This window comes from Dipodomys merriami, unplaced genomic scaffold (assembly GCF_024711535.1).
Source record: "Dipodomys merriami isolate MVZ:Mamm:240054 unplaced genomic scaffold, mDipMer1.0.p SCAF_271, whole genome shotgun sequence".
Lineage (NCBI taxonomy): Eukaryota > Metazoa > Chordata > Mammalia > Rodentia > Heteromyidae > Dipodomys > Dipodomys merriami.
Window position 1 is genome coordinate 945,846 of NW_027204171.1, and position 67,283 is coordinate 1,013,128.

Below are 67,283 nucleotides of genomic sequence, written 5' to 3' on the forward strand. Positions count from 1 at the left end.
AGACCAGAGATATGAATAAGGTATGTTCCATCTCCCCCTCCCAGGCCGGGGTGGCTATCTGGATTGTGATCCCCCTTTTATTCCAGTCCCTGCTCCGGCGTTGCTCTCCAAGAAGTTCCTGGGGGCCCCTGCAAGCAGCCGCCCTTGCCCGCCCCCCAAAAAACCCTCACCCTGAGTACTCTTTCTCTTCACAACATCTGCCACTTGCAGGAATGAACTTATTTATTCACTTGTTTACTTATTTCTAGGGCCTGCTTGTCCTTGATGGAATGTCAGCTGCGGGAGGAAAGGGACTTTGTCTTGTCGGTGGCAGTCTCTCTAGTGCCAGAATGGAGCTTAATAAACGGTTAAGGAGCCGGACACTGGCGGCTCACGCCTGTCAGCCCAGCTACTCAGGAGAATGAGAATCCTTGAGGATGGAGGTTCAAAGCCAGCCAGGGCAGGAAAAGCCTTAAGACTCATCTCCCATGAATCACCAGATAACTGGAAGTGGCGCTGTGGCTCAAAGTAGAGCCATTAACCTTGGTAGAGTGCTAACTTTGAATGAAAGAGTTCAGGGATAGTACCTATAACCAAAAAATAAATAAATAAATACAAACCCCACAAGAAAACAGATAAAGAGATGGAGGAATAGTCTCTGATGCTCGTGTGTGTGTGTGTGTGTGTGTGTGTGTGTGTGTGTGTGTGTGTGTGTGTGTGTGTGTGTGTGTGTAGTGGGACTTGAACTCAGGGCCTGCGTGCTCTCTCCAAGCTGGTGCTCTACCACTTGAACCACACTTCCATTTCTGGCTTTTTTTGCTGGTGAATTGGAGATCAGAGTCTCACAGCCTTACCTAGCCGGGCTGGCTTCTAATCTTTTTTTATTCTTTTAATTTTAATTAATCGAGGTGATGTAGAGGGTTACAGTTACATAAGTAAGGTAGTGAGTACATTTCTTGTCGGACTTGTTATCCCCTCCCTCATTTTTCTCCCTCTTTCCCTCCCCCCGGCTTCAAATCTTGATCCTCCTATCTCAATGACAGGCTTCCTCCCTTTCTCTTGGTTCTGCTGTGCTGTGTTGGCTTTGTCTTCCGCAGGGTCTCCCTCCATAGAAGGAAGTTGGTGACCAGCAGCTCCAAGTTTCCCCCAGCACCACCACAGCATCAGGACCGTGTCATCCCTACTGGCCAATGAGGAGAAAGGACTCCCCCCACCCCTTGGCTCTGACTGAGTTACATGACATTCCCCGAGCCAATCCCTGTGAGTCAGGGATGCAATGGCCTCTGATTGGGCCAGGCCTGACAGTCCAGGTCCCGGAGGCTGGAGTGTGTTAGTACACAGGTGCCCTTGTAGAAGACTAGGGAGCTGAGGCTAGAGAAAGGGGGCACAGGGGCTGGCGGGCAGGCACAACAGGCCAGGGCAGTGTGCATCTGTCATACCAGATCACCAGACAGGCCTGTGAAAGGCCTGTCCCCCACGAGGTCAGGAGGTGAATCTGTGAAGAAGACAGCGTGTTTGTGGGTGACATTAGCCCTTCTGTATTGGGAAGGCCGGAGAGCTGGTGGGCTCTCTTCTATTCTGGGAGGTTAGGCTTGCTGCCCTCCAAGGACAGTGCTCACTGGGACCCGACTGCAGCCTCCAGACCTGTGAGAGATCAATCTCTGTTGTTTATAAACTACCCAGCCTGTGGTACTTTGTTACAGCAGCGGGGATGGACTGACGCAAGGCTCTAGAGAGCCCAAGATAAATAACTCTTTAATAAACAGTTGATGAATGAGGACAACTTAATCCCTGAGTGCTCCGAAGGGCAGATAGACAGATTCACGGTGTCACAGGCGTGTTTATGCTGAAGGAAGAGGTGGAGGGTAGTCTCAGGCCTCCTCTGATCTGGAGTGTGGGGAGAGACCAGGATGCTCATTCTGTCCAAAGGAGCACATCTTCTAGTACAGAAGCAATCTTGGCGGCATCATTCGTAGTAGGAAAAAAAATTAAATAAATAAAATAAAATACTGGAAACAGCCCAAATGTTCCCCAGTAGAGGACCGGTTAACTACATTACACATCATCCCCTTGGATGAAATGTTCCAGAGTTGTTAAAAGACAACTACAAAGCAGCAGGGGGAAAGCATCGCTCCCAACATAAATCTGCCACTGAAAGGGACAAAGTCCACGTGCTGGGCTGTGTGCTCAGGACACAGCAACTCTAGAACTCCATGAAGATCTCAGGAAAAGCTCCCAGCCTAGGCCGGGACAGGAGAGAAGAGAAAATACACACTGATACTGAAGACTGATGAAGACAGCCGGGCACTGGTGGCTCACACCTGTCATCCTAGCTACTCAGGAGGCTGAGATCTGAGGATCGTGGCTCAAAGCCAGCCTGGAGCAGGAAAGTCCATGAGACTCTGATCTCCAATAAACCACTAAAAAAACCAGAAGTGGCGCTGTGGCTCAAGCAGAAGAGCACTCGCCTTGAGCTGAAGAGCTGAGGGACAGCGCCCAGGCCCAGAGTTCAAGTCCAAAGGACAACTGTATAAATATATAGACATTAAGAAAGATGTCAGAGGGAGAGGAGGAGGAAGAGGTAAGAAAAAGGAAGAAGAGGTGGAATGGGAGGAAAGGAGAAGACAGAAGAGGAGAGGAGAAAAGGGGAAGAAATTGTTCAGAAAGAATTACAGGTTTCCTCCTCCCATCCAAAAAAAAAAAAACAAACCCAAAACCCAACAATAACAAAAACCCTTTCTTGTTATATTGTTTTTACACAATAAAAGCTCATTGAAAACGAAGCCCAGATAGGGAGTGAATAATTTCCACCACCAACACTAGTGTCTGTAAATCATACGTGTGTTCGTGAGCACTTTATTTCCTTGACAGAGAAGGAAAATAGGGGAAATATTTCTTGAGCATTTTATAAAAACACCCCCCAAAAAATGGAAAGGAAACACACACACACACACACACACACACACACACACACACACACACACACACACACACACGCTGCCACCTGCCCTTTGTGCACAAGGCTCAGGGTCCCGATCCGATCGTGGTCCCAATCTCTTATGGCCCCAGCCAGTGAGGACACCAGGACCGACACCAACCAACCAACCAACAACAAATCCTACAAGTTAAGGATTTTCAATCTGCAACAGCTCCGAAGCATACATCGCCTCTCTTGGCACAAGCCAAGAAATGAGTTTCTTTCCTTGTAGCGTCGTAAACACAAAACACAGGACAGGAAGAGAGAACGGGAGAAAAAAACAAACTTCACATCAGTTTTAAGTGCTCTGGAAAAAATAAATAAATAAAAATACATTGGGGTGACAGGAGTGACTGGGTGGGGGAGGGTTGGACAGGTCTCTCTGGTTTTGTGCCAGTGCTGGGGCTTGAACTCAGAGCCTGGGTGCTATCCTTTAGCTTTTGTGCTCCGGTCTGGTGCTCTACCACTTGAGCCAGAGCCCTACCTCTGGCTTTTTTTTCCTGATTCATCAGAGATGAGAGTCCCACAGACTTTTCAACCCTCTGGCTGGCTTTGAACCTCCAGATCTCAACCTCATGAGTGGCTAGGATTACAGGCGTGAGCTACCAGTGCCCGGGCTTTGGGGAGAGTGTTAAGCAGGTGTTTGCCTGGATCTTAGTAACGCCATGAAGGTGCTGGAACTGACCAAACCACCTGTCTTCCGGAATCCTTCCTCTGCTTTAGCTTCTCCATAGCCCTGGACAAAGGGCTTCCCTGGAAACTACACTTCCCAGCCTTCCCCACGACTGGGTGTGGCCAATGCAGTAAATTCTGCCCAATGAGGTGCTAGCAAATGAGTGCGGGTTCTTCTAGGCGCACTCCTTAAAAAGGAGCTGCATTGGCCAATTTGCCCCCACAGTTTTTCCTCCCACCAGACTGGCAAACTAGCTGGCGATCCAGCAGCCAGCTTGGGCCACGAGGTGACATAAGGTCACACATAGGGAGGGGTAATGGAGTAAGGGAGAAGCAAATCCCCTATCTCTGTGGAAAAGCCTCTCTGCAGCTGTAATGGGGGGAAGCTCAACATCTTGGGACTCAGGGAGCGTTTGGGGGGTGTCAGTCTCTTGCTTGCTTTTTCCTTTGTTCCAGGGCAGGCTGTGGACACCTCAGAGTCCAACCACCTTGCAAATTTCAAGCTGGAAGAGCTCATCCGAGGCAGGCGATGGAGCAGAGGCCGGCTCTGGGGGGAAGTGTACCCCCACTTCCTTGTGCCCAGAGGATTTGCCAAGAGGAGGAGCAAGAGGAACACGCAGTTCATGTGACAAGTCGTTTTTACCTGTTCAAACAGAGACACGATGATGGCAGTTCGAAGCCAGCCCAGGCAGGCAAATCCTAAAGACTCTGATCTCTCCAACGGACCCAGCAAAAAGCCGGAAGTAGAGCTGTGGCTCAAGTGGTACATAGAATACCAGACACGGGGGGGGGGGGGGAGATGGAGGGGATGGGGAGCTGAGGGACGGCACCCAGGCCCTGAGTTCAAGCCCCAGTCCTGGCGCACACACACACACACACACACACACACACACACACACACCCCAAAACAGCTGGACAGGTGCTCTCTAGCCTGTCCTGCCCCCCCAAACCCAACCCAGCCCCCATCTCCCATCCCCCCACCCCCCCAGCCCGGGCCCCCCTCTCATCCCACAGCCTCCAGAATATTCTGTCACTTCCCACCCGTTCTCTCCATTCCCCAAAAGAGCATCCTGGGTGATTTTCTCTAATGTAAATCACATCACGGCATTCTCCATGTTGGAGCTTGCCAGTTTACACTTCGGAAATCCAGACTCTCTCTTTTCCCTGGCTCTCAGGCTCCTGTCGAGCCTTTTCCTGAACATTCTGTGCCTGGCTCCCCCCCCCCCCCAGGCTTTGTCCTTGTCACTCGGCTGTCACCTGTCACCCCCCTCTCCTGCCCCTCTTCCTAGTTAATATCCCCCCCCAGCACCTGCAGCCCCGGGTGGGGCCAGCCCGGGCCCTGCAGCCCCCCTGGCTCCATCGCCCTGGCCGGAGCCTTCTGCCACCCCTTCAACCCCGACTGTCAGTCCCTTCTGGTGTCGACGCTGCAGCCCATCCAAAGGCCCAGGGAGCAGGATGGCTCTGTGCGCGACCTGGTGAGGGCGGGCTGCGCTCTCCTCTTAGAAGATGTTTTCCCCGGCTCCTCCTGGTGTTAACTCATTCCTCCAAATTAGCAGGAATGCTCATTACCAAACCAACCACCTCCCATTAAGCCGCAAATGTGTCTTTCCTGTGGAAGCTTCCCCGCAAGCCCAGCGATCTTCCATTCCCGCCCTGCGAGCGAGCAGAGGCCGCGCAGAGGCCGGCTGGGCGGAGGATGCGCAAGGAGAGGCCAGGGCCGAGTAGGAGGTGGGCGGGGCTGGAGGGAGGGGCGTGTCCAATTAAGAGGTGGGCGGGGCTGGCGGGAGGGGCGGGGCTGGTTAGGAGATGGGCGGGGCTGGCAGGAGGGGTGTGGCTGGCTAGGAGGTGGGTGTGGCTGGTGGGAGGGGCGTGTCTGATTAGGAGATGGGCCGGGCTTTGTGGGAGGGGCGTGTCTGGTTAAGAGGTAGGCGGGGCTGGCGGATGAGGTATGTCTGTCAGGCAGTGGACAGGACTGGTGGATGGGCGTGTGTGAGGGCTGGTGGGCGGGGCTGGTGGATGGACTGTCTGTGGGTGGTGGGCGGGGCTTTGTGGATGGGCGTGTCTGCGGGGATGGTGGGCGGGGCTGGTGGATGGGCATATCTATGGGCTGGTGGGCAGGGCTGGTGGATGGGCGTGTCTGTGTGGTGGTGGGCGGGGCTGGTGGATGGGCGTGTCTGTGTGGTGGTGGGCGGGGCTGGTGGATGGGCGTGTCTATGGGTGGTGGGTGGGGCTGGTGGGTGGGCGTGTCTGTGGGTGGTGGGCGGGGCAGTGGTGGTGGTGGGCGGGGCTGGTGGATGGGCTGTGTGTGGGTGGTGGGCGGGGCTGGTGGATGGGCGTGTCTATGGGGTGGTGGGTGGGGCTGGTGGGTGGGCATGTCTGTGAGTGGTGGGCGGGGCTGGTGGATGGGCGTGTCTGGGTGGTGGGCGGGGCTGGTGGATGGGCGTGTCTGTGGGTGGTGGGCGGGGCAGTGGTGGTGGGCGGGGCTGGTGGATGGGCGTGTCTGGGTGGTGGGCGGGGCTGGCGGATGGGCGTGTCTGGGTGGTGGGCGGGGCTGGTGGATGGGCGTGTCTGTGGGTGGTGGGCGGGGCAGTGGTGGTGGGCGGGGCTGGCGGATGGGCGTGTATGGGTGGTGGGCGGGGCTGGTGGATGGGCGTGTCTGGGTGGTGGGCGGGGCTGGTTGATGGGCGTGTCTGGGTGGTGGGCGGGGCTGGTGGATGGGCGTGTCTGGGTGGTGGGCGGGGCTGGTGGATGGGCGTGTCTGGGTGGTGGGCGGGGCTGGTGGATGGGCGTGTCTGGGTGGTGGGCGGGGCTGGTGGATGGGCGTGTCTGTGGGTGGTGGGCGGGGCTGGTGGATGGGCGTGTCTGTGGGTGGTGGGCGGGGCGGTGGTGGTGATGGCGGTGGTGGTGATGGTGGTGGTGGTGGTGGTGGTGTGGGTTTAGAACTCTGGGCCTGGGCACTGTCCCTCAGCTCTTCAGCTCAAGGTGAGCACTCTACCACTTGAGCTCGTTTTCTGGTGGTTCACTGGAGAGGAGTCTCAGGGACTTTCCTGCCCAGGCTGGCTTTGAACCACAATCCTCAGATCTCAGCCTCCTTGGGATGACAGGCCTGAGCCACTCGCACCCAGCTTTAAATAGGTTGTGTTGTTGTTGTTTAGATTGCAGTAGGTCCTAGAGCATTTGGGGGTGCTGCAGTTGGGGTTCCTCTCTCCTGACAGGAGCTTTGGAGGAGGAAAAGACAGAGATGTGAACAGTAAGGATCTGAGAGGCCCTGGCAAGGAAGGGTGTTACCAGCAGAAGGAAGAGAGTGTGAAAATGCCAATAATCACTAAGTTCATTAAACCATGCCCTCCTCGATGCGGGCGTGGGGGGGTGAGGGCAGCGCACACATCAGAAAAGGTGGCCTGGAACTAGGCACTGGCGGCTCAGGCCTGGCATCCCAGTGACTGAGGTAACTGAGATCTGAGGCTCACAGTTCAAATCCAGCCCAGGCAGGCAAATCTGTGAGACTTTTATCTCCAATGAACCTCCAAAAAGCTGGCAGTGGAGCTGCGGCTCTAGTGGTAGAGAACCAGTCTTGAGTGGAAAACAAAACAAAACGAAGGTACAGTGCCCAGGCTTTGAAAGGAAGGGGAAAGGAGACAAGAGAGAGCCAATCAGATACCATCTACCTGGTGCAGTCCCCAACTGACTGAGTAGTTTCCATCAGAGCTGGGCTGTGTTTAGGACTGATCCTGATGGTGACATGAAGTCTTAAGTCTTGCCACACAGCTTGATGGCATTTCTCAAGACATAACCTCACCGTTAGATGATGCACAACCCTAGCACCTGCAACCTGCAGGTTCCTGGAGCTCATGTCGGCGGAGAGAGACTCTTGAGGAAGAGAGGACAGTGGGAGGAAGGAATTCAGGGTTTCTCAAGCCAAGCCAGAGCCAACTGAGAGTCTCAGCGCCATTGCTCCCCCCAGCTGTGTGTTCTGGGAAAATTGCTAGACATCTCTGAGTGTCCATCGCTCCGTGTGTGGGGTCTTGTGTAAGTATACTTCCTAACAGGCTCTTCCTGGAGCATCTGAATGGTGATTGCAGGGTACGTTCTGTGAAGTTTTCAGCACCTATGAACGCCAGTAAAGGGAGATGATGGTATTACGTGTGTGTGTGGGGGGGGGGGGGTATTTGTTCAGAATAACACAGAGCCTGGTACTGCAGGCAGGGTCAGAAGAAAATGGGGGGTCACGTCATCATCTCTGTCTACCCAGTTCCCACACCTTCTCCATCTCCATCCCGGGAACATCCCCCCCTCTCTCTGCCCCCCCCCCTCAGCTGCAGGGGCACAGGGAGGACCAAGACCTGGCCAACTCGTGCCAACTCTGTCCCTCCACTATGATTGGTCAGGGATTGACCAGTGAGAATCATCCTAGCACCTGGCCAACACTGTCCCTGCACTGTGATTGGTCAGGGATAGACCAATGAGAATATCCTGGCACCTGGTCAACTCTATCCTTCCACTGTGATTGGTCGGGGATTGACCAGTGAGAATCATCCTAGCACCTGACCAACACTGTCCCTGCACTGTGATTGGTCAGGGATAGACCAATGAGAATATCCTGGCACCTGGTCAACTCTGTCCCTCCACTGTGATTGGTCAGGGATTGACCAGTGAGAATCATCCTGGCTCCTGGCCAACTCTGTCTCTCCACTGTGATTGGTCGGGGATAGACCAATGAGAATATCCTGGCACCTGGTCAACTCTGTCCCTCCACTGTGATTGGTCAGGGATTGACCAGTGAGAATCATCCTGGCTCCTGGCCAACTCTGTCTCTCCACTGTGATTGGTCGGGGATAGACCAGTGGGAGCTATCCTGGCATCTTGTGGACCATAGAGCAGAGGTTTGTGCTAAACCCTCCTGGGGCTGGGGTTGCTTACTGCTCCTTGGAGGGAGAGGGTCTGCGTCTCTCGCAGATCCAAGGACGCCATTGAGGTCTGTGGACTGGCCGGGACCCAACACCAACCAGCAGCCCAGTCCTTGCATTCTACAGTTGTGTGAGACAATTTCCTTTCGGCTTCTGCCAGTTTTAATTGGGTCTCTGTCACTTGCAGGCAAAGCGTCCTGACTGTTCCAGAGGGTTTTGTAGGAACGGCAGAGCGTGGGGCCTGGGATCAATACGCCCTGTCAGATGATCACATGAAGGAATGCTAAGAAATGAGATAGAACTGGGGTGCAGACGTGTGCGTGAGCCTCTTCAGTGGCTGCTCCTTCTCTTCTTTCCTCAGAGAACTCCAAGGTGTCCAGTCTGTGCAGCGGGAGTAGAATTGACCCAGAGGTGGTCTGGAGGCTGAACTGGGGTTAGCTTGGACAGCTAACATTGCCCAGTGGGTTTATTAACAAAAGCACACAGTCCTAGTCAGTCACCAGTAGCTCATGCCTGTAATCCTAGCTACTCAGGCTGAGATCTGAGGATCAGGGTTTGAAGCCAGCCAGGTAGGAAAATCTATGAGACATATATCTCTAATTAAACATCAAAAAATCCAGAAGTGGAGCTGTGGCTCAAGTGGCCTTGGGTAAAAAAGCTCATCAACAGCACAGGAGGGAAGGAGGGAGAGGAAAGGGGAGAGAGAAGGAGGGAGGGGGGAGAGGGAGAGGGAGAGAGAGGGAGAGAGAGAGAGGGAGAGGAAATACCTGATTCAATGTCAGGATGATCGGCCAATAGAATTCCATTTGGTGTCCCACTGGACACCCAGGAGCTTGCGTTAGTATCTTCTAGAAGCCATCATGCAACCTGTCGGAGCAAACCTGCTGAGAATGAAACCTGACCCAATGCAGAGCCAATAAACGCAAAGTCTAGTTGGCTAGAGTCCTGGATCATGTCACACCTGAAGGAGGTTTTTCCCCTGAACAACTCAGCTACACGGCTCAATAAGCTTTCTTTGCACTTAAGAAGTTTGGCTTTGCTCTATGTGATTAGGAAAAAGAATCCAGTCTGCCTCCCACAAGTCTGCAAAGCAATGGCCCATTTCCTGACATCCTACCCCCCAGAAGCCCCCCAACACCCCGGGGCTCCATCCTCTCTGTCTACACCTTTAGGGAAGTATTTTGGCTCTTCTCAAGTTCTCACAGTACAGAACACAAGTTTGCCATCTTGGGGCCTTGGGCATGGGATGGTTGAAGGGCTGGGGATTGATGGAAGTCTGTCTAGCATATAGGCTGGAGCCAGCTTGGAGCCCCCAGATACCCAGGAGAAGATAATAACTCACCCCGGCCCGCCTTCACCCTCCCCACCCCCCCAGCCCATCTTAAGCAAGGACAGCCATCAATCCTACTTATCAGACCTCTTATTTCATTCTTTATCCGGCTGTCCCCGGTGTCAGTCAGCATCTTTAATGCAGAGTTATGAGAGATTGAGCGCTCGGGACCAACCCGGCTGAAGGATTCATGGACCCAAGATCTACCCATTCATCAGGGAGACGTGTCAGTAGCTTTGAGAAATATGGAGGTCCTGGGGAGCCAGGTGGAGGCTGAGGGTTGGAACACTCCTTGATTCTTGGGGTTTAGGGGTTCAAGCTCCATCCAGGTCACTGGAGAGAGTTCTCCGCTAGACACGCAGTGAACTCGGTCACTGTGGGGCTTCCTAGACTAGGAGCACTGGACCAGGAGCTCAGCTTGCCCCCCAGGAACCTGCTCAGGCCTTTCTATTTGAGACTCACGCCTGGTCATCCTAGCTACTCAGGAGGCTGAGATCTGAGGATCAGGGTTCCAGCCCTGGCAGAAAAGCCCCTGTGAGACTTTTGTCTCAATGTCCCTCCATCTACACACACGTGTCCTCCCCCGGGGGGTTTGCATGGCCCCATTCCCACGGCGTGTCCGCAGAGCCCCGATCCTTTCTCAGCTCCTCTCGGCTGTGTGGCTCTCTTTCCTGCCTGCGTTCTCCTCTCATCCTGGTCCAAACGGTCTGTTCTGTGTATCTGAAGACACACCAAGGGAGATCGGTGCCCCCAGGGCGGGTTCTGTCTGGCGAGGACCCAGCTCGGGCCCTGCGCATCACCGGGCTCCCAGCACACGGCTGAGAAGTGCAGGGATGACCATCTGGCGTCGGCCAAGCTGGTTAGGGGGGCGGAGGAGGGGAGCTGTCCAGAGAGGCAGGGGAGGGTGAGGGGCAGGGGAGAAGCTGTCCAGAGGGGCAGGGGAGGGTGAGGGGCAGGGGAGGAGCTGTCCAGAGGGGCAGGGGAGGGTGAGGGGCAGGGGAGAAGCTGTCCAGAGGGGCAGGGGAGGGTGAGGGGCAGGGGAGAAGCTGTCCAGAGGGGCAGGGGAGGGTGAGGGGCAGGGGAGGAGCTGTCCAGGGGGGTAGGGGAGGGTGAGGGGCAGGGGAGGAGCTGTCCAGAGGGGCAGGGGAGGGTGAGGGACAGGGGAGGAGCTGTCCAGAGGGGCAGGGGAGGGTGAGGGGCAGGGGAGGAGCTGTCCAGGGGGGCAGGGGAGGATGAGGGACAGTGGGGGAGCTATCCAGCGGGCTGAGATTCAGCGGGAGGAGCTATCCAGCGTGCTGAGGGACAGGGCAGGGTGAGGGACAGGGGGAGCTGTCCAGCGTGCTGAGGGGCAGGGGATGGCGCTGTCCAGCGTGCTGAGGGGCAGGGGAGGCGCTGTCCAGCGTGCTGAGGGCGACAAGGCACCCAGGTCCCACCGGGGTGACTGTTTTCCAAGATAAGGGACAGCAGCTGCTGGTTCTGGGAAGAGCGGCTGTTTTGTGTCACCAGGAAGTTGCTATGGCAACATCTCGGTGCCACCATAGACCCCCTCCCCTCCCCTTAAAGTTAGAGATGCGGAGATAGAAAGAGAGAAGGAGTCGATCGTCTATTGACCCGGGCGCGGGGCGGCGTGGGGAGGACTTTCCTGTCACCTCCATCCATCCGCTGCCGTATCCAGCCACGGGGCCTTCCTGGTCCCCCCTCTTCCCCTCACCCCCTCCCGCCACCGGCTGAGCCCTCAGGCCCCAGGGACACAAGGAGAGGGGTCCAAGGCGAGCAGAGGACACACCAAGGTCATCTCATGCATGAAGACCCAAAGGGGAAGCTATGGTAGAACATGTCACACAGAAGAGGGGTGCCAACCACCCACTGGGTGCACGGCCATCACCCCGAGAATGAAGCCAAGCGCCTGTGGCCGTGGGCCGGGCCTCTGGGGACACGAGGCTTCAGGGGAAAGGGACCTGAGTTTGGATCTGAGGGCCTGTTTGGGGTGCGAGTTCACAGCCTTGCTGTGTAGGTTCAAAGGCCAGGCTGGATCATAGCCAGGGATGGGACAGGGGGCGGCGGTGGCTTTCTCCAAGCCTGCTGTCCTGGTGCAGATAAGTTCACCCCCTCTGTGGGTGTGTGGGAAAACACCCCAACCTGGGCAGGGCATCCCTGTTCAAGAATAAGCCTGGAGCAGGATCAGGGAAACGGAGGCCAGAACTTTCTGCAGTGTCTTCCTCTTCATTCCCTTTGACGCCGGTGTCTCACAACTGTCATCCTAGCTACTCAAGAGGCTGAGGTCTGAGGATCGGGGTTCGAGGCCAGCCTGGGCAGGAAAGTCCGTGAGACTCTTAGCGCCAATAAAATACTCAAAAAAAAAGACAGTGGTGCTGTGGCTCAAGTGGTAGAACGCTCACCTTGAGCTGAAGAGCTGAGGGACAGCGCCCAGGCCCAGAGTTCAAGCCCCACGACCGACAAAAAAATCTGAGTCTGTGAAGGAAGGCGAGTCCATGGGGATCCCCTCCTCTCCCCCCTCATCCCTGCCAACCCTGGGCTGTGACGGCTTCTGTGACAGAGACCACCACCCCAGGGGAAGGCCAGGAGGACACGGGCAAGCCTCCATCAGTGACCCCAATTCCAGATTCGAACCCAGGTCTCCAGAGGTGAGCGGGAAGAAAACGGCGAAATTAAAATGCTAATTACCATCTCCAGCAATTTGCTACCAGACAGTGGCTTGTATCTATTATTAACAGCTTCCCGCCATAGCCCGGTGCCAAAAGACTCCCAGGATTTAAAGACACAGGTGCAAGAGAGACAAAACCGGACGTGGTGAGGGCTGGTGGGACTCAGCCTGCCCCGGTGTTCCCCACCCCCCGGTCCTGAGAACCTCCCACACAGAGAACAAGAGGTCCCCAGTTGCACCCCAGGGTGCAGCTCTGTGAATCCTCCAGGGGTCCTCCTTCAAGCAAGCCTGGGACAATGTAGAGCCTGCTGCTTAAACATATCTATATAGGGGGCTGGGAAGGTGGCTCAGTGGTAGAGCGCTTGCCTAGCATGCCTGAGGCCCTGGGTTCGATTCCTCAGCACCACCTAAGCAGAAAAAAATGGAAGTGGCGCTGTGGCTCAAGTGGTAGAGCGCTCGCCTTGAGCTGAAGAGCTGAGGGACAGCGCCCAGGCCCAGAGTTCAAGCCTCACCACTGACTATATATATATATATGGCCAGATGTCCTGGCTCACGCCTGTAAGCCCAGCTACTCAAACGACTGAAATATGAGAGTCAAAATTCAAAGCCAGCTCAGGCAGGAAAGTCCATGAGATACTTTTTTTTTTTCCAATTAACTAACAAAAAGCTAGACATGGAGGGACATTGCTCAGGTCCTGAGTTCAAGTCTCAGGACTTGCACACACACACACACACACACACACACACACACACACACACACACACACACTCTGTGTATTTCTTCTTTCCTTCCCTCCCTTCCTTCTTTTTCTTTCTTTTACTTTTTTTTGTTTGTTTTTTGTCAGTCGTGGGGCTTGAACTCTGGGCCTGGGTGCTGTCCCTCAGCTCTTCAGCTCGAGGCGAGCGCTCTACCACTTGAGCCACAGCGCCACTTCCTGTTTCCTGGTGGTTCATGGGAGATCAGAGTCTCACGGACTTTCCTGCCCAGGCTGGCTTTAAACCCCGATCCTCCGATCTCAGCCTCCCGAGTGGCTGGGATGACGGGCGTGAGCCAGCAGCCCGTAGCTGGAATCGTTTTGTGCTGTTGCTGTTTGGCCCTCAGGTCTTTCGATCATGGGGGGACGTGGGTACACTGCGGGCACCAGCCCCCCACATTGCCGGCCCCTGCCCCCCCTGGCTGGACCCCACTGCGTCACAGGATGGGCCTCCTTGTGGGATGCTGAAAGAAGAGTTAGTTTCCTGCCCCAAGTCTCCAGGCACCCCTGCCCAGTGGGGTATAAACCCCCCCAGCTGACAGACGCCCTCCCCCCAAACAGCCACATGGTGACGTGAACGGTCTCCTCTCCCCCCCCGCCCCCCCCCCCCGCCTCCTGCCTCAGGAATCACCCATCCCAATGGAATTAGCTGCCACTGTGAAAGTCCTCCCCGCCCCAGCCTCCACCCCCCCCCCACCATCTCCCTGGCAGGAAAGCCGCAGGTGCACTTGGCAGACATCACTAGCAGCCTGGCCCGGAAACTGCTTCTTGGTAAATAGTGGCTTTTAGTGGTTGGTTTAGGGATCGTGGGAGAGCAGTCCTTACACAAGCTATGACGTAAGAAGGGGAGTCCGAAGTTCCTTTGGTTCATAGGGGAGAAGCACACAGTGCCAGGCGGGAGATATCTCTAGCCTGTCTTTGGCGTCTAGATGCAACGTCTGGAGCTACAGCAGCCACTCTGTGACCATGAGGGGTGCCCAGCTGAGGGCAGGATGGACGTAGCAGGGGGGAAGAGGCAGGGAAAGTTCCCTCACCTGAAGGCTCCCCTCTCCCACCCACAGCACCAGGTGATAAAGGAAAAAGAATACGACAGGAGAGGATAGAATCGAAAGAAGAAAATGGGATAAAGGAATAGATTAGGAGGATAGAAACAGAACAGAATAACAGAATAGGGTAGAATAGAACAATAGAGTGGAATAGAAGAATGAAACAGAAAAGAATAGAAGTAAAATAGAATACGCTAGATGCCGGTGGCTCACGCCTGTCATCCCAGCTACTCAGGAGGCTGAGATCTGAGGATCGAGGTTCAAAGCCAGCCTGGGCAGGAAAGTCCATGAGACTCTGATCTCCAATAAACCACCAGAAAACCAGAAGTGGCGCTGTGGCTCAAGCGGTAGAGCTCCCTCACCTGGAGCTGAAGAGCTGAGGGACAGCGCCCAGGCCCCGAGTTCAAGCCCCACGACCGACCAAAAGAAAATCAAAGCTGTCAAGTGTTGTACTTTAGGAATGCAGAAGGAGACAAGTCAGAACCAGACAGACAGACAGACAGGGCAAGATCACAAGGTCTGGCACAGGGAACAGCCAAGCACACACCCTGGAGGTTCGAGGGGAGACAGGGGCAGAGGGAGGGGACCCTGGGAGGCGCCTGCCTTGGTGGCCAGAGTGGAATTATTCTAAATGCAGATAGATGGCGCTAGAGAGCTTCCAAGAGGGGGAAGCGGGGATGTGGGCATCTGGTATACCAAAGGCACTCAATACATGCAGGGAGTGTGCATCGATTTCCCCTCACCAGCCTCTCCCTCATTCCTTCCCTCCCAGCTGTGCTTGACCCCCTTGGGCTGCCTTGAACCTTTCTAGCCCCCCCCCACACACACACCCCTCCACCCCCTCTCCCCTCCCTCCCCAGCCCCAGGGGCCTCTGGAGCAGGCAGGGATAATTGCTGCTTTCTACAATGACATAAGCATCTCAGGCGCAATCAATACCTCGGCACATCACCATCTTTCATGGCGGGTGACAAACGCATAAACAGCAGGAGGGAGCTGGGAAGGCCGCTGGGGGGGGGTGTCTCCCTGCCCAGCTCTTCTCCTCGGGGTCACCAGAGCCCCCCAGGAAGAGGGCTGGGTACCAGTGGTTAAACCAGGCTTGGGGGAAATGTACTCCCCACCCCCGTTTTCTTTCTACTTTACAAACCTCAGTGTTGTTTATTTCTTTTTTGCTTGGTCGTGGGACTTGAACTCAGGGCCTGGGCGCTGTCCCTGAGCTCTTCAGCTCAAGGCTGGCGCTCTACCACTTGAGCCACAGCACCACTTCCAGTTTTCTGCTGGTTTATGGGACATCAGAGTCTCACAGACTTTCCTATCCAGGCTGGCTTTGAACCAGGATCCTCAGGCATGGGTCAGATGGGAAAGGACCCCAATGTGGGGCTGGGCCCTCCCCTCTGTGGTCTGCCCTGCTCCTGGGTGGTTGGTGTGAGCAGTAGTCACCAAGGTCATAGCATGACCTTGAGTCTGAGCAAGTGTGTAGCTGACCACCTAGAGTCTAGGCTGGTGCAGTAGCTCATACCTGTAATCCCGGCTGCAGGGCAAAAGCCCCGGGGCAGGAGACCCAGAGCTCCAGCAGGAGACCCACAGTGGGGTACAGGTGATGCACCTGTGTGGCTTTATTTGCGTATTGGTTTGTTTCCTTTCTTTTCATTTAAGAAGCAGCTGTCTGATTGATTGTGTCACTCTGTCCCTGTGAGGGGAGAAGGGGGGGGGGATCAAATGATTGGCCAGGGTTCTTCGGAAGCCTGGCTGCTGTGATTCATTTTCTTATATTTTGTCAATAGCTGTTGTCTTTGCCTTGAACAAGCGCAGCATCGAACGCATGGATTTCGTCTTGGGTGAAACAAACGCGGGCTTCATTTCACAACAACGTTTCCTTCTTTCTGAAACTTGGAGAAAACGTGGCTGAGTTCCACGTCCCCCCGCTCCCCGAAAGCGTGACCTGGGTGAGAAGGTTGTCCTGGGGACCTGCACTGGCCCCCACGCGGCGTGGGTGGGAGGGTGGCAGCGTTGGCTAGTGGGTGGGTGGGTGGTGGGTGGGTGGTGGGTGGGTGGATGAGTGGTTGGTGGGTGGGTGAGTGGATGGGTGGGTGGGTGGTTGGTTGGTGAGTTGCTTGGTGAGTGGATGGGGTGGTTGGTGGGGGGGTTGGTAGGTGGGTAGGTGGGTTGGTAGATGGTTGGTTGGTGGGGTGGGTTGATGGGTGGCTTGGTGGATGGTTGGTAGATGGGTGGGTGGGTTGGTGGGTGGGTTGGTATTCTGTTGGTGGGTGGGTGGGTTGATGGATGGGTGGGTAGGTTGGTGTTCGGTTGGTGGTGGGTGGGTTGGTGGGTGGATGGGTGGGTGGGGTGGGTTGGTGGGGTGGGTTGGTGGATAGTGTGGTGTGGGTGGGTTGGTAGATGCGGTGGGTGGGTTGGTAGATGGGTGGGTGGGTTGGTGTTCCGTTGGTAGATGGGGTGGGGTGGGTTGGTATTCAGTTGGTGGGTGGGTGGAGTGGGTTGGCTGGGTGGGTGGGTGGGTTGGTATTCAGTTGGTGGGTGGGTAGGTTGGTGTTCGGTTGGTGGGTGGGTGGATGGGTGGGTGGGGGTGGGTTGGGTGCGTTGGTAGATGGGTGGATGGGTTGGTTGGTAGATGGGTGGGTGGTGTTGGTAGATGGGTGGGTGGGTTGGTATTCAGTTGGTGGGTGGGGTAGGGTTGGTGTTCGGTTGGTGGGTGGGTGGATGGGTGGGGTGGGTGGGTTGGTGCGTTGGTAGATGGGTGGATGGGTTGGTTGGTAGATGGGTGGGTGGGTTGGTAGATGGGTGGGTGGGTTGGTATTCAGTTGGTGGGTGGGTGGGTAGGTTGGTAGATGGGTGGGTGGGTTGGTATTCAGTTGGTGGGTGGGTGGGTTGGTGGATGGATGGGTGGGTGGGTTGGTGGATGGGTGGGTGGGTGGGTTGGTGGGTTGGTAGATGGGTGGGTGGGTGGGTTGGTAGATGGGTGGGTGGGTTGGTCGATGGGTGGGTGGGTTGATGTTCGGTTGGGGGGGGTTGGACTGTACTGGGGTTTGCACTCAGGCCTCACAGTTGTTCAGTCAGAATTCTACCACTTGAACGATGCTGCTACGTCCTTTTTGCTTTAGGTATTTATTTTTTGTGGGTCCTGGGTCTCAAACTTGGGGCCTGGGCGCTGTCCCTCAGCTCTTCAGCTCATGGAGAGCGCGCTACTGCTTGAGCCACATCCAGGTTCCTGGTGGGTCATTGGAGATCAGAGTCTCACGGACTTTCCTGCCCAGGCTGGCTTTGAACCACGATCTTCAGATCTCAGCCTCCTGAGTGGCTGGGATGACAGGTGTGAGCCACGGCACCCGGCTAGATGTTACTTTTGAGCAGGGTCTCAGGTTTTTCCTGGGCAACTTGGAGTCCTGAGTTCAAGCCCCAGTGATAGAATGAGAGAGAGAGAGAGAGAGAGAGAGAGAGAGAGGGAGGGAGGGAGGGAGGAGAAGGAGAGGAGAGGGAGGAGGGGGGTGTTGGTTCATGCCTGTCATCCTTGTGGGACTGGGGAGCTGGGGGATTAGTTTGGGGACATGGGTGGGTCACTCTGCTCTGAGAATCAGAAGGGATGGGGGTGCAGAGTCCTCTGGAGCAGCACCTAGAAGTCAGCACCCCCAGGGGGCGGGAGGGAGGGAGCCAGAGAGGAGGGGAGAGGAGAAGAGGGGAGGGGAAGGGGAGGGGAGAAAAAGAGAAAGACAAGAAGCAGAAATGCACACAAAGCGCTTGCTCCCGCGCGAAGACATCTTTATGAATCTGGAAAATCCAGAGCACCAAAGAATCTGCCTGGAAGTGGTCCCTGGGGCGGGGCGGGGCGGGGGTGGGAGGGGAGGGGAGGGGAGGGGAGGGTGGGGAGGGATGGAGGGGGGCTGGCGCAGGGGGAAGGGGGGCCGAGGCAGTGCAACTTCTTTCAAAAAGGAGCAGGGATCGGCCTGACAAGTGTCCTGGATCAAAACTAGAGAAAAAGAATCTGGGTGGGGGGGGCACTGGAGCGGCCCTCCCCCTCCCCCCCCACCTCCCCTCCCTCCCCTCCCCCTCCCCCCACCTCCCCTCCCTCCCCCTCCCCTCCCCCCCACCTCCCCTCCCCTCCCCTTCCCCTCCCCTCTGGGAACCCCAGGGGAGAGCATCCACATCAGAACCTCCTCTCAGAGGCCTCCCCTCCCCCGCATTGCCTCCCCAGCCCCTCAGCCACCAAGCCCCCCTCCTGCACCCCTGCACACAGCCCCCCCTCCTGCACCCCTGCACACAGCCCCCCCCTCCTGCACCCCTGCACACAGACCCCCTCCTGCACCCCTGCACACAGCCCCCCCCTCCTGCACCCCTGCACACAGCCCCCCCCTCCTGCACCCCTGCACACAGCCCCCCTCCTCCCCTGCACACAGCCCCCCTCCTCCACCCCTGCACACAGCCCCCCTCCTCCACCCCTGCACACAGACCCCCTCCTCCACCCCTGCACACAGCCCCCCTCCTCCACCCCTGCACACAGACCCCTCCCCCCCACAGCCCCCCCTCCTGCACCCCTGCACACAGCCCCCCTCCTCCACCCCTGCACACAGACCCCCTCCTCCACCCCTGCACACAGCCCCCCTCCTCCACCCCTGCACACAGCCCCCCCTCCCTCCACCCCTGCACACAGCCCCCTCCCTCCACCCCTGCACACAGACCCCCCCTCCTCCACCCCTGCACACAGACCCCCTCCTCCACCCCTGCACACAGCCCCCCTCCTGCACCCCTGCACACAGCCCCCCCTCCTCCACCCCTGCACACAGCCCCCCTCCTCCACCCCTGCACACAGACCCCCTCCTCCACCCCTGCACACAGACCCCCTCCTCCATCCCTGCACACAGCCCCCCTCCTCCACCCTGCACACAGCCCCCCTCCTCCACCCTGCACACAGCCCCCCTCCTCCACCCCTGCACACAGCCCCCCTCCACCCCTGCACACAGCCCCCCCCCTCCACCCCTGCACACAGCCCCCCTCCTGCACCCCTGCACACAGCCCCCCTCCTCCACCCCTGCACACAGCCCCCCCTCCTCCACCCCTGCACACAGACCCCTCCCCCCCCACAGCCCCCCTCCTCCACCCCCTGCACACAGCCCCCCCTCCTCCACCCCCTGCACAGACCCCTCCTCCACCCCTGCACACAGACCCTCCCCCCCACAGCCCCCCTCCTGCACCCCTGCACACAGCCCCCCTCCTGCACCCCTGCACACAGACCCCTCCCCCCCACAGCCCCCCTCCTGCACCCCCTGCACACAGCCCCCCTCCACCCCTGCACACAGCCCCCCCTCCTCCACCCCCTGCACACAGACCCCCTCCTCCACCCCTGCACACAGACCCCCCTCCTCCATCCCTGCACACAGCCCCCCTCCTCCACCCCCTGCACACAGCCCCCCTCCTCCACCCCTGCACACAGCCCCCCTCCTCCACCCCTGCACACAGACCCCCCTCCTCCACCCCCTGCACACAGCCCCCCCTCCACCCCTGCACACAGCCCCCCCTCCTGCACCCCCTGCACCACAGCCCCCCTCCTCCACCCCTGCACACAGCCCCCCTCCTCCACCCCTGCACACAGACCCCTCCCCCCCCACAGCCCCCCCTCCTCCACCCCTGCACACAGCCCCCCCTCCTCCACCCCTGCACAGACCCCCTCCTCCACCCCTGCACACAGACCCCCTCCCCCCCCCACAGCCCCCCTCTTGCACCCCTGCACACAGCCCCCCTCCTCCACCCCTGCACACAGCCCCCCTCCTGCACCCCTGCACACAGCCCCCTGCCCCTCCCCCCCCAGAGCCCCAAGTCAAAAGGAAAAAAAATACGTTTTTGCTTTACTATGATGTATGCGATCCCATAAAACAGTGAAAGGATCTGAAAGGTTGGGAGAAGGTAGATAAATGGCTCCTATTATTCTACCAATCAAATGAAATACCTTGGCACGTCCTCATTTGAATAATAATAAAGCCGGAGAGGCCTGGGTCCACGCTGCTCCTCGCCCCCGACGCCGCTCCAGCCCGTCCCGTCCTGGCAACCTTGGGGCGTCCTCTGCCGGGGCTCCCTCCTTGCCCCCCACCTCGTCCCAGCGAGCCCTCCCTGACGCACGCGCACGTGCACACACACACACACACACACACCCCGCTCCGGGAGACACCTGTTTGCTCAGCTCCTTCCAAAGCACAGGATGGATTTGTTTGCAAAGCAGGGTCTCGGCCAGGTGTGGTCACACACACCTGCCATCCCAGCCGCTCTGGTGCCAGAACCCTGAGGACCCGAACGCTCCAAGCCAGCCTGGACACAGGTAGCAAGAGCTTACCTTCAAACCAAAACCAAAGCCGGGAGCCGTGACGCACGCCTGTCATCCCAGCGACTCAGGAGGCTGAGAGCTGAGGATCGCGGTTCAAAGCCAGCCCGGGCAGGAAAGTCCCTGAGACCCTGATCTCCCATGAACCACTAGAAAACCAGAAGTGGCGCTGTGGTTCAGGTGGTAGAGCGCTCGCCTTGAACTGAAGAGCTGAGGGACAGCGCCCAGGCCCCGAGTTCAAGCCCCACCACTGACCCCACACGCCAAAGCTTTACTGGTCGGGTACAGTGGCACACACCTGCCATCCCAGTGAAGGAGACAGAGATGAGGAAGATTGCTCAACTCAAAGCCAGCCGGAGGAGAGAGAAAAATAAAAACCTCGTGAGACCTCATCTCAACCATCCTGGCGAAGTTTAACCCGGCTGGCGCTCTACCACCTGAGCCCTGTTTCCACTTTGGATTTTGGCTGATTGGTTGGAGGTAAGCGTCTCTGGGATTTCCTCTGCCCGGCCTGGCTTTGAACCTTCATCCTCACATCTCAGCCTCTCAAGTAGCGAGGATGACAGGCTTGAGCCTGGTTTTGTTTCCTGTGGGTTGTGGGGTTTGAACTCGGGGCCTGGGCGCTGTCCCTCAGCTCTTCAGCTCAAGGCAAGTGCTCTACCACTTGAGCCACAGCGCCACTTCTGGTTTTCTGGTGGTTCATGGGAGATCAGAGTCTCCCAGACTTTCCTGCCCGGGCTGGCTTTGAACTGTGATCCTCAGCTCTCAGCCTCCTGAGTGGCTGGGATGACAGGCGTGAGCCACTGAGCCCGACTCCCTCCCGTGTTTTCAGAGAGCCTCTCCCCTGTCGGCCAGGCATACGGCCCACGGTGAGCAACCTCCACCCAGGGTGCTGGGCGCGAAGTCGGCACATATGGCAGAAATCAAGAGAACAGTCCAGATTACCCTTGAACGTCACTTAAATTGCCCATAAAGAAATCCGTGGGTTTTTAATGTCTCAAACCCTGCAAGGATTCTAGAAGCTTCTGCCGCCTGCCAGGCTGGCTGGCTGCCGCCTCGGTCTCCCCACTTTAATGAACGTGAATTGCTTCCCCAGCCTGGAAGGATTGTCCCCTGAGCTGGGCGGCGGAGCCCTGGGGCACCGGTTCATTACATTGTCCATGCCCATTCCTGCCTCAGGACCTTTGCACTGCCCATCTGCTGTGCTGAAAAGATTGTCTTTCAAACCAGGTGCTGGTGGCTCACGCCTGTCATCCTAGCTACTCAGGAGGCTGCAATCTGAGGATCACGGTTCAAAGCCAGCCCAGGCAGGAAAGTCCATGAGACTCTGATCTCCCATGAACCACTCAGAAAACCAGAAGTGGCGCTGTGGCTCAAGTGGTAGAGCACTCGCCTTGAGCTGAAGAGCTGAGGGACAGTGCCCAGGCCCTGACTTCAAGTCCCACAACCAACAAGAAAAAAAAAGAGACGGAAAGCGCAAACAGGAGGGAGGCTTGGCTCACGCGGTCGAGCACCCGCCCCAACTGACTTCACAGCCCAGAACCCGCCCCCCACCCCACACCCCCAAAACGCTGATCTCACAAGAGGAGGAGAAGTGTGGTCACTATGGACGGGGCGTACAGGGGCTGGGGGGCTGAGGAGCGGGGAGAGACGCCGCAGCTGACCCCGCGGGCCCCGACCACGGGCGCCCTCCGCAACACGTCACGAAGGAGCTGTGGACGCGTGTGGCTGGGCGCGCCTACAGTCCCGGCCCCACGCAGACGGCACCCCAAGGCCCCGGCTCCCCACGGGGCGCACCCGGGCTTACGTGACCCACTTCTGTCCCCAAGGGGCCCGCAACAGCCCCGCAGTGGGTGCTCAGTAAACCACACAGTAGGTTCTTAGTAAATCACACCTGGGCACGCAGTAGGTGCTCAGTAAATAACACAGTAGGTGCTCAATAAACCACACAGTAGGTGCTCAGCAAACCATGCCTGGGCACGCAGTAGGTGCTCAGTAAATCACACCTGGGTGCACAGTGGGTGCTCAGTAAACCACACAGTAGGTTCTTAGTAAACCACACCTGAGTACACAGTAGGTGCTCAGTAATCTACGCCCAGGCACACAGTGGGTGCTTGGTAAACCACACAGTAGGTGTTCAGTAAACCACACCCGGGCACGCAGTAGGTGCTCAGTAAACCACACCTGGGCACGCAGTAGGTGCTCAGTAAACCACACCTGGGCACACAGTAGGTGCTCAGTAATCCACGCCCAGGCACACAGTGGGAGTTCAGTAATCCACGCCCGGGCACACAGTGGGTGCTTGGTAAACCACACAGTAGGTGCTCAGCAAACCTGGCTAAATGAGGGGACAGAGGTGGACGCAGTGGACCAGGGGGCTCCTGGGTCCCCCGTGCAGAGCTGGGGCCCCCAGGCCCTGCCTGGCCCTGGGCTGACCACAGGCCCTGGGCTGACCACGGGCCCTGGGCTGACCACAGGCCCTGGGCTGACCACGGGCCCTGGGCTGACCACAGGCCCAGGGCTGACTACAGGCTGCCCTCTGGCGCCCCCTGGTGGTCCCTCGGCGCCCGCCGCTGACCCCCCCCACCATGTGCCGTGCTTTGGTGCCCTCTGCTGGTCACTGGGAGCTGTGGCCGCCTGAGCGTCCCTGGCTGCTAACCTGCAACCTGCAGCCCAGTACCCTCAGCTTTCTCGGGGCTTGCTCTCTGTCTGGTCCTCTTCTGAGGTCACAGTCTGCTCCCTCAAAGGCACATGGGGAGCTGCTGGAGTCTTTCCTAAGGGTCAGATCAAGCGGGGCCACGCAGGCTTGCAGACAGGATCCGGGTGCAGCCAGCCTGACAGAGGCCAGCAGGGGGGACACTGGTCCCCCAGACCCCGCTAAATGGCAGAAGGATGTTGGCTGCTTCCCGTGCTGTTTATCTGAGGAGGCTGCATCTGTGGGCCAGGCCCCCAGGGGGCCCCAAGCCACCCATGTCCTGTTGTAGGAACCAGAAGCCTGTCTCTAGCCAGCGCTACTCTGCATCTTACAGAGGGATCGGGTCTGGACCTGATGTCCCCACCAGCACCCGTGAGAGGCAGGGGCCCCGAACCAGCAGAGTTTAGAGGGGAGGCCTTGGGAAAAGATCGAAGGCTCCCGGTTCAATGCTAGCCCAGGAAGGAAAAAGTCTGTGAGATTCTTTGTTTTTTCTTTTGTATTTTTTTTCAATCTGTGAGTCTGATCTCCAATGAACGTTTCAAAGGAAACGGGAAGTGGGGCCGTGGCTCACGTGGAAGAGAGCCAGCCTTGAGCAAAAGAGCTAAGTGACCGTGCCCAGGCCCTGAGTTCAAGCCCCAGCACACCAAAGAGAAAAAGGGAAAGACAGGGTTAAGCACTCAGGAAACGCTGAGTGCGTGGCGCCCTCTGGTGACCACAGGGCGGCCCTGCAGGCAGCGAGACCAGTCTGTGAGCAGTTCTAAGCCTAGACACTGACCATCCATCTTCTCCAAACACTCCATTCAGCTCCCCAGGTGCCAGGCATTAGGTTCCCAGCTATTTCCTCTGCCATCTGGGTCCCCATCTGGGGACCACAGTGGCCTTGCAGTATTTACAAGGACCACCCAGCGGGTGAGGGAGGGCACTTGGGTGAGGGGAGGCTGAGTGGGGTCTCTGAGCTCAGATGCCCAGGCATCTGACACCAGAAAGCTGGTGTGACCCAGCGGACACCCTTCAAGAGACTCAGGAGCCGGGCACCTGTCATCCTGGCTACTCAGGAGGCTGAGATCTGAGGATCATGGGTTCAAAGCCAGCCAGGGGCAGGAAAAAAGTGTGTGAGACTCTTATCCTTAATGAATCGCCAAAAAGCCAAAAGTAGAGGTGCGGCCCAAATGGTAGAGAGCCAGCCTTGAGGGGACAAAAAGAAAGTCAGGGACAGTTCCCAGGCCTGGAGTTCCAGCCCCAGGTACCAGATAACGGAGGAGAGAGAGGGGGAGAGGGAGAAGGGGGGCGGGGAGCGGGAACTGGGCTCCTGGGTCATCTCAAACGTCTAAACTTCCCAGGCCTAAGATGGCCGGCCTGTCCAATGCTGGCTCTGGCCCGGGCCGTTACCACAGCAGACCCCAGCATGGTTCGGGTGATGGTTTCCAAAGTTCTGTTTATTGGAGTAGTGTGTAGCGTCATCGTGTGTGATCCTGAGAGGCGAGCGAGCAAGAGAGAGAGAGAACATTCGTGGACCTTTCGTGGGTCCAGGACTCAAGAGGCTGAGCACTAGGCTCAAGGTGAAAGGCAAAGAGCCTGGCGCGGTGGCTTCCGCCTGTCATCCCAGCTACTCAGGAGGCTGAGATCTGGAGGATCGAGGTTCAAAGCCGGCCTCCGAGCAGGGGAAGTCCGGGAGACTGTGATCTCCGAGGAACCACCAGAAAGCTGCAAGTGGAGGTGTGGCTCAAGTGGTAGAGCGCCAGCCCTGAGCCGGGGAGGGGGGGAAAAGCTCAGGGATGGCGCCCAGGCCCTGAGTTCAAGTTCGAGGTGGCTCACACCCAGAGAAAGGTCCCAGCAGGTCAGAGAGCTCTAAGGCTGCACCCCGGCCCCCGACCCCAGCCATGCAGTGCTGGGGGGGGGGTAAAGGCAGACCCGCCCCCGCCCCACCCGGCTGCACCCTCCCCAGGCTCCTGGACAGCCCCAGGCCTCCACAGCAGCGAGATGGTGTCTCCTCTGATTTGGGGGTGGGCGAAGCAGATGATGCTGAGTGCTCCTGGGCCCCCCCAGATCCAAGCAGACGCCTCCTGCGGCCTTGCCCGTGTGTGTGAGCAGAGCAGAGGGTCCCTGGGGCTCCCCCCGAGGCCCGGGGGGGTCCTGGCCCGTGGCGGTGGCGCGTGGCTCCCTTACCAGTTGGCCTTCACTGCCCGGATGTCACTTACGAGGTTCTGAGCCAGGCAGATGCCAAAGATCTGTAAGACACAAGGCAGGGGAAGGAAGCAGAGGGGCGTGGCCGGGGCGTGGTCAGGGGCGTGGCCTGGCATGGTGGTGGGCGGGGCCTCCGGGGTACCTAAGCCAGGCAGAGGCCAAAGATCTGTAAAACACAAGGCAGGTGAGGGGGCGTGGCCAGGGGCGTGGCCTGTGCACGGTGGTGGGCGGGGCCTCCGGGGTACCTAAGCCAGGCAGAGGCCAAAGATCTGTAAGACCCAAGGCAGGGGAGGGGGCGTGGCCAGGGCGTGGCCAGGGGCGTGGCCTGTGCATGGTGGTGGGCGGGGCCTCCCGGGTACCCAAGCCAGGCAGAGGCCAAAGATCTGTAAGACCCAAGGCAGGGTAGGGGGCGTGGCCAGGGGCGTGGCCTGTGCATGATGGGTGGGCGGAGCCTCCTGGGTACTTAAGCCAGGCAGGGGCCAAAGATCTGTAAGACCCAAGGCAGGGGAGGGGGCGTGGCCTGGGGCGTGGCCTGTGCATGATGGGTGGGCGGGGCCTCCGGGGTACCTACGCCAGGCAGAGGCCAAAGATCTGTGAGACACAAGGCAGGGGAGGGAAGCAGAGGGGCGTGGCCGGGGCGTGGTCAGGGGCGTGGCCGGGGGCGTGGTCAGGGCATGCTGGTGGGCGGGGCCTCCCGGGTACCCAAGCCAGGCAGAGGCCAAACATCTGTAAGACCTAAGGCAGGGGAGGGGGCGTGGCCTGGGCGCGGTGGGTGGGCGGGGCTCAGGGTACCTGGAGGAGGGCCACGCCCATGAAGACTCCAGCCACCAGAATCAGGTTGTCCTGCAGCCACTTCTCAAATTGGCCCACGCAGCCTTTGGTGTAGATAAAGCCCTGCTGCTCCAGCTCCTGGGGGGCACAGGCACCGAGTGGGCCCACCTTCCCCGGGGGTGCCCATCTCAACCTGTGCCCTGCTCTCCCTCACCCTACTTCAGCTTGCCAAGCCCAAGCCCTGCCACAGGGCCTTTGCACAGCTGATGCTTCTCTCTCTCGGAGTCCCAGCCTGGAGGCTCCGCTGTGGAGGCCTTCCCAGACCACCCAGCCTCATCTGGACACTACCCTGTCCAGCACCTTCCATGGTTTTCCAGAAGGTCGCATGACTGTCCGTGAGGGCAGGCATTGTCTCGAGATTGAATTTCCAAGGTCCAGGGCAATTTGGCCCAACAGCAAGGGGACCAAGCAGCCCCCCTGTTTCCCCCCCACCCGTGTGTGCCACGCCCAGGGCTCACCCCCACCCCCAGTACCACACCCTGGGTGCCAAGGGGTCCCGGGCCTTACACCCTCCCTACAGATCCCGAGGCCTTCCACAGGTGCTTTGTGGGGGAGTCTTATCCCACCCCCCCAGTGTCCCCAGCTGCCCAGAGCCTGGGCCCCAGACTCTCACCAGTTTGAGCCGAACATCATAGCCACACTGGGTATTGAGGACATCTTCCTGCGGGGGGGGGGGGGGGGGGAGGGGTCAGTCGTGGGGCTTGAACTCTGGGCCTGGGCGCTGTCCCTCAGCTCTTCAGCTCAAGGCTGGTGCTCTACCCCTTGAACCACAGCACCACTTCTGGTTTTCTGGTGCTTCATGGGAGATCAGAGTCTCACGGGCTTTCCTGCCCAGGCTGGCTTTGAACCTGGATCCTCAGATCTCAGCCTCTGAGCAGCTGGGGGGACAGGTGGGAGCCACCCTGCCCAGCATGGTCCATCGCTGTTTTCCTGGGGGCCACAGGCTCACCCTCACACAAGGGGGCGACTGCGGAGCACCATCTTGGGGTCAGGCCCGCTGAGAGGAAGAGCAGCCATGGCCGGGGGAGCCCCGGGGGGCTCGGGAGGGTCGCCCCTGGGGTGTCTGGGGTCCCGGGGCTGTGATTTGCTCACTAGAATCAGACCCAGCCTGGGGGGAGAAGGCAGGCAGCCCCACAGATACAAACTTCCCATAAACCCCCGCCTGCCGCCCGTCCATGGCTGGGGGGGGCTCCCCGGTGGGGTGCGCACCTCCATGTCCCCCCGCGCCCGCCCCACTCACGGCAGGGTCCCGGACGCAGCAGGAGAAGGGCACCCCGCAGCGTTCCCGGCTGGGGTTCAAGTCAGTGCAGTTGAAGTAGATATTGAGGTTCCAGTCGTTGGGTCCTCGGGCTCCACAGCAAGACCACTGTGGGGGTGGGGGAGAAGGAAGAGGGGGACCCCCCCCCAGGTGAATCACCCCCACCTCCGGAGGCTCGTCCTTGTTTGGAAACAAGTCCAAGCCTCAGGAGAGAGGGCTGCGGGCTACCCACCCCTCCCAGGGTGTCCCCCCCATCACGGGGTGGGGGGGTCAGGATGGTAAAAGCCATGGGGCACAGCCTGCCCTCCTAACCCAGGAGAGGCTACAAACCGGAGGGAGAGAGGGAGGGAGATACTGGTTTGGACCCAGGCACCGGTCGATGGCTCATGCCTGGCATCCTAGCTACTCAGGAGGCTGAGATCTGAGGATCGTGGTTCAAAGCCAGCCCGGGCAGGAAAGTCCATGAGACTCTGATCTCCCATGAACCACCAGAAAACCAGAAGTGGCGCTGTGGCTCAAGGGGTAGAGCGCTCGCCTTGAGCTAAAGAGCTGAGGGTCGGCGCCCAGGCCCTGAGTTCAAATCCCACAACCAACCCAAAAAAATAATCCATGGGGACCCAGAGAGAGCACCAGGAGGTGGCTCTGGGGGACAGGCCCCCCCTCTCCGGACCTCCCCCCCAGGGCCTGCTGGTCTGGGTGTGTGGGGTGGGGGACAGTACCAGCACCCCCAGGGAACCAGCTCTCCCTCTGTGGGGTGGCTGCCAGGCTGCTCCTGCAGGGGGCGCTGCTGCACTCACGTATTCCTGAGCAAAGTCAATGAGGTTCTGAAGGTCGATGTCGTCCCGGTAGGCCTTGACGTTGTTGTTGATGAAGAGGTTGAGCTGGTCTCGAATCCAGTCCTTGAAGACGAAGGCCAGGATCCCGGTGGCCAGCTCCAAGAAGAAGATGAGGCCAAGGAACACGGAGAACTGGGGGGGGGGCCACAGAGAGAGCGGGCTGGGGGGGGCCACAGGCAAGCACCGCACCCCGGCCTCCACCATGACCAACCTGAGTCCAGTGTCACTCCTCCACGCCATTACTGTACTGTTGCTTATTTGCCTCCCCACAGAGAACTAAGGATCGAACCCAGGGCTCCGAGCCTGCTAGGCCAAGTCTCTACCAGTAAGCCTGCCCTCTGCCCGCCCTCCAGAACCACTGAATGTGGGTAAAAGACCCCGTTGTTCTCATCCACCCAGACCTTGCCTGGTTACCCTGCCTGACTTCTTGAGCTAACCCATTGTATGCCCACCTTTAGTTCCGGTTCCAGACTGGAACACAGTCTCTGTCTCTTTCCCTCCCTCCCTCCATCCCTCCTTCTCCCTCTCTCTCTTTTCCCATTCCCAGATACAGGACTGAGCATGTGCCTCCAGCCCACCACCAATCAGAGCACCAGCTCCTCCCAGCCCACAGTGATTGGCCCAGAGATGGCCAATCAGAGCCAAGGAGAAGCAATTAAAATGATGTGGGAGAAAAGTTTCTGAACTCCCCCAGGACCTCTTGAGAGGCCAAGCACCCCATACCCCTTCCTAGGATCCCATCCACCACCCCAAGGACTAAGACTGGTACCAACCCAACAGGAGCCAAGTGGAGAAACAGAAACGTGGCCAAGTTCCTGGGCATCCAAATACACCTGCACCCCAAATGCCCTAAGCCTTTTCAGGAGCCAATGGATACATTTCGGGGCATAGGCCACTGAGATTCCAAAGGAGCCCAATAAATAGAAGCAGCGTGAGGCTACTCAGGAGGCTGAGATCTGAGGATCGGGGTTCGAAGTCTAACCTCTGATTAACCAGCCAAAAAACCATACATGGAGGTGTTGCTCAAGTGGTAGAGCACCCGCCTGAGCAGAGGAAGAAAAGCCACGCAAGAGCGCCAGGCCCTGAGTTCAAGACCCACTACCGGCATAAATAAATAAACAAACGGACAATCTGAGGGTGCTAACAACGTGACACAGGCTCCCCACTACTGAGCCCCAACTGTATTGCAAGAAGAAGTGAAGGGACCAAAGGATGGGGTTCCCTGGCCGGAAGGGAGGGGCGCGGCTTACAAACTTGAGCAGGAAGGTGTTCTCTCGGAGAGCCCCGATGCAGCCCGCAAAGCCGAGCACCGACATGACACCTCCGACCACCACAAACAGCCACACCGGGTCGAGGCCGCCCAGGTCTGTCAGCGCTGAGATGTTGGAGAGGACTCCCTGGGTGAGGGGTGCGGAGGTAGGCATGGGGGGGGGGCGCGGCCTTCCCCTCCCCTCCCCCTCCCCCTGTGGGGAGGGGAGCCCATGATCTCCGTCACTGTCTTACCTTTTCCCCCCAGGCCCAGAGACCAATGGCCAGGAAGAGGGCGCCCAGCACCTGCAAGAGCAGCAGTAAAGACCACAGTACCAGGACACACACACACACCTGTCCTTGCCCACAGGAAGCCAGGGCAGCCCAGGAGACTGAAGTGGCCATCATGGTGGCCATCATGACCCCTTACAGAGAATTTTAAAAGTGACGTAGAAGCCGGGCACTGGTGCTCCAGGCCTGTCATCCTAGCTACTCAGGAGGCTGAGATCGGAGGATCGTGGTTCAAAGCCAGCCCAGGCAGGAAAGGCCGTGAGACTCTGATCTCCAGTGAACCACCAGAAAACCGGAAATGGTGCTGTGGCACTCGCCTGGAGCTGAAGAGCTGAGGGACAGTGCCCAGGCCTAGAGTTCAACCCCCCCCACCACACACACATACACACATGCATGCACCCACGCACACACACAAACACACAAAAGAGGAAGAAAAAGCACCAGTTCCTCACACCTGTAACACTTCTAGCCTCACTCAGGAGGCTAAGAGCTGAAGATCACCATTTGAAGCCAACCCAAGCAAGAAAGTCCATGAGACCCTTGACTCCAATTAACCGCCAAAACATTAGCAGTGGAACCATGTGGCTCAAGTGGTAGAGTGCCAGCCTTGAGCACAAAAGCTCAGGGAACAGCACCCAGGCCCTGAGTTCAAGCCTCAGGCCCATCTGCACCAAGTGGGGAGGGGGGGGGGATCTGAGGATCATGGTTCAAAGCCAGCCTGGGCAGGAAAATCCCTTTGCCCTGCAATGAACCACCCAACGTGGAGAGGTCGCTCAAGCACCAGCCTTGAGAGATGCCAAGGGACAGTAGTAGCAAGCAGCACCCAGGCCCTGAGTTCAAGGCCCAGTCAGTACTGGACACACACATTAATTAATTCGATGTAAATTAGAATGACATAGGTGTAGAGCATAGCTTAGAACTCACGGAGGGGCAAACTCGAATAGAATCCCCGGCCCATGGGTAACCACCTCCCAAGGGGACAGGGGGACGGACGGATCCCAGGCCTGGCACCCAGGCCTGCCACGGCTGCCTGCAGCTGTCCCCACCTTGGGCACGGTGGGGGCCCCCCCTCTGGGGCTCATCACCCCCCCCACGGGGACAGGTGCCACCCAACATAGGCGATCACCATTAGTCTGGCTCCTTCCTGACCCCAGGGCCCCCGAGGAGGCCCGGGGAGATGGAGGAGGGAGGAGGCCAGGATGACTTGGCAGGCCCGGGGTGTGGTGTGGGGGGGGCGGGGGGCGGACGGATACACAGATGCCACCCCGCCAGGAAGGGAGGGGGGCACCCCAAAGCAGGCCCAGAGAGGCCTAGGAAATCGGGGTTCCCGCTCCCCCAGCGCATCCCAGCACTGCCCCCCCAACACCGCGTGGCCAAGGATCCAAGGGGGCTGCAGAGGCCGGGAGGCCCCCAATCCTCTCTTGTGGGGTTCACCCCCCCCCCGCAAATCGGCGCAGGGCGAGGATGCCAATCTCCCCCCCCCCGGGGACCCCCGCGGCCCCGCCCCCCGCAATCCGGGCCTCTCGGGGTGGGGAGGGGAGGAGGAGGAGGGAATCGGGGTGCGGCGTCCGGGCCGCGGACCCCGCGCTCACCCAGAAGACGACGTTGAAGCCGAACAGGAAGTATTTCCCGCAGCAGCCGACCGCGGGCTCCGGGAAGGGCTGGTGCTTGGCCGGCATGGTGAGCGGCCGCCGACCGGGCCGCAGCCCTCCGCGGGCCCGCCCTGGGCTCCCGCCGCCCCCCACCGGGGCTAGCCCGGCCGCTGCAGCTTCATGGCCGCGGCCACCCAGAGCGAGCGGCCGCCCGGCCCGGCCCCGGCCCCGGCCCTGCCCTGCTGGGACCGCCCCGCGGCGCCCCGCCCGCCACGCCCGGAGCCACGCCCCCGGGACGAGCCACGCCCCTGCGCCCGGACACGCCATGCCTGGAGCCACGCCCCCGGGACGAGCCACGCCCCTACGCCGGGACACGCCACGCCTGGAGCCACGCCCCCGGGACGAGCCACGCCCCTGCGCCCGGACACGCCATGCCTGGAGCCACGCCCCCGGGACGAGCCACGCCCCTGCGCCCGGACACGCCATGCCTGGAGCCACGCCCCCGGGGACAAGCCGCGCCCCTACACCCAGATACGCCACGCCCGGAGCCACGCCCCCGGTGACGAGCCACGCCCCCGCGCCCGGACACGCCATGCCTGGAGCCACGCCCCCGGGGACAAGCCACGCCCCTACGCCGGGACACGCCACGCCCGGAGCCACGCCCCCGGGGACAAGCCACGCCCCTACGCCTGGACACGCCACGCCTGGAGCCACGCCCCCGGGGACAAGCCACGCCCCTACGCCTGGACACGCCACGCCCGGAGCCACGCCCCCGGGGATGAGCCACGCCCCTACGCCGGGACACGCCCCCTCTCCGACTCCGCCCCCGCTCCGGTTCTTGGAGCCCCCTGCCCGCATAGCCACGCCCACCCCCAGTCCCACTCCGGGTCTCGGAGCCCCGCCTCCAAGCCAAGCCACGCCCTCTCAAGCTTGGCCCCTTAGCTCTAGTTCTCATAGCCTGGCCTCTCGCCTAGCCACGCCCCCAGGTTCAGACCCCGCCCCTAGCCCAATAGTTCTCTCAGAGCCCCGCCTCTGGGCTAGGCTCCGCCCACTCAGGCTCTCCAAGCCCCTCCTCTTTGCTGAGCCACGCCCCGAGCCAGGCTGCCAGGCCCCAGTCCTAACCCGCCTCTGGGTCCCCGCATCACCCCGCCAGCAGGTCTCCCGCGTGCGTCAGACCCCTGCTTGTTGATGGCGTGGGTGATTGCAGCTGGGAAGGGCCCCAGCCCCTGAAGGGCCCAGAACCTAAGGCCTTGCTGCTGCTGGGGCCCACCCGGGTACCTGCTCCCCCAGGGATGGGGTGAGTGGTCCCGACTCCAGCAGGTGCACCAGGTCTCTGCGGGACAGTAGCAGAGTCTACTCAGACACCTGGCCAACAGAGGACCGTGGAGCTCCTTCAAGCTCCTTGTGTTTAGCCGGGCTCGGAGTTCAAACCTCATTTCAAAAAAAGTATGGGCTGGGAAGGTGGCTCAGTGGTAGAGCGCTTGCCTTGCATGCATGAGGCCCTGGGTTCGATTCCGCAGCACCACATAAGCAGAAAAAGCTGGAAGTGGCGCTGTAGCTCAAGTGGTAGAGCACTCGCCTTGAGTTGAAGAGGTGAGGGACAGCACCAAGGCCCAGAGTTCAAGCCCCACAACTGACAAAAAACAAAAACAACAACAAAAAAACCACCAATCAGATGCCAGTGGCTGAGATCTGAGGATCTTTATTCTCCCATAAACTAGCCTGAAAATACTGGAAGTGGTGCTGTGGCTCAAGTTGGTAGAGTGCTAGCCTTGAGTACCAAGAGGCTCGGAGACAGTACCCAGGCCCAAAACAAAAACAAAAAGCAAGCAAGCAAAATGGCTGGGAGTATGGCTCCAGTGATACAGCAAGTCCAAAGCCCTGGGTTCAAATCCCAGAAAGGGAAGGGAAGGGTCATGTTCAGGGGTTGTTGACTGTGAGGGTAGGTGTGGTGGTATACTACTCTAAACCCAGATACCCAAGAAACTCAGGATAATCACTTGGGCCCAGGAGTCTGAGACCATTGTGTAATGTAGCGAGACCCCATCTCATATACAATCCAAGATCAATGGTATAGTCTGGTCTTCCCACCACCAAACCCCCTTACACCGGCCAACTGCACGTGAATGAATGGAAGTGCCCCAAACCCCTCACACCACAAACTTGTTCTTGGCTAGGGAGTTGCTTTTGGACGCTGTGTCGGTGTGGGCCTGGTACCCGATGATCATCTTCATGGAAAGGCCTAGGCGTTCTTTGTACACCTGCCTGCAGAATGCACAGAGGAGAGAGGATGCAGGCTCTCAGCAGTGGGTCCTGGAGATGAGATGATCTGGGTTCGAGTCCAGACCTCCACCTGATTCCAGCCACAGCTGCATCTGTTTTGTATGCCTTACACAAACTAGACCCCTGTTTTATTGTTGTTTTTTCTTGTGCCAGAATTAGGGCTTAAACTCAGGGCCTTGTGCTCTTTTTTTTATTGTGTTTTGGTTTTATTGGTTGTTTAGGTGTTGTTTTTTTTTTTGGTCTGTCGTGGGACTTGAACTCAGGGCCTGGGTGCTTGTCCCTGAGCTCTTTTGCTCAAGGCTACCACGCTACCACTTGGAGCCACAGCGCCACTTCCAGTTTTCTGGTGGTTCATTGGCGATAAGAGTCTCACAGACTTTTCCTGCCTGGTTTGACTTTGAACCACGATCCTCAGATCTCAGCCTCGTGAGTAGGTAGGATTATAGGTGTGAGCCACCAGCTCCCGGCTTATTGTTGTGGTTATTAGAAAGGTGAGGTACAGAAGGGTAACAGTTTCATTCGTCAGGCAAAGAGTACATTTCTTTTTGGAAAATGTCAGCCCTTTCCTGGCTTTCTCCTAGTTTTTCCTTCCCATCCCCTCCCTCCCCACACACACACACAGACAAAAGGCTTTACACTCTTGCTTGGCTTTTCACACTCAAAGCTGGTGTTCAACCACTTGAGCCATTCATTCTACTTCCCAGAGGCTGGCTTTGAACCAGGATCCTCAGTTCTCACCCTCCTGAGCAGCTAAGATTGCAAGTGTGAACCACCATACTAGAGTCCTAGAACCACCATACTAGCTCCCAAACTAGAGTCCTTTCACATAAATGCAGGGTTCTGATAGAAATCCTCTCAGTGTCCAGTCTTCTACCCATTTCGTTTTGGTTGGTCATGAGGCTTGAACTCAGGGCCTGGGCGTTGTCCCTGAGCTCTTCAGCTCAAGGCCAGCGCTCTACTACTTGAGCCACAGTGCCACTTCTGGTTGTCTGAGTGGTTCATGGGAGATAGGAGTCTCATGGATTTTCCTGCCCGGGCTGGCTTTGAACCATGATCCTCCGATCTCAGCCTCCTGAGAAGCTGGGATGACAGGCCTGAGCCACCGGAGCCTGGCCTTTTACCCTTTTTGGGTAAGGAAAGAGGAGGAGAGGATGTAGAGAGTTCTGGAGGATGCCAAGCCAATCCTACACACAGGATCCTCTCCCTCTCCCCCCGGACCCCCAGGACAGAGCTAGCCCCTCACCCAATGCGCAGCACGCTGGCCTGGTTCTCCGCATCGCTTGTCCACACAGCGATCTTGTCCCCCTTGGGACGGATGTTGATGACAGCGCCACACACCTCCCTACCGTGCTCCTCAAAGCTGTCCCCGATCAGACAGAGCAACTGCAGCCAAGGGGGAGGGCAGGGGGGGAATGTGAGAACGCCAATCAGGGCATGGCATTGGACACCCTTGAGACCATTGGCTCTCCCTTGGCCACACCCCCTGCCCAGCCGGCCACACCCCCTGCCCAGCCAGCCACGCACTGTCTCCAGCCACAGACGGTCCAGCTCGCAGTGGCGCTGCTGCTTAGCCAGGCTGACCAGCCAGCGGCCACCTCGCTGGTTCCTGCTGTCCTCCCACATGGGCTGGATGCCATCCTGCAGGGGGCCGGGGGGGGGGGAAGGGGAAGGGAAGAGGGGGGAGGGATCACTGTCAGCTGGAGATGTGAGTCCAGTGCCAACGGAATTCTTCTACCTGTCAGTCCAGCTACTCAAGGGGCAGCGATCTGAGGATCGCCACTCAAAGGCCCCTCAGGCAGGAAAGCCCGAGACTCCTATTTCCAATGCACCATCAGAAATCAAGTCAGAAGTGGAGCTGTGGTTCACGTGGCAAAGCACCAGCCTTGAGCAGCAACAACAACAACAAAGAAGAACAGGCCGGGTGCTGGTGGCTCCCGCCTGTCATCCCAGCTACTCAGGAGGCTGAGATCTGAGGATCGAGGTTCAAAGCCAGCCCGGGGCAGGAAAGTCTGTGAGATTCTTATCTCCCATGAACCAGCAGAAAACCAGAAGTGGCGCTGTGGCTCAAGTGGTAGAGCGCTCGCCTTGAGCTGAAGAGCTGAGGGACAGCGCCCAGGCCCAGAGTTCAAGCCCCACGACTGACCAAAAATATAGTAGAAATCCAGACTCCTTTGACTCTATACTCCCTCTCCTTCCAGACTTCCAGCCTTTCATTTTTCCTTCTCTCTCTCTCTTTTTTTGTTTTGGTCAGTCATGGGGCTTGAACTCTGGGCCTGGGTGCTGGTCCCTACGCTCTTCAGCTCTACCACTTGAGTCACAGCGCCACTTCCAGTTTTCTGGTGGTTCATTGGAGAAGAATTGCTCGGCTTTTCCTGCCCAGGCTGGCTTTGAACCACAATCCTCAGATCTCAGTCTCCTGAGTAGCTAGGATGACAGGCGTGAGCCACCCCAGTGTCCACCTTCCTTCCTCGCTCTTAAAGCATCTTTGAAGGCACAGCTCAGGCCTGACCCACTTCTGTCTGAGCTCCGGGTAAAGCAGCTCCTCCAATCAGAACCAACCTCTGCCCTGACAGGCTGCCCAGGGCCTAAAGCAGCTCCTCCAATCAGAACCAACCTCTGCCCTGACAGGCTGCCCAGGGCCTAAAGCAGCTCCTCCAATCAGAACCAACCTCTGCCCTGACAGGCTGTCCAGGGCCTAAAGCAGCTCCTCCAATCAGAACCAACCTCTGCCCTGACAGGCTGCCCAGGGCCTGCCCAGCCCGGCCCCTGCCCCTGAGCACAAATGGACGACACCAGCCCTTTCCCCCTGTCCCTTTTGGGGACAAAGCTTACCTTGAACAGGGCATAGTCACAGCCAGGAGAGAGCTTACTGGCCAGCTGGATGTGACTGTACACCCTGGAGAGAGAGAGAGAGAGAGACCCCATCCCCACCCCACCCATCTGGAGAGCCATGGCTTTGTAGGCCCCAGTCCGCCCTGCTTTGTAGGCCACGCCCACCAGTTCTGGCCACTCCCCCTTTCACATCTCCCAGATTGGCTACCTGGAATTCTGGCCCATCTTACTGCCCTACCCAAACCTATCTTCCTCCATACCCTTCCCCAACCCCCCCCCCAAGCCCAACAAAGCTGCACCCTGAGGGTGCACACACACCACACACACACACACACACACACACACACACACACACACACACACACACACACACACACATACAAATACCAGAAGCATTGAAAATGGGGGAGGTTTTGCCCCCTGGCCTCTGCCCATTTCCCCCCACCTCTGCCAGCCCTCAACAAACATTAGCAGAGCATCCTGGCTGTGTAGCGAGCAAACACCCCACCACCACCACACACACACAATCAGAGCGTAGGTTTTACCACCCCTGCCATAAGAAGGGGAGACACTCACCCCCAGAAATCCTCTACCGTGTCAAGCATGGTGACCTGGTGCAAATTGTCCTGCCAGGCCCGGCCACGGTCGCTCTTGAAGAACCACAGAACCCACCTGGGCAGGGAAAAGCAGAGGGCTGAAAGGGAGGCACCCCCCCCCTTCCTGGGCAAGTTAGATTTGGAACATAACCCCCACACACACTTCTTTACCCCCTCCTCCTCCCCACCAAGGTGGATTAAGCTCCCAGAGAAAAAAGGGTCACGGAATGAGAGGAGGTTGGTCTGTTAGCAGGGGTCTGTGCTCAGTTGCGCAGTCCCTCAGTACCTGTTCTGCAGCGGGTGCAAGTCTAGCTTGACCTCTGCCAGACCCTCACCCCGAGCCCTCCTCCTCAGCGTCTTGGGACAGCGCTGATTCTCTTCCTTCTTTTTCTCTTCTTCCCCTTCTTTCCTCTGCTCCTTCTCCCACTCTTCTGGTCCACCCTCAGCTAGATCTGCCTAACCCACGAAAGGAATCGGGGTGGGGGTAAGCCACGGTCCTAACTGTCCCCGCAACACCCGCTTTTGTCATTCCCCCCACCCCCCGCTTGGTGGCTGGTTCTAGAAAGGGGACAGGCAGATGAACTTACAGAGCTGGAGGTAGCCATACCCAAGGCCCCAGTTTCCCAGAATGCAGCAGCTAAAGGGGCCGCAGCTGCTGGCTTTTAACCCATCAGCCACTGCGACACCTGAGCCCTGGTGCATGCAGGGAGAAGCCCTGGCAATCAGAATCCTCCTATAAATAAGGAGTTAGTGACCAGGGCCCTGGCTGGAGCCAGCTGAGACCAGGCAGGCTGACCTCTCAGTGGGAATTAACAAAGGGAAAGCTGGGCTGCGGTGGCTCACGCCTGGAATCCCAGCCACTCAGGAGGCTGAGTTCTGAGGATCATGATCTGAAGCCAGCCCGGACAGGAAGGTTTGTGAGACTCTTTTCTCTCCAAGTAACCATGAAAAAGCCAGAAGGGGACTGTGGCTCAGGGGGCAGAGTGCCAGCCTTGGGTAAAAAAAAAAAAAGCTAAGGGACAAAAAGCCCAGGCTCTGAGTTCAAGCCCCAGTACTGGCACAAAGGAAGGAAGGAAGGAAGAAAAAAGGAAGGAAAGAAGGTAACAGTCAAATTATAGGGTCTACCCTTGCATTTACTTTTTTTTTTAGCTGACTTTTCTTTTCTAAAAAAACAAATTATTATTTTAAAGTAGTTGTACAAGTCCCAGTATAGGTACAACACACACACACACACACACACACACACACACACACACACACACACACACACACACACACCAATATTGAATAAGAAAATACCTGGGGTACTTGCTAGGCAGGGTACTTGCCTAGCAAGCATGGGGTTCAATCCCTTGCTCCACCTGGAAAAGAAAAAATACCAATTCTAGTCAGGTGTGATGGTACCATCCTGTAATCCCGGTTACTCAGGAGTTCTCAGGGACAGGAGGGTTACAATCAAACATGGCCAGGCAAAAAATAAAGGGCTCTGACTGGGAAAAAATGAAATGAAAAACAAGCAAACAGAAAAACAATCAGTAAAAGCACACCTGTCATCCTAGCTACTCAGGAGGCTGAGATTGGAGGATCGTGGTTCAAAACCAGCCCAAGCAGGAACATCTGTGAAACTCTGATCTCCAATAAACCACGCAGAAAACCGCAAGTGGCGCTGTGGCTCCAGTGGTAGAGCGCTCACCTTGAGCTGAAGAGCTGAGGGACAGCGCCCAGGCCCAGAGTTCAAGCCCCATGACTGATTTAAAAAAGAAGGAGGAGGAGGAGAAGTTTGAGAAACTCCATCTCAATCAATGTCTGGGTGCAGTGGTACATTCCTGTCATCCCCAGTAACATATGGAAACATGAAATAGGAGGATCACGGTCCAGGCTGCCCTGGATGTAAAGCCAAACACCTTGCCAGGAAAAAGAACCAATGCCAAAAGGGTCTGGAGGCATGGCCCAAGGGGTAGAGGGCCCTAGGGTGGCCTCAGTCTCAGCCCCTGTGATACTCACCACACCCACGGGCAGGAATCTGCATCTCAGGTGAAGCCCATCCGGGTTTCCGGCCAGGCTCACGGAGGGTGGGCGTCTGGCTGTCCCTCCCACGTGGGGCAGAGGATGCTGGCTGGAGCTGGGCCCGCAGCTGGAGACTTTGGCTGGAATGGCCCCTCATATATACAATATACCATGTTCTCAGGAGCCCTTCTCCCCACCCCCATCCCCAATGTCTGTGTGTATGTGTACGACCTGAGATCCACAAAATGAATTCTTGGAAGGGTAGGTTATTGGCTCAAAAAAGGAGCATGCATTTATGCGTTGGGTAAACATTGCCAAATTGCCTTCCAAAAAGAAAATGTGTGCCAACTTGCAGAGTGCCAGACTTGGAGAGGCTGGCTACTGCCTCCCTCCCCTGGTTCTCCAGAAACACCCAGTGTTCCTGGCCACAGTGCCTTTGCACGAGCTGTACCTACAGCCCCAAAGTCCCTTCCTTCCTCTAATGTGGACAGCCGGGCGTCAGAGGCTCATACCTGTAGTCCTAGCTACTCAAGAAAGAGGCTGAGAGCGAACGATGGAGGTTTAAAAGCCAGCCTGGACCAAACCAATGAAAACATGAAAAAAAAATCTGTGAGACTCTTAACTTGTTAACCAGCAAAAAGTGCAGCTCAAGTACCAGGGGGTCAGCCTCGAGCTGAAAAAGCCAAGCAAGATCCAGAGGCCCAGCACTGTTCCCCCCAAAACAAAACTGTTTCCTCATCTCTCCATCCTGGTGGGCTAGGAACTGCCCTCCCTGCCAATCAAGGCCGAGGGGGCGGGCTCAGAGGCGGCTCGGCGATCACCCCTCGCTCCTGTCAGTCAAGACTAACGGGGCCTACCCAGGGGCGGCTCTGCGGACCTCCTCCCGCCCCCTGTCAGTCAAGGCCGCGGGGGCGGGCCCAGGGCGGCTCTGCGGGGCTGTCACCCTCCCCGCCCCCTGTCAGTCAAGGCCGCGGGGGCGGGCCCAGGGGCGGCTCTGCGGATCTCCTCCCGCCCCCTGTCAGTCAAGGCCGAGGGGGCGGGCCCAGGGGCGGCTCTGCGGATCGCCTCCCGCCCCCTGTCAGTCAAGGCCGAGGGGGCGGGCCCAGGGGCGGCTCTGCGGGGCTGTCACCCTCCCCGCCCCCTGTCAGTCAAGGCGGCGGGGGCGGGCCCAGGGCGGCTCTGCGGACCTCCTCCCGCCCCCTGTCAGTCAAGGCGGCGGGGGCGGGCCCAGGGCGGCTCTGCGGACCTCCTCCCGCCCCCTGTCAGTCAAGGCCGAGGGGGCGGGCCCAGGGGCGGCTCTGCGGACCTCCTCCCGCCCCCTGTCAGTCAAGGCGGCGGGGGCGGGCCCAGGGCGGCTCTGCGGACCTCCTCCCGCCCCCTGTCAGTCAAGGCCGAGGGGGCGGCGCGGCCGCCAGGGGGGGCGCTGAGCTCAGAGCTGCCGCAGCGCGGGACCCGGAGCCCGAGCGAGCGCGCAGGCGAGCCGGACGCCAGCTGCATCCTCGGCGGTCCCGCACCCCAAGAGCCCGGGCATCGCCGCGGGCCTGCTCAGGCCGGGAGGCCCAGAGCGAGCTCCCGAGCGCGGGCCGATCGCCTGCCCCGGACACCCCGCGTCCCCGTCCCCGCGTCCCGGGCCCACCCCTGCCCGGCCCCCGCCGGCGTCCGCGCCGCAGCCACCGCTCCATCCCCGGCTCGTCCCCGCATCCAGGTGAGGCGGCCGCGCGCCGGGGATCGGGAGGAGGTGGGGGGTCGGGGGGGACGGGCGTCCGCGGGGTGCGGGGGGGTCCCCGCGGTGTCCGTGCGCGTCCGGACGTCTGCACGGGCTTGGCACGGGGTGCACGTGAGCGTGCCCGTGGTGTGCGGGCGTGCGGGGCCGTGTGACCCTCGCGCGCGCGTGTGCATGCGTGTGTGCGTGTGTGCATGCGCGTGCATGCGTGTGCGCGTGTGTGCATGCGTGTGCGTGCGTGCCAGCCGCCCCCGGGGTGTCTGGAGGTTGCGGGGTTGCAGAGATCCAAGGCCCCCCCTCTCCACCTCTGCGTCCCCGGCTTTCAAGGACGCCGGGACTCACTGCAGGGGGGGGAGGAGGGGGAGGAGGAGGGGGGGTCTGGATCCCCAGGCCTGGGGATCCCCAGGTCCCTCGGGAGGGGCGGGCGGGAGGGTGCGGAGCCGGCGCACCCGCGCGTGTGTTCGCCCCCCCTCCCCACTCCAGGCCGCCAGGATGGACGTGTTCATGAAGGGCCTGTCCATGGCCAAGGAGGGCGTCGTGGCTGCGGCCGAGAAAACCAAGCAAGGGGTCACCGAGGCGGCCGAGAAGACCAAGGAGGGCGTCCTCTACGTCGGTGGGCGGCGCTGGGGGGGGGAGAGTGGGGTTCCCCCCCAGAGGGAGTAAAGGGGGGAGCCTGAGGCTATATGAGTCAGCAGATGGGGCAGGGTCAGCAGGGGGGGTCACTGGGGGACATGGGGGGGACCGGGTGGGGGGTTCAGCTGGAAATTGGGGGGCCCCAGTGTTGTTGATTGGGGGGCAGCCAAGTTGTCCTTAGTCTTGTCATTAACAAATCCCAGGCTAGGCCCAGGATCCTAGCTACTCAAGAGGCGCAGATCGGAGCGAGGGCCCAGGTTCAAAGCCAGCTAGAGCAGGTAAAGTCTCTGGACGCTCCAATGATCAACTCCAAAAAGCCGGAAGGACAAGTATGACTCGAGTGGTGGAGCATCAGCGTTGAGTGGAAAAAGAAAAGCTAAGGGACAACACCCGGGCCCAGAGTTCCAACCCCAGTGCACACACACACACACACACACACACACACACACACACACATCCTGTGATAGTGAACCCTCCCTCTCGGACAAGTACCATGACATCCACACCACCTGGAATGTTCCCAGCCTGTCCTGTGGCGGGTGGAAGCTGAGGCCTGGGGCTGAGGGAGTTCACCCCTTCACCAAGGTCATACAGCTGGGGTTTGGGAAAACCACCACCACCACCACCGGAAGCTGGTGTTTGAACCCAGCTCTGTGCACTACCCAGCCCTGCCCACTCCCTTGTGGCCCCTCCTGCTATTTCTGGGGCTCCTTCACCACTCAGTACCTGTGGAGAAGCCCACTGCTGTCCGACAAGCCAGGTGGTTAAAATCTCTCATCCCTGAGTGTGGAAGGATCATTTATATAAAGAGCAAGCCAATGGTGGGAGGGAAACTCGGGCTTTTTGGAGCTGTCTGGCCATTCTAGGTTTTACCTGTATGAAGCAGATCTGAATTTCCTATAAGGTCATAGGAGGGAAGGATCATTTGCCCAAGGTCACCACCGCTGGGGGGTTTAGGTCACAGGAAATGTGCAAATGACTTGGTGGCCACCCCCTGGAGGCTGTTTGGTCACCCTGCATGCATGCATGGTGGGGACGGGGGGGGGGGGGGGGGTGTAGCTTGGGCAGAGAATGAAGCTGCCCAGATCATGACACAGAGCGTTTCCATGCTGAGATGTGACCCAGAAGCAGAGGTGTAGGGGGGGGGTCCCGTTTTCACCTATGGTTTAAAAATAAAGGGGGGGGGGAGAAAGAAAGAAAAAGGTAGTTCTGGATGGGGAAGTGGGGTGGGGTGGGGGGGGATTGGCAGAAAGGCCCTGGATGGGTGGGAAGGGGCTGCTGCAAGCACTGTAGATGAGATCAGATTGGTGGGCAAGACCTTTACAAGCCAGGGACTGGCACTATGGTAATGACCACATCAGGAAGGAGCCTCTGGGGGGTTAGTGCACCCCAGGAGACCCGTAGGATGGAGACCATACCTGTTTGGCCTTACCTTCCTGGCCCAGCTCCATGCCTCTTCCCCTAATCCTTTCCCTCCTGTTGAACACGTGCACATACACACAAATCTCTCACCCTGCACACACTACTGTCAATAATAGATTCTCCTCCTTGCAGCCACGCCACCCTCTACTTGAGATGAACACTTCTTGCTCCTTTCCTGCCCTGGAGCCACGGCTCTTTTCTAGAATGTACCCTCAAGCCCTTAACTCCCCACAGCCTGGCATCTGTACCCTAATGGTCCAGCCACGGTCTCTCTCTCTCTCTCTCTCTCTCTCTCTCTCTCTCTCTCTCTCTCTCTCTCTCTCTCTCTCTCTCTCTCTCTCTCTCTCTCTCTCTCCCTCTCTCTTTCCTACCTCTTCAGAGTGAGCCACTGGCCCAGGGCCTTGCCGAAAGTATACACAGATGAGCAGTTATGGGAGGAACGAATGGGTGGACCCCAAACCCATCTCCCCTTCTGGCTGGTCTTAGCTTAGCTCTGGACATGCGCAGCCTTCTTACCGTACCTCCTTTCTAGCCTCTCCCCATTGCCTGCCCAGAGGCCTATTTCTGAATCTGTGGTTGTCTGGAATACTAAATCCTCCACATGAGAGATTTCCCCACACCCTAGAGGACCCTCACCCCAAATCACTCCTCATTCTTTTGTTGTTGTTGGTGGTGGTGGTGGTGGGGCTTGAACTCAGGGCCCGAGCACTGTCCTTGAGCTCTTTTTTTTGCTCAAAGTGAGCGCTCTACCACTTTGAGGCACAGCACCACTTCCGTTCTTTCTGGTGGTTCACTGGAGATAAGAGTCTCATGGACTTTCCTGCCCGGGCTGGCTTTGAACCATGATCCTCAGATCTCAGTCTCCCAAGTAGCTAGGATTTCAGGCGTGAACCACCACTGCCTGTCGTCCCTTCGAGATCTTGCCCTTCCCAGTGATCAACCACTTCAGTAAGGGCAGGTCCAGCCCATGTCACACGTGTATCTTCAATAGCATCTTGGCCTTAAAACTCCACAGATCCAATCTGAGATGGTCCACTCTGGGGAGGAAACGCAGGAAGAGAGAATCTAGAAGGCACAGGACTGAGCAGGGCACAGGCTGCTGCTGCTGTAGGCTGTAGGAGGGCACCTTTCAAAACACATAGGCCCACCTGTGTCTCAGGCTGGGCGGCCACAGGCTCATAAAGCGATTGGAGGCAGGAAGTTTGAATGAAGAAGCCTGATTTGAATGGCAGTCAGCCTCTTACTGGTTGCTGACTGTTACAGAACTTTCGTGGTGAGGAGAGGTTCCTATGGACTTTGGGGTGTGTGTGTGTGTGTGTGTGTGTGTGTGTGTGTGTGTGTGTGTGTGTGTGTGTGTGTGTGTGTGTGTGTGTGTGTGTGTGTGTGTGTGTGTGTGTGTGTGTGTTGGTACTGAGGCTTGAACTCAGGGCCTGGACACTCCCTTAGCATTTTTGCTCAAACCTGGCACTCTACCACTTGAACCACAACTCAATTTCTAGCTTTTTTTTTGGGGGGGGGGAGAAGGTTAATTAGAGATAAGAGCCTCGTTGGGTTTTCCTTCTCCGGGCTGGCTTCGAACTGTGACCCTCAGATCTCAGCCTCCTGAGTAGCTAGGATGACAGGTGCGCGCCTGTGGTGCTCTGTTTCTCATAGAATTCGCGCTTCTTTGCCACAGATCTGGGGTTCTACGAACATCCAGTAGGAGTGGAGGGGGGGTGTCAGGTTAGGGGGAGATCTGGAAGGCCTAGAAAGTAAGGGTGGGGGGTTGAGGGTGATTGGGATGGGGCTGGAGTTGTTTGGCCGGGGGAGCAAGCTCAAAGAAAGAGCAAGGCAGACAGAAAACCTGCAGTCCACCTGGGTCCCTCAGCCCCGCCCCTTCCCGTAGCCTGGGGGGAAGGGAGGGGGGGAAAGGGGAGGGAGGAGGGCTGCTTGGATCTGTTTTCTCAGCTTAGACCCCCTCAAAACATTCTCTCTCCTCCCACAGGAAGCAAGACACGGGAGGGCGTGGTACAAGGTGTGGCCTCAGGTACCCAGCCCTGACCCTGTACTTACTGGGAGCCAGAGGTCCCAAGTCCTCTTGGGGAGGGCAGGCCCTGGGATACTATATAAGGGGCATCTGTATCCTCCCCCTCCCCTTCCTGATCGCTACCTTACATCTTTCATGGCTCCAGTGGCTGAGAAAACCAAGGAGCAGGCAACACACCTAGGAGGTGCTGTGTTCTCCGGGGCTGGCAACATCGCTGCAGCCACTGGGCTGGTCAAGAAAGAGGAGTTCCCCACCGACCTGAAGGTGAGTGATTCTCTCAGGCCCACAGCTGCCCTGTCCATCCCCTCCAGCCCCAGCCAGCCTGGAGCTCAGACGCTGCTGTGCACAGATGCTCCCGTGAGAGACACACTATCTGTGTGTGTCCCTGGTTGTGCGTTCCTGTCATCTCATTGAACGGGGAATTGTTGCAGCGGGTCCTGCGGTGATTGGTTTTCCTTCCGTGCAAAAAAGATAGTAAAGAAAAAAATAAATAAATAAAGCAAGCCACTAAGCTGGCAGTTTATGCCTGTCATCTGAGCTACCCAGGAGGCTGAGATGGGAGGTTAGAGGTTCAAAGCCAGCCCAGGCAGGAAAATCCATGAGATTATTATTATTAACTGACAGTCCTGGGGCTTGAACTCAGGGCCTGGGCACTGTGCCTGAGCTTCTTTTGCTCAAGGCGAGCGCTCCACCACTTGAGCCTCAGCGCCACTTCTGGCTTTTTCTGTGTATGTGGTACTGAGGAATTGAACCCAGGGCTTCATGTATGCTAGGCAAGCGCTCTACCACTAAGCCATCTTCCCGGCCCCTCCATGAGATTCTTATCTCCAATGAACCAGTAAAAAGCAGGAAGTAAAAGAGCAGTAGGAAGTGGAGCTGTGGTTCAAGTGGTAGAACACCAGCCTTGAGTGAAAAAAAAAAAACTAAGCAACAGCACCCATGGTTGGAGTTCAAGACTCAGTATTAGCATACACAGACAGACACACAGACACACACATACACATACACACACAATTAAAAAACCTGGTAGAAGCCAGGTGCCAGTGGCTCACACCTATAATCCTCACTACTCAGGAGGCTGAGAGCTGAGGATCACGGTTCAAAACCAGCTGGGCGGGAAAGTCTGTGAGACTCTTATCTCCAATGAACCACCAGAAAACGGGAAGCGGTGTGTGACTCAAGTGGTAGAGTGCTGGCCACGAGCTGAAGAGCTGAGGGACAGCGCCCAGGCCCAGAGTTCAAGCCCCATGACTGACCAAAACAACAAAAACAAAACTGGTAGAGAAAGAGCTATAATTCCTGAGCACCACAGAACTGGATTCAAATCCTAATTCCACTATTTCTTAGCTGTGTCACCCTGGGTAAGTCCCGTGATGTTTCTGTACCTGACAACATACCTCAGACATTCTCATATTGCAGTGTGTGCTGGGCAGGACAGTGCCCGCCTGTAATCCTAGCACGTAGGAGGCAGAGACAGGAGGATTTGGATTCAAGGCTAGCCTCAGCTGCTTAGCAAGTCCTTGTCTTAAAAAGAAAAAAAAAAAAAAACAGAAACAGAAACAAAACAAAATAAAACTATGAGTATCAGTCAGAGTCACCAGGAGGCTAAGTGAAAATACCTAGATTTCAGCTGGGTGTTGGTGAGTGACACCTGTCATCCTCACGACTTCAGGAGACTGAGATCATGAGGATCATGGTTCAAAGCCAGCCCAGGCTGGGAAGCCCATGAGACTCTTTATCTTCCATTAACTACCCAAGAAAGCTGGAACTGGAGCTGTGGCTTAAGTGATAGCACACTAGCCTTGAGCACAAAAGCTCAAGAACAGCACCCGGGCCCTGAGTTCAAGTCCTTGAACTGGCATTAAAAAGCGAATACTTACATTTCTGGTATGCCTAGGTTTGAGGTGAACCCCAAGAATAACAAATAGGTGATGCTAGCACTGCAGTTCCAGTGATATGTGTGTATGTCATATGTGTCGTATATACGTATATATATGCCTGCGTTTTGGATGAGCCATTTCCCAGTGAGAGATTGTGGAGCCCAGGATCTAGGGAGCTGTGTGTCTGTCCCTGGGGGACCACGTGATCACAGGTATGCTGAGTTAGAGTGTCCTGGGGTCCTAAGCACATTTTTTTTCTTTTTGGTCGAGGCGAGCGCTCTACCACTTGAGCCACAGCCCCACTTCCGGCTTTTTCTGCTTATGTGGTGCTGAGGAATCGAACCCAGGGCCTCAGGCATGCAAGGCAAGCGCTCTACCACTGAGCCACCTTCCCAGCCCCCTGCTGTAGGTGCCTGTATTCATCCTCAGATGTATGCAGTGAGCTAGAGGATGAGCATGCATTCTGGGTGTTTATCCACCGGCCTGCAGAGACCCCCATGAGCCTGGAGATAAGAGTCTCATAGACCTTCCTACCTGAGCTGGCTTTAAATTGCCATCCTCAGATCTCAGCCTCCTGAGTAGCTAGGATGACAGGTGTGAGCCACCGGTGCCCGGCCATTTACATTCTTTCCAAACAAATGTGCTCACTCCGTCTGAAATCTTTTTTATTGTATGTATTTATTTACTTTTGTGTGTGTGGGGGGGAAAGGATTGCTGGGTATCCAGAGCATGCTAATCAGGTGCTCTACCTCTGAGTCTCCAACACTTGGGTCTGTAAAACTGTTTCCTTCCTGGTTGTGTGATTTGGGGGGGGGTCAACAAACTCTCCCCTCATTTCCTGGGTCATCTCTCCAATGCAGAGAATAAACCAAGTCGATCTCATTGTGTGCACAGGGGCCAGCTAAACAGGATCCTGTGAGCAGATGAAGTTATGGATGGGTAGAAGAAGCCAGAGGAATGCCAACCTCAGTGCTAATCCCCCCCCTCAGGGTCTCAGGCCTGTTAATTATAGGTTAAACTGCGTGTGCATATACATGTTCTCGCCCACAGATGGCCTGCCATGTGTCTAGCCATTACCCCCCCTCTCCCCCACATATACACCCCATGTCTGCCTGCCATTCTGTGCCCATCTGGGCAGCAGATGCATGGGGTGGGGGAGGGGAGAGTCTTAACTCATACATCCAAGCAACACCATGAGCTGTTGCTTCCAGCTTATCTTAAAATAGCAACGGGGAAGAAAGCAGGCCAGGCTGGGCCCTGGGGGAGGGATGGGTGGAAGGTGGCTGGGCAAAGAATGGCTCAGAGCCCCTGTCCAGCCCTGGGCTGAGCCTCTATCTCTCTCCAGCCCCCGGAGGGAGGAAGCTGCCCAGGTTTTCCCAGGGGTCCTAAAGTCCATGGCCCAGCCTGGCAGGAAGGAGACAGGGGTAGATGTGTCGTTGGGAGCTCCGCGACCTCCACCCATCCACCCTGCACCTGCTCCGACTCCCCTGCTTCCGGGACTTAGTCCTTCACCTTACTTCTAAGACGCTTCCTAAGAAACGATTTATAACCCATCTCCTTCCAAGAAGCCCGAAGTTGGCAGCCTGGGATTTTAGGGGTGTCTCTGAGCCACCCTTGAACAGGCCCTGTCTTTCTCTGTCCACTCCTCACAGCCAGAGGAAGTGGGCCAGGAAGCTGCTGAGGAGCCCTTGATTGAACCCCTGATGGAACCCGAAGGGGAGAGCTATGAGGAACCCCCGCAGGTGAGGCCAGCAGGTGCCTGGGCGGGGCCCTGGGCAGCCCTGGAAACGGCTGGGGTGGGCGGTCCCTGCACACGCACAAGGCTGGGCTTTTAGGGGGCTTCTGGAGCAGCCTCTTCAAGAAGCCACGCCTCCAAGAGGCGGGAGCAAGGGAGGGGAGGAGCGATGGGGCCTAAGGAATATCTGTGCTGTCATAGACTGCAGGTTTACACACACACACACACACACACACACACACACACACAGGGGGTGCAGCATGCATTGTTCCTCCTGGAGGGGGGGTGGGGCTTGGCCTTTGGGGGGGGGTGTCCAACATCACCTTCCCCCCCTCCACCTCCCTTGTGCTCTTCTTTGCTCTGCCCCCCTCCTCCCCCTGCTGCAGGAAGAATATCAGGAATATGAGCCAGAGGCCTAAGGACCAGGATCCGTCCTCACCAACAGCACAATTTCTTTCCTGTCCCCCAGATCGGCCCCATCCTGCCCCCCCAAACCCCAGAACCAGGGCTGTCCTACTTTGCCTCCCCCTCCCCCGCCTCTCCTGAGCCCCCCAAACACGAGATCTTCCTTCTACTCCCAGGCAACCCCCGACCCCACTTCCTTTCCTCGGAGCCTGTGTTCATTCTCTGTCCATCTGTCTGTCCTCCTCCACCCCGGGCATCCTACCCTTGGGGGGGCCGTAGACTGGATGGGGGGGGGTCTGAGACTATTCCCTGGGAGCCCCTGACCCCACGACGGTCGCCACCCCTCCCTCCCTCCAGCGCCCCCCACCCCGCGTGTCCAAGAATAAAGCCAATCTGTCTGTAGCCTGCGCCGCCTGGGCAGGGCCGGGCCGCAGATGGGCTTTGGGGGGGCGGGAGGGGGAGGGGCGCGGGGTGCCACGGATCGCCCCCACCCCTGGGATCGGGGGGTTTCCCCGCTCGCCGTGGCCCGGGGGGGGGGCCCCACGCGTGCTCGGAGGTGCGGGGCGCGCGGGTGACTGGGGGGAGGGGGAAGAGGGGGGAGGGGAGCGTGGCCTCGGGCGCCACCTGCTGGGGTGTGTGGAGATTCTGGGGGTGCGCGCGGCCCCGCGTGCAGGTGTTTCCCCACCATCATCATCATCGTCATCACTACCACCGCCGAGGCGCGCGCGGTGCGCCCCCGCGGCCACTGCGCATGCGCGGACGGGGGTGGGGTGGAGGGGGGGGCGGGGAGAGAGCATCACCCGGCAGCCACGGGAATGCGGCGTCGCGGGCTCCAGCTCGGCGCTAGAGGGCACCCGATCCCCTCTCCTCCCCGTCATCGCCTAGCGTGGAGAAGAACGGGGGCCGCGACCCTGCGGGGCTCTGCGGGGAACCCGGAGGGGGCGGGGCTGCACCTGCCAGGGCGGAGATCCCTGCTTTCATTGGTGCCTGGGCGGGGCTTGGGGAGGGGCGGGGCTGCACCTGCCAGGGCGGAGATCCCTGCTTTCATTGGTGCCTGGGCGGGGCTTGGTCAGGGGGCGGGGCTTCACCTGCCAGGGGCGGAGATCCCTGCTTTCATTGGTGCCTGGGCGGGGCTAATGGAGGGGGCGGGGCTTCACCTGCCAGGGGCGGAGATCCCTGCTTTCATTGGTGCCTGGGCGGGGCTAATGGAGGGGGCGGGGCTTCACCTGCCAGGGGCGGAGATCCCTGCTTTCATTGGTGCCTGGGCGGGGCTTGGTCAGGGGGCGGGGCTTCACCTGCCAGGGGCGGAGATCCCTGCTTTCATTGGTGCCTGGGCGGGGCTAATGGAGGGGGCGGGGCTTCACCTGCCAGGGGCGGAGATCCCTGCTTTCATTGGTGCCTGGGCGGGGCTAACGGAGGGGGCGGGGCTTCACCTGCCAGGGGTGGAGATCCCTGCTTTCATTGGTGCTGGGGCGGGGCTTGGGGAGGGGGCGGGGCTGCACCTGCCAGGGCGGAGATCCCTGCTTTCATTGGTGCTGGGGCGGGGCTGCACCTGCCAGGGCGGAGATCCCTGCTTTCATTGGCGCCGGGGCGGGGCTTGGGGAGGGGGCGGGGCTGCACCTGCCAGGGCGGAGATCCCTGCTTTCATTGGCGCTGGGGCGCGGCTTGGGGAGGGGGCGGGGCTGCACCTGCCAGGGGTGGAGATCCCTGCTTTCATTGGCGCCGGGGCGGGGCTTGGGGAGGGGCGGGGCTGCACCTGCCAGGGGCGGAGATCCCTGCTTTCATTGGTGCTGGGGCGGGGCTTGGGGAGGGGGCGGGGCTGCACCTGCCAGGGGCGGAGATCCCTGCTTTCATTGGTGCTGGGGCGGGGCTGCACCTGCCAGGGCGGAGATCCCTGCTTTCATTGGCGCCGGGGCGGGGCTTCACCTGCCAGGGGCGGAGATCCCTGCTTTCATTGGTGCCTGGGCGGGGCTTGGGGAGGGGGCGGGGCTGCACCTGCCAGGGGTGGAGATCCCTGCTTTCATTGGCTCCGGAGCTCCGGACTCCGCCTCCATCTCCCCCATCCGCCCTGTGGGTGCAGCGCCCCTCCTTTCGCTGCAGCGCTCCCCCCCTCCACCGTCTGTCCCACTCGGTGCGGGATCCGGGCTTCACTTTGCCGCAGAGCCCCTCCACACCCCCCCTCCCCACACACCCCCCAACCCACTTCCTACCCCGATCCGACCTCAGATCCAAGCGGAAACCCGGGGTTCCATCTCCAGGAGCCGAGCTGGAAGAATCTGGCTCTTCTTTCTCCTATGCCCTTGGTGGAAACGTCGGAGGAGTGAATGCCAAGCCTGGGAAGGAAGGCTTTGAAGGCAGCAGGAGACCCGTGTGCCCCGGGTCACCTTGGGCTGAAGCATATGGTGTATGTGTGTGTGTGTGTAAGTGTAACCTCAATCCTCAGGATTGTTACACTCATAGCCCTTGGGCTGAGTTTGAATCGATTCAATCTTCCAGCACAGGCTTTAAGTGTGTATATGTGTGAGTGTGTACATCAGTACTGGGGTTTGAACTCAAGGACCTCCTCACACTGTCCTTTAGCTTTTTTCCACTCAAAGCTGGCGCTCTTTTCACTGGAGCCACAGCCCTACTTACAGCTTTTTTTGGTCGTTAATTAGAGATAAGAGTCTCTCTCGGGCTTTCCTCTCCAGGCTGAGTTCAAAATGCTAGCCTCAGATCGTAGCCTCCTGGGCAGTTAGGATGACAGAACTAAGCCACCGGCACCCAGCACGACTTTAAATTGTTTAAATGCAAGTGCCTTTGGCCTGCACCTTTTCTGATCGGTGCCACCATTTTCTCCCTTCCCTCCCCTGCCCATGTTCATGAACCGACCTGTGATCCAGCACCTGATTCTCAGTTTTAGATGCTCAAACCAGGTTCACCAGCTGACCTGGAGGGAGATCTCTTCCTCCTTCTTAGGCAGGGAGCCCTCCACCTGGCCCCACTGAGAGGGCGGTGTTCTCATCTGCAAGGGAGGGGGGTCACTTGAGATGCATACCTGGCACAGGCCCAAGAAGCTCAGCAGAAGCTGCCATGCATGGCCACCCCAACTGTGTGCAAGTGTAAAAGCCCATCCAGTTCCTCCCATGCCACACAAGCTAACAGCCATTGTCCAAGTGCTCAAAGACATGGCCCTCCCCCTTGAAACCATTCTCCAGGATACCTTCTTGTAGCCCCAGTTTTCCAAGGAGGGAAGGGAGGGACAGAGGCCAAACTACCTGTTCTAGTGAGGTTTGCTGGGATTTGGCAAAAGCCACATTGTATCAAGCCTGACTCCAAAGCAGAATGCCTTAGGAATATGTGTGTACGCATGCGCTCATGTACCCATACTGGGGCTTGAACTCCGAACCTTGTGCTCTCGCTTTTGTTTCTGGTCAGTCTTGGGGCCTGAACTCAGGGCCTGGGTGCAGCCCCTCAGCTCAAGGCAAGCACTCTACCACTGAGCCACCTCCCTAGCCCTTGCTTCATTTTTTTTTTTTGCATTCAGTGGCCTCCTGAGTAGCTAGGATGACAGGCGTGAGCCGCTGTCACCTGGGGATGTGCGTGTTCTTTGTAATCACATCAGTGGTAGAGATGTGTGTGTGTGTGCTGTATTGTATCTATGTTAATACGTGAACAGAAATATGTTCTCTGTGTGTGGATGTTCATTCAATCATCTAGCAATGTATACCATATGCTTGCAAGTTAGACATGGTGGCTCACACCTGTCATCCGCGTTACTGAGGAGGCTGAGATCTGAAGCTTGTAGTTCAAAGCCAGCCCAGGCAGACAAATCCCAGAGATGCTGATCTCCAATCAACCACCAAAAGTCTGAAAGAGATGTAGCTCAAGTGATAGAGCTCCAGCCTTGAGTGGAGAAAGCCAAGCATGATTGTGAGGCCATGAGTTCAAGCCCTAGTACTGGAATAACAAAAAACAAAACAATAAGAACAACCCAAGGGGTATCAGGAAAGAGCCCTGTATTTTTGTCCTGATAGCTCACAGCTAGCCACTACTAATGATCAACAAAGCCCACTATGGAGGCTCATTGCCAGTAGTTCTAACAATAGAGAGCCTGAGAGACCTAAGGCAGAAGGTTCTCAAGTTCTAGCTCAGTCTGTGCTAAATCCCAAGATCTCATCCCCCCCAAAAAAAAATAAATAAGAAGGTCCTAGGACTGGCGGCTCATGCCTATAATCCTTGCTGGTCAGGAGGATGAGATCTGAGGATCCCAGTTCAAGCCCATCCCAGGCAGATAGATCTAAGAGAGACTCTTTTCTCCAACTAACCAGCAAAAAGCTGGAAATAGAGCCCGTGGCTCAAGTAGTAGAGCACCAACCTTGAGCAAAACAGCCAAGCAAGAGCATGAAGCCCTGAGTTTAAGCCTCAGTTCTGGCATGCCCGTGCGTGTGCACGCGTGCACACACACACATCCACAGCAAAATGCGATAGTCAAAGGAAGCGACTGGAATCATGAATGTAAGGTGGTAGCTCAGGTGTCTGAAAAGGTGAAGAGGAAACGTGGAATGATTGAATGAATGTGGCAGGTAGGGTGTGTGTGTGTGTGTGTGTGTGTGTGTGTGTGTGTGTGTGCATGTGCACAGACAGGATGTTGTATGAACAGAGACATAGTCCCATCAGACTGCTCCAGATCTCAGCCTCCAGCCCCTCTTCCTGGTCCAGACTTTCTCTGTCTCTGTCTGTATTCCTTCCCCTTGAGCAGCTCTCCTCCAGCCTCTGAGTCTTCCTCACTCCTGCTCAGCGACTAACCTGAAAACTGCCCTTTCATCGTTTTTCTGGGTCCCCCCTTCCCCCCGCCGCCAAGTAATGCCGCTTCTAGGCTTTCTCTGGAACTTTATTTTTGTTTTCTTCCCTTCCCTATTTATAGCTCTCTCTCCCCTCCGAACCATCTCTGCATCCATCCCGTTGCCTAGAAACGGATGTCTGGGCTGAGGGAGGGGGGAGACCATACAGAACCCAGGCAGGGGGGAAAAAGAAGAGATGTCACCCACTAACCACCCCCAGCACCACCCCCAGGCTTCCAGAAGCCCACAATGCCCCTCTGCCCAGCACCCACAGATGTTTTCTTTTTCTAAGGGATAAAGCAGAATGTAAAAAAAACAAAAACAAAAAAACACCAGCCCTTTGTGAAGTTCTTCCCAGCTTCTAAAGGGCAGATGAGTGTGATTTCACTCATGTCTCTTAATAGGGGCCTGGATGCATTTTTTTTTCAACTGGGGGAAACTGAGGCCCCGGCAAGCCTGGTACCAGTGGCTTACACCTGTCATCCTAGCTACTCAGGAGGCTGGGATCTGAGAATCGGGGTTCAAAGCCAGCCCAGGTGGCAAAGTCTTGGAGACTTATCTCCAATGAACCATCAGAAAGTGGTGCTGTGGCTCAAATGATAGAGCGCTCTCCTTGAGCCAAAGAACTCAGAGACAGTGCCAAGCCCTGAGTTCAAGCCCCACAACCAACCAAAAATTTTTTAAAAAGGAATTCTTGCAAGAAGCTAGGTGCTGGTGGTTCAAGTCTGCCGTCCTAGCTACCTACTTCAGGATACTGAGATCTGAGGGTCGCAGGGTGATGTCAGGCAAGTGTGAAGTTAGACAAGAAAAGCTCAGGGGATCTCTTATGCCCAATGAACCAGCAAAAAGCCAGAAATGAAGGAACAGCTCAAGTGATAGAGTACCAACCAGCCTTGAGCAAAAAAAGCTCAGGACAGTGCCCAGGACTTATGTTCAAGCCCCAGGACCGGCACACTCACACACTCACACACACACACACACACACACACACACACACACACACACACACACACACACACACACACACATGACCCTTGCGAGGCTCCAATCATGACTCAACCATGCCACACACCATCCTACCCCTACCACGCCCTGTAGTGCCGCTGAAATACCCTCCCCATGGCCAACACATGCTCCCCCCCACTGCTCCCTGCCCTCCCCCCTGTCCCCCCCCCCCCCGCTCCCTGTGCCCCTCACCTAGTGCATGGCAGCTCCCAGCTTACCTTCTACAGAATGGACCAGAAGGTCTGAGATCCTTCCTGGATCTCTCATTTCACCAACTGTGTGACTATGCTTAGGGTGTGTGTGTGTGTGTGTGTGTGTGTGTGTGTGTGTGTGTGTGTGTGTGTGTATGTGTGCGTGTGCATGCGCGTGCACATGTTAGTACTGCATTTTGAACACAGGGCCCGTGTCATTCATTGTTCCTTAGCTTTTTCACCAGACACTGGTGCTCTACCACTTGGGCCACAGCTCCACTTTTAGCTTTTAGTTGCCAGTCGTGGGCCTTGAACTCTGGGCCTGGGCGCTGCCCCTCAGCTCTTCAGCTCAAGGCGAGCACTCTACCCCTTGAGCCACAGCGCCACTTCTGGTTTTCTGATGGCTCATTGGTGATAAGAGTCTCATGGACTTTCCTGCTTGGGCTGTTCTTGAACCACGATCCTCAGATCTCAGCCTCCTGAGTAGCTAGGATGACAGGTGTGCGCCATCGGCACCCAGTTTAGCTTTTGTTGTTGTTGCTAATTGGAACTAAGAATATCTCAGCCTGGAGCCAGTGACTCATGTCTGTCATCCTAGCTACTTAGGAGGTTGAGATCTGAGGATCACGGTTCAAAGCCAGCCTGGGGAAGGCAGTAATGTCTGTGAGACTCTGATCTCCAATGAACCAACAGAAAACCAGAAGTGGCACTGTGGCTCAAGTGATAGAGCGCTTGCCTTGAGCTGAAGAGCTGAGGGACAGCGCCCAGGCCCCGAGTTCAAACCTCACCATCCACCAAAATAATAATAATAGTAATAATAATAATGTCTCAAATTGGTCTGCCTGGGGCTGGCTTTGAGCTGGGATCCTCAGATCTCAGCCTCCCGAGTTGCTAGGTTTAGAAGTGTACATCACTAACACCTGGTCCAGAGGATCTTTTATGCCTTTAAGTGTTCCATCGTTGATTGCCTCCCACTCCCGTGACCACTCTCTGTCCCCCACCCCAAGGCCTACCTCTGCTTTCCAAACTGATTCTACAGGCAGAATGGGGGAGGGGCTGCCAAGGAGCAGCTGGGCGGTGATTCAGGCTGAATCACCCATGTAAATTCTAGGGCCGCCCCCAGTCCGGGCCAGGGCCTGCCTGCAGCTGCTAGTGTAGGGAGGGGAGGGGGGAAGGGGGAGGGGACTGGTGGTCTGTGTGGGCATCAGGTTTTGCTCTCATCCATCCAAGCCAGGCCTCTCAGGCCTCTCAGATGATTCTGAGCATTGGATATCCGTACTGACCAAGCAGGATGTGTGCAGGTGTGGCACGGGCACCCTGGCGTGAGTCAGGGCCTTTAAGTAAGTAAGGTGTTTGTATGCTCTGTGTGTGTAAGTGGGGGAAGGCATCGTATGTGAACTTAGCTGGACAAGCCCAAGGTTCTGGAAGTTCTAGTAGTAAATTTCTTGTCTATCTGACTATGGCTGGTGACTTCCAGTTTTGTCCCTTTCTAGCTCCATGAATGCAGCTTTTTGGGTTTTGTTTTTGTTATTTTTTGTTGGTCGTGGGGCCTGAACTCTGGGCCTGGGCACTGTCCCTCAGATCTTCAGCTCAAGGCGAGCGCTCTACCACTTGAGCCACAGCGCCACTTCTGGCTTTTTCTGCTTATGTGGTACTGAGGAATCGAACCCAGAGCCTCATGCATGCAAGGCAAGCACTCTACTACTGAGCCACCCTCCCAGCTCCTTTCTTTTTTTTTTTTTTTGGTGGTACTGGGATTTGAAGTCAGGTTCTTGTACTTGTTAGGAAGTGACCCTATCACTTGAGCCGCATGCAAACCAGGGAAATTCTGAACCTCTCCAAATACCAGTGTCCTCATCTTTGGGGTAACAGTATCGATAAGGCTGACTCTCCTGAAAGATTAAAGAGAAGGAGGTGAGAGTCGGGTGCTGGTGGCTCACGCCTGTCATCCTAGCTACTCAGGAGGATGAGATCTGAGGATCACGGTTCAAAGCCAGCCCGGGCAGCAATGTCCACGAGACTCTTGTCTCCAATGAACCGCCAGAAAAGCAGAAGTGGAGCTGTGGCTCAAAGGGGTAGAGCATTAATTAGCATTGAGCACAAAAGCTCAGAGACAGCTCCCAGGTCCTGAGTTCAAACCCCATGATAGACAAAAACAGCAACAACCATAGGAGATATGGGCCTCCGAATATTCAGGGAGTCTATGAATGGTACATGAGCCTTATTTCCATCCCTAGGGTGTGTATTGTGTACACAAGGATGCTTGTGCGTGTGAGGGTCAACACACCCCAAGGAGGTAGGGGGTCCCTGTGAATTCATTCTACACGTGAATCCCTGAAGCACAGGATTTCCAGAACCATGGGTTTGTCCTTCTCCATCCCCCCCCCCCCCCCCCGCCAACAACCTGCACAGACAGAGCATACATACACCTTACTTAAAGGCTGTACCTCATGCCAAACACCAGTGGCTCGTGCCTTTAATCCTAGCTATTCAGGAAGCTGAGATCTGAGTATCATAGTCCAAATTCAGCAGCCTGGACAGGAAAGTCTTTTTTTGGTCAGTTGTGGGGGTCTGAACGCTGGGCCTGGGCGCTGTCCCTTAGCTCTTCAGCTCAAGGTGAGTGCTCTACCACTTGAACCACAGCGCCACTTCTGGCTTTTTCTGCTTATGTGGTGCTGAGGAATCGAACCCAGGGCCTCATGTATTCTGAGCCACCTTCCCAGCCCCAAGTCTGAGACTCTTATCTCCAAGGAACCACCAAAAAGCCAGAAGTGGAGCTGTGGCTCAAAGGGTAAAGTGCTAACTTTGAGCACAAAAGCACCTAGGCCCTAAATTCAAGCCCCCTGGACCAACACACACACACACAAACACACACACACACACACACACACACACACACACACACACACACACACACATACACACACACACACACACACAGAGGGACTGTGAATCACTGAAATGCAGCCCAGCCCAGGACCCGTGTACAGACAAAGGGATCAGAAACTAGGGATACTGTGTTTTGGAAGATCTCACATCTTCTTCAAAGCTTGGAGCAAAGCTGGAATGGTAGTTGTCTGGACCTCAGGAAAGGGTGGGTCTGGGTGCGAAAGAGGCTTTGTGTTAGATGGGATGAATATGAGCGTGATACCGACTTGGGAGAGAAGAAGATTGCGTACCATTCACAGGGAGGCGCGCATGCGTGTGTGGGGTCGTATGGGATGCCTGGGGCAGGGCCTGGCCACACGCATGCGCATACAGGCACTCCCAGGGTGGCATTGGAGGCTGGCTTCTGTCTCTGCCCTGGTACAGTCTGCTTGTCTCCATGGTGCCTGTTGCCACACACATTTGCTTTTTCAGAAAGTCACAGGGATTGTTTATTCCACCCCCGGGCCTGGGTGCATGCCAAGGAGCGGCAGGCGCTTGTTTATCTTCTGGCAGGGTACGTGTGTGTGTGTGTGTGTGTGTGTGTATGTGTGTGTGTGCACGCTGGTACTGGGGCCAGGGCTTCAGTACTTGAATTTAGCACCTCTGTGTTCTAGCTTGGCCTTTTTGTTCAAGGCTGGCACTCTACCGCTTGAGCTATACCCCTCCACTTCTAGCTTTTTGCTTGATAATTGGAAGTAAATGTCTCATGGATTAGTCTGCCTGGGCTGGCTTTGAACTGTGATCCTCAGATCTCAGCCACCTGAGTAGCTAGGATGACAGGTGTAACACCTAGCTTCTTGTCTAGACTTCTTTGGGGGGGAGGAGTGGAGACTTGAACTCAGGGCCTGAGCACTGTCCCTGAGCTTTTTTATTTTTTTGCTTTCTGCCTCCTCAGTAGCTAGGAATACAGGTGTGAGGCACCGGTGCCGGGATGTCATGTGGATTTTTTTTTTAATGTCTTTAATCGGAATACAAGAGGTCAGAAAAGATGCAGATAGATAGCGGTGGTGTCTGTGTCCTCCTAGCAGAGATTGCCAGAGCTTTGATCGTTTTCCCTGAGACGCCCTGACCACTTCTGTGTCACCAACAGGACTTCCAGCAGCCAAGACCTGTATCTTGATCAAACAGATGCTTCCAGGCTGCCAGATCCCATTTTTTTCCCCCTCAGAAATTACCTAGAAATGGACAAGCAGACCATGCCATATACTACGAGGACATCCCTTGATCAACATTGAACCCAGGAGGAAAACTGCAGCTCTCTGGCCTAGGGGCCAGAGGAGGTCTGAAGTATGCCTTTGCCCATTCTCCAAGACTTCCCTGCATAATCAAACTCCATTCACCCACAGTGGGAGTTGGCTCGAAGTCTGCCTCCCATTGGCTGCCTTTCCCTCAACCCCCCCCTCCCCTGCTGGTGTCCTTACACTTCACAAATAAGCCACATGCCCTCCAGCTTGGCTGGGCTTCTGGATCTCACCTCCTTCCCACTACCAGCCCTGCCTGCATGCCCGCCCTCCATGGTGATTCCCTCCCCGCCTCCTTCCCTCTGTCCCCTCCACCCCTGCAACTTCCTTGTTATCTTTGGAGTCCTGAGCAGACACATCAGACCCGACCCGTTTTTGTCCTCCTGAAGCGCTTGACCCGACCGTCCTTCAGGAACATTCTTTCTCTCTGGCTTCCGAAACACCACATCCTCCTGGGTTTTCTCCTGTTTCTTGTTCTTCTTTGGAGCTTCCTTCTGAGGCTGATCTCAGCCCCTGCGTCTTCTCCCTGTGGCGTTCCTCTTCTTCCCCAGGCCTCACACCGGCTCAGCTCAGGGGCCTGCTGATCTGTCTCCAACCGCAGCCACTAAAGAGCTAAGCTCTGGGTTCCTGGGCCTGTGTGAATAACTCTAAAAGCCTCTCTTTTCTCTGGGGTTTATCAGGTGTTTGTCCTCTATCCACACGGCTCCCACAGAACTTCAGGGGGCTAGCAGAACTCTTACCTTTCACATGCACATTCACCCCACAACCCAGGCCTATAGATTTTTGTCACTAAATGGCTACTCATGGCTCATACCTGTCATCCTAGCTACTCAGGAGGCTGAGATCTGAAGATCATGGTTAGAAGCCAGCCTGGGAAGGAAAAATCTGTGACTCTTATCTCCAGAAAACCAGAAGTGGCATTGTGGCTCAGTGGTAGAGTGTTAGCCTTGAGCTGAAGAGCTGAGAGACTGCGCCCAGGCCCAGAGTTCAAACCCCACGACTGACAGACAAAAACAAAACAAAAAACAGAAGTGGAGCTGTGTGTGAGTCTTGAGCACAAAAGCTCAGGGACAGCACTCAGGTCTTGAGTTCAAGCCCAGAGCCTAAGCAAACACACACACACACACACACACACACACACACACACACACACACATACACACACACACACACACGAGGCAAATCTGACTCCTCCATTTTCCAGTGTGTGTGTGTGTGTGTGTGTGTGTCGTGTGTGTGTGTGTGTGTGTGTGTGTGTGTTTGTGTGTGTGTACTGGGGGTTGAATTCAGAGCCTGGGCTCTGTCCTTAAACTTATTCACTCCTAGCTGCTATTCTACCACTTGAGCCTCACTTCTACTTCTGGCTTTTGGGTGGTTAGTTGGAGATAAAAGTCTCCCAAGACTTTCCTGTCCCGGTTGGCTTCAAACCAAGATCCTCAGATCTCAGCCATCTAAGTAGCTAGAACTACTGTCCTGAGCCACCAGCACCTGGCTACTGTCCATGACCTGTGAACTTACCCTTCCCTCAATTGCTCCACCTGTAGCATGGAGCCATAATATACCTCGAAGAGCTGGATTGGGAAGGAAATGGCAAATGCCTAGTAGCACTTGCAAACTGAAGAAAATGCCCTCACGGGCAGCAAATGGACCATTTTCAGCACTAGAAATGAGCCGGAGGCCCTGGGGTGCTGTCCGCGGTGCTGAAAATTGGTGTCTGTGGTTTTTCTTCTCGCTCCCTCCCTCCTGCTGTCTGGAGATGCCAACACGACAGGTTTTCAATCACTTGCTATCTAGATTTTTTTTTTTTAATTTTAATGTCATAGTGGTTTAAGGGTCACCAGGTGAGATTTAAGACTAAAGCCTAAGGGTTAAGTTTGAGCTTGTAGGAGTAAAACTGCGTAACTTTTCATAGGTCACATTTTTTCTGTGTCTGTTTTTTTTGTGTGTGTGTGTGTGTTGAAAAATCTGGCTATCACACATTAGTATCCAACTTGCTTTTGACTGCTTGGAAGTTTAAACTAGGTGAGATCTGTCCATGAAGACTCAGCAGTACCTCGGGGGCCTAAAATAAGAGCTCCATTAGCCAGGCGCCCCGTGGCTCACGCCTGTCATCCCAGCTCCTCAGCAGGCTGAGATCTGAGGATCTTAGTTCGAAGCCAGCCTGGGCAGCAAAGTCCATGAGTCTCTTATCCTCAAGGAGCCAGCCGAAAGCTGGAAGTGGGGCTGGGAGTGGCTCAAGTGAGAGGGCACCCGCCTTGAGTGAAGGTAAAGGGACTAGAGCTAGGCCTTGAGTTCAAGCCAGGGAGTGTGGGGGGAGAGAGAGAGAGAGGGAGGGAGAGAGGGAAGGAGGAGGGGGAGAGGGAGAGGAAGAGGAGGGGGAGGGAGGAGGGGAAGAGGGGGAGAGAGGAGGGGGAGGGGAGAGAGGAGGAAGAGGGAGGAGGAGGAGAGGGAGAGAGGGGGAGGAAGAGGGAGGAGGGAGGAAGGAGGGGAGGGGGAGGGAGAAGAAGGGGAGGGGGGAGGGGGAGAGGGAGAGAGGAGGAGGAGGGGGAGGAAGGAGGGGGAGGGGAAGAGGGGGAAGAGGGGGAGAGAGGAGGGAGAGGGGGAGGGGGAGAGAGGAGGAAGAGGGAGGAGGAGGAGAGGGAGAGAAGGGGGAGGAAGAGGGAGGAGGGGGAGAGGGAGAGAAGGGGGAGGAAGAGGGAGGAGGGGGAGGAAGGAGGGGAGGGGGAGGGAGAAGAAGGGGGAGGGGGGAGGGGGAGAGAGAGAGGAGGAGGGGGAGGAAGGAGGGGGAGGGGAGGAGGGGGAAGAGGGGGAGAGAGGAGGGGGAGGGGGAGGGGGAGAGAGGAGGAAGAGGGAGGAGGGGGAGGAGGGGGAGTGGGAGGGAGAGGAAGGAGGGGGAGGGGAAGAGGAGGAGGGGAGGGGGAGGAAGAGGGGGGAGGAAAAGGGAGGAAGAGGGGGGAGGAAGAGGGAGGAGGGGGAGGGGAAGGGAGGGGAGGGGAGGGGAAGGGAGGGGAGGGGAGGGGAGGGGAGGGGAGGGGAAGGGAGGGGAGGGGAGGGGAGGGGAAGGGAGGGGAGGGGAGGGGAGGGGAGGGGAGGGGAGGGGAAGGGAGGGGAGGGGAGGGGAGGGGAGGGGAGGGGAGGGGAGGGGAGGGGAGGGGGGGCCCTCTGGGGGTACCCTGTTGTTCTGCAGGTGGATTCACAGCCAGGCGCTGGCCCAGGACAGTCCCGGGGTTGCTTTCCCCCCCCCCCCCCGTGGACACCCCTCCCCGAGCCCGGGCTCGGGTCCCACTTGCTCCAGCTGGAAACTGAGGCCGGCTGGCGGGTGATGGAGATCGGGGGTCCCCGCCCCTCGCAGCCGCGTGGGCAGCGGGGAGACAAAGGCCGGGCTGGGCAGGGGAGGGGCGGGGCCGGAAGTGCGGCCGGGGTGGGGGGGGGGAGGCGGGAAATTTCCTGGAAGTGGGGAGCGGGCAGACCCGCCACGCCGGGCACCGCCCCCCACGCCGGGCACCGCCCCCCACGCCGGGCTCCGAGCGGGGCGGGGCGCTGGGCGGGGCGGGGGCGGGGCCGCGGGCGCGCGCCTGCGCGGGGCGGGCCGGGGGCGGGGCGCTGGGCGGGCCGGGGGCGGGGCCGCGGACGCGCGCCTGCGCGGGGCGGGCCGGGGGCGGGGCGCGGGGCGGGCCGGGGGCGGAGCCGCGGGCGCGCGCGCCTGCGCAGGGCGGGCCGGGGGCGGGGCGCGGGGCGGAGCCGCGAGCGCGCATGCCCGGGGCGGGGCGGGGCGCGGGGCGGGAGCGCGGAGCCGGCTCCGGGGACGGCGGCGGCGGCGGCGCCCAGGCCGCTGGGGTGGCGGCGGCGGCGGGAAGCGGAGCGCGCCCCGCGCGGAGGAGCCGCAGCAGCCGGGTAAGCGCCGCGCCCCGCGCTGCCCTCCGGGCGGGGGGCGACCCACCGACCCCGGGGAGGGGGGGAGAGGGGGGCCCCCCGCGGGCGGCCACCGGGGTCCCCGGAGCCCCCCCCTCCACCCCGGGCGGCGGGGCGGCTCCCCCGGGGCGCAGCGCGGAGGCCCGGGCGGGAAGCACGCCGCCGCCGCCCGGGTGCTTTGTTCCGCGCGCGCGGCGGTGCGGGGAGGGAGGGGGGGGGGGGCTTCCCGCCACCGGGGGCGGGGGTGGGGAGGGGACCCCCCCCCGCGTCGATCACCTCCCACCCCCCCCCGCGCCGCGCTCGAGGGGCGCCCCTGGCACGCCCGCCCGCCTCGCCCCCCCATCGGGGCGAGGCCACAGGTCCACACACACGCGCGCGCGCGCGCACACACGCCACGGCGCATCCACGCGGCCACCTGTGCACCCACCCGGCCCACCGACGGGGAGCCTCGCGCCCCCGGCCGGGCCCAGCTGCGCACGGCCACCCACCACCCCGGATGGATGGATGGATGGATGGCAGCCGACCCCGCGCGCCCCCCCGGGGCCCGGGCAGCCCTCCTGCAGCCGTGAGGCCCGGGGGGGGGGTCAGCCGTCATCTCCGGCCCCCCACCCCACCCCAGCCCCAAGTTCGTGCACACACACACCCCACACACCCCAGATCTCACCCGTGGATGGCTGGAGATGGGCAGGTGGTCCTCCATCCGTCCAGGAGAGGGAGGTTGTTGGCAGGTGCGGCTGGAGCTCTGAGGGGTGTGTGTGTGTGTGAGTGTGTGTGTGTGTAGGAATGGCTGCTTCAGACTGGGAAGCAATCGTAGAGGGAAAAGGAATGGGCTAGCCTGCTCCCTGTGCGGTCCTCCAGGCTGCCAGCACCGGTGTGCTCTCTCTCCCCAGACCCATTTGTGCATGCCGCGGAGTATCCTTCACACACGGCTTCTACAGATGCATGCCAAGTAAGGCGTGTGTGTGTGTGTGTGTGTGTGTGTGTGTGTGTGTGTGTGTGCACCAGTACTGGAGCTTGACTTGAACTCAGGGCCTGGGCACTGTCCCTGCGTGTCTTCTAGCACTCTGCCACTTGAGCCACAGAGCCACTTAGGGTCTCCAGGTAGTTCATTGGAGATCAGAATCTCACCGACTTTGCTGCCCAGGCTGACATTGAACCGAGATCCAGGCGGAAGGGGGCAGGCTGGGGGGAGGGGGTGTCAGTTTCCTGAGTAGCAAGGATTACAGGCGTGAGCCACTGGTTCCAGACAGACACACCAGGCTTTCTTGAGCAACATGCAAGAGCCCAGTTCTGGCCACAGGCTAGCTCGGGCTCTGCAAATCTGCACACACACACACTCACGCACACACACACACACACCTACTTTTGCCTCCTTGGTACATCAAGCAAGCTGGCCAGAACTCTGAAGAAGTCATTCCAACCTCTCCCTCAACTAGGTCCTACTGACCTGCCCATGGGGAAGGATGTTCTTACAGGAGGGCAAAGCAGACTGGGATATACTTGCTCTTTCTCCTGCATGTTCCTCACTACTACTGAGCTCACATTACAGAAAGGGGTTTTCTCTTGTTTTCATTGTGGTTCCAGCACCGAGGTTGGAACTCATTGCCTCCCACTCTTACTTGGCTTTTTCTGCTCCATCCACGAGCCACAACTCTCCTTCCGACTGGTCAATTGGACCTAAGAGTCTCCCAGACTTTCCTGCTGGGGCTGATGCCCAAATGATTCTCTTCTGATCTCAGCCTCCCGAGGAGCTAGGATTCCAGGCGGGAGGCACCACGCTCTAGAAAGGAGGTTTGAAGAGCCAAGATTATTAGTGTCCAAGATCCTGGCTGAAATAAGCCTGGGAAAAAACGCCAGGTTTGGGTTCAGACATGACTGGCTTTGATGCCCAGCTGCCCCTCCCCGCAGCTGCACGGCCCTGTCCGATCCTCGTCCGTGGAATGGGAATATAATTCCTGCTTCGGAGATTGCTGTCTCTAGTGGGTGGGTTGGCAGAAGGAGGGGCGGGGAGGCTCTAAGGCCGGGCCTGCAACTTTGTGGGGCAGGGACAGGAAGACTGAGTTTCTTCTGATCTCCAGAAGGGGGCCTGGTACCCCTGCGAGCCGATTCTGCTCTGGACACATAGTCCCCATTTCACAGATTGGGAAATTTAAGACTCAGAAAGTGGAAAAATCCACCCTGAGTCCCAGAGCTAATCGATAACCGAGCTGGGGCCCACAGTGCCTACTCTGGACCTGACTGTCTCCGAAGCCAGGTATACGGGTGGCTCATGCCTATCATCCTAGCTACTCAGGAAGCTGAGATCTAAGGATCACGGCTGGAGGCCAGGCAGAAAAGCCCATGAGACTCTTTATCTCCACTGGCAAAAAGCCAGAAGTGGAGATATGGCTCAAGCGGTAGAGCACCAGCCTTGAAGTAGGAGGATGGAGTCAATTGAGAGTGTAAGACTCCCCGCCCCCCAGCTGTTCATGCTGCAATACGTTCATGCACACACGTAAGACAATAACACCTGTCTGCTATGTGTGCAAACTCTGCACACAAGTAGCACTTGACTTGCACAAAGGTCACATGCGACCTTTATCGGCCTTAGATCAGAAGGATAACGCGTGAAGGGTCGGCAATGGGTCATCTCCGCCGGATCATCTCAGTGTGCGAGACACATTAGGGATGGCTGACCGCGCTTATGTTGGACAGGTGTCCTAAATGCCCCAGATTCGTGTTCTGGGAGAATCTAGAAGTCCAATTCTCACGCGAAATCTTATATTCAAATATTGATCGGTTTGCTCCTTTATTTAACATTGACTTGTAAGGCATCTCCAAAAGGCCCGATTTGGCTGTTTGAGTTTTTGGGGGTGTTTTTTTTTTTTGTCTCTGTCCCAGGCCCTTCCCTACTCTACCCTTCCCCCCCCCTCCCACCCTCTCCTAGGAACACAGCTGGGATCTGACAGGCGGAGTAGATAAAAACAGGCCTGGCATGTACACAGCCCAGCCCTAAAGTGAGTTGAACTGTGCTACGCACACCCCACATCTTAAATCTTACAGCAGCCTGGTGGGGGGTGGGGACAGGGGAAGGGTTCTTTGGGGTTCACCCAAAGCTAGCAGCTTGTTAGTGGGACTGGTGTGGGGGGCACCCCAGGACAGGGTTACCAGGGCTGACATGAGGGGACTGAGATCCACAGCAAGCACCCCTTCTTTCACAGATTTCCCCCCCCCCGGGCTGTTTCTTCTTTTCATCTGCCCAGATGTGGTATAGACCAACCCCAAGGATGAGATGATCGCAGGGTACAAGCAGGTGACCTCAGAGTCAAAGCTGACCTACAGAACATTCATTTTGTTTAGCCTTTTAAAATTGATCCTAGCCTCGGCACCAGTGGCTCACACCTGTCATCCTAGCTACCCAGGAGGCTGAGATCTGAGGATCACGGTTCCAAGTCAGCCTGGGCAGGAAAGCCCATGAGACTCCTATCTCCAATGAACCACCAGAAAACTGGAAGTGGCGCTGTGGCTCAAGTGGTAGAGTGCTCGCCTGGAGCTGAAGAGCTGAGGGACAGTGCCCAGGCCCAGAGTTCAAGACCCATGACTGACTGACTGGGATTACAGGTGGTTCACACCTGTAATCCCAGCTACTCAGGAGGCTGAGATCTTGAGGATTGAGGTTCGAAGCCAACCCAGGCAGGAAAACCTGTGAGACTTTAATTAATCACCAAATCCCTGAAGTGGCACTGTGGCTCAGAGTAGTAGAGCACTCACCTTGAGCAAAAGAGCTCAGGGACAGCAAACACCCAGGCCCCGAGTTCAAGCCCCACCATGACCAAAAACAAAAACAAACAAACAAACAAAAAATTGAACTTCGCTGGATGCTGATGGCTCATACTAGGAATCCTAGCTACTCAGGAGGCTGAGATCTAAGGATCATGGTTTGAAGCCAACCTGGACAGAAAAGTCCATGAGGCTTTTATCTCCAATTAATCACAATAAATAAATAAAATAAGCTAGAAGAGGAGCTACGGCTCGAGGTGTATCGAGTGCCAGCCTTGAGTGAAAAAAATCAA

The 67,283-nt window shown here is 57.7% G+C and overlaps 3 protein-coding genes across 3 annotated transcripts; 1 reads left to right on the plus strand and 2 right to left on the minus strand.

Annotated features, from left to right (window-relative positions):
- Positions 1-23,876: 23,876 nt before the first annotated feature.
- Tspan17 (tetraspanin 17) lies at positions 23,877-31,676 on the minus strand. Its single transcript, XM_070036436.1, has 9 exons — positions 31,590-31,676; positions 29,962-30,012; positions 29,709-29,855; positions 28,420-28,590; positions 27,605-27,730; positions 26,978-27,025; positions 26,326-26,442; positions 25,516-25,577; positions 23,877-25,053 (listed from the first exon to the last, which is right to left on the minus strand). The coding sequence occupies exons 1-9, from the start codon at positions 31,674-31,676 to the stop codon at positions 24,990-24,992; spliced, it is 873 nt and encodes a 290-aa protein (XP_069892537.1). The 3' UTR covers positions 23,877-24,989.
- A 2,063-nt stretch (positions 31,677-33,739) lies between these two features.
- Positions 33,740-40,804, minus strand: Eif4e1b (eukaryotic translation initiation factor 4E family member 1B). The gene is made up of 7 exons (XM_070036551.1): positions 40,673-40,804; positions 37,587-37,756; positions 37,281-37,376; positions 36,705-36,768; positions 35,397-35,510; positions 35,116-35,255; positions 33,740-33,854 (listed from the first exon to the last, which is right to left on the minus strand). Exons 1-7 carry the CDS (start codon positions 40,802-40,804, stop codon positions 33,740-33,742), a joined length of 831 nt encoding a protein of 276 aa, XP_069892652.1.
- On the plus strand, positions 40,758-49,533 carry Sncb (synuclein beta). The gene is made up of 6 exons (XM_070036437.1): positions 40,758-41,012; positions 41,514-41,643; positions 45,070-45,111; positions 45,257-45,375; positions 48,644-48,733; positions 49,113-49,533. Exons 2-6 carry the CDS (start codon positions 41,523-41,525, stop codon positions 49,143-49,145), a joined length of 405 nt encoding a protein of 134 aa, XP_069892538.1. The 5' UTR covers positions 40,758-41,012; positions 41,514-41,522; the 3' UTR covers positions 49,146-49,533.
- The last annotated feature ends 17,750 nt before the right edge of the window (positions 49,534-67,283 follow it).

What these genes read in the sequence shown, in the direction of transcription:
- Sncb (XM_070036437.1), top strand. Translation starts at nt 41,523, where the DNA reads ATGGACGTGTTCATGAAGGGCCTGTCCATGGCCAAGGAGGGCGTCGTG. An exon ending in AGTTCCCCACCGACCTGAAG is followed by an intron (nt 45,376 to 48,643) that starts GTGAGTGATTCT and finishes CACTCCTCACAG; the next exon opens with CCAGAGGAAGTGGGCCAGGA. An exon ending in GCTATGAGGAACCCCCGCAG is followed by an intron (nt 48,734 to 49,112) that starts GTGAGGCCAGCA and finishes CCCCTGCTGCAG; the next exon opens with GAAGAATATCAGGAATATGA.
- Tspan17 (XM_070036436.1), bottom strand. Translation starts at nt 31,676, where the DNA reads ATGCCGGCCAAGCACCAGCCCTTCCCGGAGCCCGCGGTCGGCTGCTGC. An exon ending in GCTTCAACGTCGTCTTCTGG is followed by an intron (nt 30,013 to 31,589) that starts GTGAGCGCGGGG and finishes CTGCTCTTGCAG; the next exon opens with GTGCTGGGCGCCCTCTTCCT. An exon ending in TGGGCGTGGCCCTCCTCCAG is followed by an intron (nt 25,578 to 26,325) that starts GTACCCTGAGCC and finishes TGTGTCTTACAG; the next exon opens with ATCTTTGGCATCTGCCTGGC.
- Eif4e1b (XM_070036551.1), bottom strand. Translation starts at nt 40,804, where the DNA reads ATGCAGCTGGCGTCCGGCTCGCCTGCGCGCTCGCTCGGGCTCCGGGTC. An exon ending in GTGACTATGCCCTGTTCAAG is followed by an intron (nt 35,511 to 36,704) that starts GTAAGCTTTGTC and finishes GGCCCCCTGCAG; the next exon opens with GATGGCATCCAGCCCATGTG. An exon ending in GCCAGCGTGCTGCGCATTGG is followed by an intron (nt 33,855 to 35,115) that starts GTGAGGGGCTAG and finishes TGCATTCTGCAG; the next exon opens with GCAGGTGTACAAAGAACGCC.